This window comes from Ammospiza nelsoni, chromosome Z (assembly GCF_027579445.1).
Source record: "Ammospiza nelsoni isolate bAmmNel1 chromosome Z, bAmmNel1.pri, whole genome shotgun sequence".
Taxonomy (NCBI): Eukaryota; Metazoa; Chordata; class Aves; order Passeriformes; family Passerellidae; genus Ammospiza; species Ammospiza nelsoni.
This window is the reverse complement of record NC_080669.1, coordinates 5442124-5514212: the sequence shown is the minus strand read 5'-3', so window position 1 is coordinate 5514212 and position 72089 is coordinate 5442124. Positions and strand designations below refer to the sequence as shown.

Sequence of the window (72089 nt, the reverse complement as noted above, 5' to 3'; positions counted from 1 at the left end):
GACCTGGCAGCTAAAAATTTCCATGCTCTTAGTGGATGCAATTCATTCACCCATGTTAATACCTTGAGGTGCCTCCAAATTGTGCCCCAACACTTGCACAGCACACAGAAAACTGTCCATTTGGCTTGGCAGCACAATACACTCTAAATTCCTTTAAAAATTTGTTTTGTGTGGATTATATATGATTAATCAGCTGGCCAAAATGGGCCTACAGCTCCATCAGTCAAGCTCCACAAGCCATTCCTCATTTATTTACAGTGATTTTAATCAATAGTATATTAAATTGATTAAAAATAAATTTTAGCAACAACAGCATGCAGTAGAAATTCAATTGTTCATACTTTCAGTTCATACAAGTGCCTTAAGATAACAGAAAGCTGTTTCTCAAATGCTGTATCAGTACAGTCAGAGATCAATATAAGATTATCAGACTAGAGTGGAAAGAACATATTCAGGAAGCATAAAAATGGTATAAAATATGGAAAAATACTGTATAGGTCAAGAAAGCAGGAGGGGAAAATGAATGGAAGAGAACACAGTGGCATTTTCACACAATTTAAACATAGGTATAGCAGAGACTAACAGCAATATATTAAATGTTATCTATACTTAGTTTCTGCTACAGTCTTCTGCTTTTTCATTTTGGGAAGCAAAATCAGAGCTGTCTCAATGGAGTAAACAGGATCACATACAGGCACTTCTGCTTCCCAAACAAATACAAACAGCTTTGGAAAAATGCAAAGCCATCCAAGACAATAAATACCTAATCTCATAAGGCAACCACTAATACAACTCTTCCAAAAATGAGCATTTTTATCACCTGCTCAGGACAGTCTTGTGGTTTGAAATCCTTTGAGTAAAACAATTAAAACAACCAGCTCTATGAATATTACAGTGAGACAACCCTTTATTTATTAACCTTTCAATAATATAACATTAATTTTGAGTCTACCATTAAATACTGTTTCCATTTCTAGAAATCTTGATCATGAATGGAATCTTGTCCATAATTCTTGTTGTGTCATATATTTTACTAAGGAATACAAATAAAAAGGAAAACTCCTGCCACAGCAACAGCTAGCAAGCACTTTAGGTTAAGCAAGAATTTTAGTAGAATGTTTTCAGCTTGCAATTGTGTTTTGTAGTTATAAATAGCAAACATTAATGCCTGTAGTTAGGGCAGACATTTGCTTTTGTCTGTATGTATTCCTTTTGTGCCTGATGAAATTACTTTTTCAGGCTAACTAGGCCAGTAAATATCTTTTAATACATTAATGCTTGCATGGAAGAAGCTGTTATTCTCCCAGAAAGAAAAAAGAAGATCCTGATTTTATTTGTCTACAGCTTGTGAATCACAGATCTGCCTGGGCAGTGGACAGCACTGAGACAAAATGTGGAATCACTCCATCAACTGAACAAAAGACACCCACAAATCTGAAGACTCTCTGATGCAGGTCTCTGCTCCTGTCCACAGGGAACAGACCTCATGTACCTTCCATGCTCAGAGCTCTGAGAGAGAAAGAGGAGAAGTTTCCAAGCCACCAGAAAAAAAAAAAATTTATATTGCTAAGAGTAGAAAGAGAGCAAATGTTACCACATTATGAAAGGAGAGATTTTCTAAACATGCTGACAACTTTCCTTAGTCCCTGCTGCTATGCAAAGTGATGACAAAATTGTTATTCAAGGTGTATCTGGGTAAAGACAGTAGAAAAGCCCAAAGTGGTCACATAAGAGGAGAAAGTTTTCAGAAAATAATCCCGCGAAATACATCCAATGTGCCAAATCCACAGCAAAACAAGTAAAAAACAAAACAGCAACAAAAAATCCCCTCTGCTTTTCCACCTGAAAGCTTGAAACAATTTTCAGGAAATTTTTACAGTCAAATACTTGCACTAAAATTAAAAGGGTGTATGAAATAGAAATAAGCATTTCTACAATGGTAGCTAATGAAACTTGACAAAAAAGTTAGGTAGAAAGAACATTCTTCACATGATATGATAATCAATATCTACAAAATGCCTTAATTAGGAATGCCAGTACGTCCTACCCATACTTTAAAAATATTTTCAAATTAGCTTCTCCAAGTCATTGGCTACATTTATTCATGTAGTAAATTTTTTAAAAGGTAACATAATAACAAAAAGGGTGAGAGAATGGCAGAGTTCTTCCGCAGCTCAGCACAGCAAATGCAGCAAATCCTTACCACAGTAAATATTTTGACAGTATGTTTTAAAACACCTAAAGAATGTGTGTCACATATTTTTCCTTACTATTGAGCACTTCTTATTTGTATTTGCAATTTACTATTGAGGATTTTTTTCCTTACTATTGAGCCTTCATGCAGGCTGAAGTTGTCTGGAGGAACCACTAATGTGGCATTGGGATCTTGAGCTCTCCTCATTGCCTCAACCTTGTCTTTCCATTCCATACCGTAGGTTATATGCTGTCTTGGTGAACTGGAAAGTTTCCACAAAAAAGATACTTTAACCAAAATTACTTTTGTCGAATGCTCTATGTTCTTTTAAATGATAATCAATGGATATGGCAGATACCACTTTAGCACATCACATGGATCCTGAAGCTGCTTGCCTTTCTTAATTGAATGAAGACATTTCTATTCCTTCTAAGAAAGATTTTTCAAGAGGTTATATTTTCAGTTACCAAGCCTGGTGTCATGCAATTCATAAGATTATTTGGAATATGGCCTCAAAGTTACATATAACAAACAGAATTCTTCATATTTAAATTAGCACAACAGCTGTCTTCAGAGAGACCATGTCGCATCTTGCATCATCAGCCCTGATTTCAACTACAGTTCTTGCTCTTAAGATTTCCACATGCCTGACCCTACTCTGGTCTGACTTTGAAAGCAAGCTACCCAGAATTTTAATCTGTTCTTCTACTGTGTCAGTTAGGAAAACAGACATATCAAGAGTCTGGCATGACTAAACAGGCAGCTGATGAGGAAACTACAAGGTCAAACAACAGCATAAACAACACAGAAGCACAGAGAGGGAATGCAAGGAAGAATTTTAAAAGATTGCCTGAGTATTTAAGCATGGTATCAGGAAAGCCAAAAGCTTGCTTAAAAATGATGTTTGCAAAGGATGACAAAGGTTTCTCCAGCTCAAGTTTTAAGTATCTTACTAAAAACATGTCCATAATCATGAATCTTGAATGAGTTGCTCAGGCCACAAACTTCCTTTCTTCTGGGAAAACTGATTTTTTTCCTTCTCCACTACTCCTTGTGTGAGTAAGTCAAAAGAAACACCTGTGTATACAGACCCAAATAGTTCTAGGCTGAAAGAGAGGTCACCCAAGTTCTGCGACCACAGGCACAGCAGACTGTGCTGTGGAAACATCCCAAGAGATTTCCTGTGCTCTCACACTTTTCAATATTTTTTAACCATGTAAAGCTTTCTACAGTCATTCAAAAGTTGAAAACAAAGATTACCCACTATAAATGATACCCAACTTCTTGACAGGAGTCTTAGAGATCCAACTGACTCACTGAAATGGAACACAATGTTTTCATAATAATATAAGAATTGGACATCTTTTGGATATCTACTGGATATCTATTCCTACACTCACCCCAAACACTACTGGAGGCTGGACCTTACCATAAATATGATTTTCAAAATTTTTGGTTTGGCAAATAATCTGTAGCAGGCCAGTTATTATCTGTACCATTCACAATAGCTTTGGTTACTGATATGGGCCTGTTATTAATGGACTGCCAGGTTCTGAACCTTTAGCTTGGTTTGGCACATTGCCCTAGAATTTTCTGCTGACTGAAAATTGCAGGGAATTTTCTATGAGTTGTAGAAAACTACGAGTTGTACTCAAGCTGTCTACTGCCATTTTGGAATGGCTTTAAAAGGAAACTTACGCTTTTTTTCCTGTCTCAAGAGCATTCACTGGCTCTCTGAAATCTTCCCTTGCTACTCCTTCTGGCAAAGCTTGTCTCCTGCCGCGCTGATCTTCATTCAAAATGTCCTCGAGTTCTTGAATTCTCAACTACCAAGTGTTAAGAAAGCAGTTAAGGGAAGTTAGGAAAGGCTACCATGGTCTTTAATGCTGTTCACTGCTCTGTTCTTTTAATAGAATATATTCACCTGCTTTTTACAGGTGAATATATTCTATTAATTCTGTATGGAATAAGAAAGCATTGAACACACATAGAAATGTATTAATACATAGAGTTCAAAACAGAGAGAAATAGATATGCTGACCAAAAGCACATTTTGTTGTCCTTGTGTGGTGTTTGGATTTTCCTGATTTCAATTATTTATATTACTGAAGTTTTCCAGGGGAATTCTATTCATTAAGTAGGCTCATAAAAGTGTAGGATAAACAGTAAAAGCTACACTTGCACTCAGAGCAAAGCTCATGTGGAGCTTGTTCATGTACATAAACAAGGAAGAAAACCTGCTGTGTTCTTCACCCAAAGAAGATAAATCTCTAACTTCCAGGAATGTTACCTTTCCCTTTGTATGTTGTAAAAGTACAGAAGGAATAAAAAAAACCTGCATCATCATTACTTATTTAATCATCACTTCAGAAATCCAAGCACCTGTACTTAGAAAAAGTAATAAAAAAATAACCGACTGAAGAAGTGGAAATGCTTTTTTGTGTTCCTCAAAAAATAAGAAAAAATTAATGAAATTCCCTTTTGTTTTCTCATTTAGTTTTTCAAAATTCCACTGTTAGTCAGATCACTCAGCAGATCAAAAGATCACTCAGCAATCATCTTTCAGGTTTTTCACTTTTTTTTTTAATAAACCCTAATTGCTTTAATGGATCAAACCCTGTGTGACACAGTTTAGTGATACAAAAATTGAATATTCAAGTATACATATCGCATTTTTTCATATATTCAAACTTTTCTAGTAACAGCAGATGTAATAGCTGAAATTAACTCTGAATAATTACATTTGGAACTGCAGTCTCAGGATGCATTAATATCTCACACCTAGAGAAGTTGGGTGAGTGCACTCTATCTCTGAAATTACCTTAGTGCCCATTCCAGAGATATAGGACAGAATATTTTAGCAGTTTAACTATTGTGAAACATTTCCTTTCCCCTCACTGTTTCAATGCTACTTTGAATTCTAAAACATAAGAATGTGATATTTTATTTTAATATTGATTCTATTAACTTGACAGTTCCCTGGGAATAAAGGAGATGTTTTTCTATTACCTTTTACAGTCTTGACAATCATTGCAAAAATATCTACTCCAGTTTTCACTGGAGCAAGGAAATCTTAACATCTTTGGAAGATTGCACCTTTACAAGTCCATCTTCTATTTTACTGCAAACTTCCACCAAATATTTAATCAAAAGTTTACCTGCATGACATCTGTAGTGTATTTACATTCTACATGTGCTAGTCTTGCTGCTGCAGCATCATCCTCCAGTTCCTTTATTTTCACTGCAGCTGCCTAAAAGTACATTTTAAAAATATCTAAGTCCAGAAAGATGATAACATCATGCAAAGACAACTTTATTTGTTCAGTTTATTAGGTCTCCATGAACCAGCCTGTGGTATCTGAACTACTTGCACTTTGGAACTGTGAAAACTCATGTCAATAAACAAATGAAAGGAAATCATTACATATCCAGAATATAAAGTAATATTTTCTATTTAGTGAAAGAAATTGATGTAGGATTATGCTCCTGCTACAGTTTTTATAGTCACAGATACGTGTCTCTACATAAAGGCCTGGACATGATATTTCAATTGAAAAAATGTTTTTAGCAAAAGCAGTAACTACAGAGCTGCTATAATAGAAATTCACATGAAATTTTAATTACATTGTTTCCTATCAAAAACATCATCTCACTTTGACTGATGATTGATTTGAAAAGAACAACACACCCCAAAATGACTTCTGCCTTCAAGTGATGCCACAAAGATGAAGAAAAGGACATTAATATTAAAAGTAATTTAAGACACTCAAGGTTACACAGATACAAGTAAAGTCATTGATTTTGGACAGGTAAAGCAAAGTAGCAAGTATGTGAGACTGAATCCTAACTCTAAGCACTTCAGTTAGGGAAACGTTAAATTAAAAATAAATAAATAAATAAAATTTACATACTAGCTGTTGGCAATAAATTTAAACTCTGTATAAGCCCGCACATTCACAAACGGAAATAATTGAGAAACAGAGATCTGTGGAAGGCCTATTAAAGAAAAAGTCACAGCACAGAGATCACCAAACCCCCTCCACAAAAGCATCAGCCAAAAGGCTTAAGCTTTGCCTCCTCCCACAAGACCTATCTGCTTAACATGCTTAAATAAAAAATTTTTAAAAACTCACAAATCCTGCACAAATACTTCCTCTATACCTCTATGTTGCTAAGATTGCTTTCCCAGTGACATAAACCCCTTTCCATCTGCAGTTCAAACACCACTCTCAGGTCAGGCTCACAGCATTCACCTGTGAATCCACATTTCCTGCCAAGTGACACTCCACATTTTGTTAACCAAACACAGGGCACTCATAGCCTGACTCAGAGGTTTCACCCCTCAGAAATGAGACTGCTCAGTTGTGCCTGTGCTTGCTGAGGCTCCCAGCAGCAGGCAGAAAGCTTTACCTCCAGTTCTTTGAGGAGCCTCTCCTGCCGTTTGTTCTTGATTTCCAGAGAGTTGGCCTGGAGCCTCAGCACCTTGGCGCAGCCATTGTGCTCTGCCTCCATGTCCTTCAGCTTCTTGGCAATGCTTTGCAGGGCAGCATTAGTTTTCTAAAGGTAAACAGGTAAAGGAATAAATAAATATGCCAAGAGGCGCTTTTTCTATGATAAAGTATTGCAGTTGAGAGTTCAACAGAGAAATGGAGACTGCATCAGAAGATGATGTTAGAATTTTAAAATCTATGACGCCAGCACATGTCAACAGAAGTGTTTACCCAACAGCAGAGATGCTTTTGATTCACCATCAAGAAATCTATGTTGGCCTAAAAAATCACTGTGAACATGATCTTCTGTGGTAACACTAAAATCAATACCAGATCTCCACAGGACATCTTTCCCTAAAAGAGTACAGCCCTTCCAATCTCTTCTGTCTCCCAGCTCCGTGGCAATGATAGAAACAGAGTTCATTGGGTGAACTTTTGTGCCCCCACAGGGGATATTTTTGTTATGATTTTGATTGCTGAAACTTCAAATCAGAGGTTTTTTAGAAACAGTTAGTCCCACAGACTAAATAATTTTGATTTCTGGTATTCTGAAAAGGATTTGCTACTATCTAGAAACTGAATTACTTTAAAAACTTGTGAAATATGAAGTCCTCAGTAGAATAAAATAATCTGGTCCCCACTCAATTTCTGCATACAGAAATTGAACTAAGCTGCAGGCTGGAAGCATTACTTCAATTACTGGACACTGCAGCTCCATGAAATCACTGCTACAGAATCCCCATTGTCCATATGAATTTGGATTAAATTTAAGGTAATCCTCTAGCTTTGCATGTCCAGCAAGACAGTTTTCTTACCTTCATAATGCAAGATAAATAAATAAATAAATAAACAAAAATTAACTATTTTCTATATTTTCTAACATTTCTACTCTATAACTGAAAAGATACAGAAATATGCGTTTATTCAGGTTTATCCTCCTAATATTAACAAATTTGAACTGGGGAATGTGAAATAAGTAACAGGTAGTTTGCTGTAAAATACTACAAAAAATTTAAAAACATTTTCTACTGGAAATATAATTAGCATTAGCAAACTAAAATTGTCGCGAGTATATCAAGCTCATTAAACAAGTCAGCATGAGCTGCAGGATTTCAGATTTTTGAAGAATTTCTGAACTTTTCAGCGGCGATATGACTGTTGAATATTATCCCCGTAATATTTGCTCATGAAAAACACAGTGGGTTTTTTTGTTTTTGTTTTTTCTTTTTTTGGGGGGTTTTTGTTTGTTTGCTTTTTGGTTTTTTGGGGGTTTTTTTGGTTTGGTTTGGTTTGGTTTGGTTTGGTTTGGTTTGGTTTGGATTGTGGTTTTTTTTTTAACCGTGTGTGAATGCCACACTCTCCCAGGTATTCGAAGGAAAAACCCGTGAAGGGCCATGGACTCCTGCCTAACCACGAGGCGATGCTACTGCCCTTCCTATCGCATCCGAGCCCTCCTATCCTGGGCCAGGATCCGCCCAACAGATCCTGTCACAAAGCAGAGAAGGTGATTTTTCCTGCATGCTCATTCCAGAGGCACATTTCAATACTCCATGACTCCACTCCCATGCCTACCTCAGCATTTTCACAGCCAAGTTCAGAATTACGGTTTGTGACCTGCAGTTTTTCCAGCCAGGATTTGCCTACATGCTCAGAATCCCACTTCTCTTCACTTATTAAGACCACAATTAAATCTCCTTAGCTTTCATTTTGTAACTCAGAATAACTAAAGGAGATTTAAACCAGGCCTGTAAATACACAACACAAAAGACTGCAATGCATGCAAAGTCATAATTTATAAACCCAAACATTTCTGATGTTCATCTGACAAGTTTAAATGAATTCAGCTTTCAATGCAGTCAAGCCCAGATGTAAGAATTTTTATTTCCTGGAATTTTATAACTATCCATAACATAACTCTAGGGTGATGGGCAGGCAAACAGCTACAAAAGCAAAGTTGAAAAATTTAACATTTTTGTTACTGAAGCAGGTTAGGGTTTGGCACCTACCAGTGAATCACATTTTCATTTCAGTGAGTTTTGAAAGTCCTTAAAGACTTTTGAGTTCAGTGACATCAAGACTGAAACCCTACAGCTCACTCTGGCCTGTTTAACTAGATGTATTCATGGCAATCTTAGTCTATTCATGATAATTACATTTCCTACAATTTTGTAGCTTTAATACATTTACCAACAAAACCCCTTCCTCTACAACCACTGTCAGAGAACACTGCCAGGGGACTGACAGACAACACAATGTCCTGAGCCATACACTGCTCCTTTTGTCCTGTTTCAAGGACAAACATCACTCGACAGAGCACGGCATACTTTTTCAATGCTGATTTTTGATGCAGCATTAAACTCTCTGAATGTAGCTCCTATAAAACACTGTACACAACAGAAGGCAATACCCTTCCAGAGCCTCCTCAAACTAACTCAGCCACTTCTGTTGGCCAGAACTCAGAGCTTACCCTGCTGCCCCTGGCATCTTGAAAAGGAAAACTCTACTTAAAAATGGGCTTCTTCACAGCCAATATCCTGCCCAGCTTTACAAGGATCAGCTTTGAATAAAAATTGGTTTGTGTTTCTGGTGCAGTGTGTTATAATATCCTGTTTTAAACTTCCGGGTCCCTTCCCCAGGTGTGCCAATACCTCTCTCCCTTCCCCCTCGCCCCCTTGCTGAGTGAGTTCTGTCAATCAGGCTTAACATTCCAGCAAGGCCTCGTATGGTTGGTCACTTTCAAAGGATGCCCTTCAAGCCTGGGGATCATTGGCCTATCTGGGTGTCCCTCGTCCCTTGAGACCCTCCACCTCCCACCTGGTTGGTGGCACACCTGTCCCTTCCCTTCCCCTCCTCCGGAGCTTAAAAGGGCAATCAGACCATGTGCTCAGGATTCTGTTGGAGCTGTTGCCAAGATTCAGACCTCTGTGACCATGGAATGAAGCTCTGGATATCAACCCTCCGCCGGAATCCGTCTCCTTTCTCTTCACCATAGCCTGAAGCCTTCCTACCTGAGGTAAACGGAGTTCCTAACAAGCCTGGACTTGTTCAGCTGCCCAGCTGCAACCTCCAGCAAGCTAAAGGTGTAACTGTGATACACCACAGTTGCCGCCTTTGGCCCAGCAGCAAGGGTCAGACTGGCCCAGGCACAATCTACCTGGTAATATTGGGATTCATATTCAAATATTTTGGCGCCCAACGTGAGGCTGCACGTTTCTGCTTGTTTTGAGAAGGACATCAGGTCCTGTCCACAAGCTCCTCTGTTTTTCACTACCACTGTGTACTGATAATTTGGGTTAGGTGTTTACCATGACAAACAGGCACAACACCATCCATCAAAGCCCCAAACCAGCATTACACACTAAGTGTAATAACTTCATTATTTCTGTAATCTTCAGCATTATTCTGCAGTATTTAGCTATTTGGTTTTTTTTTCCCCCCTTAAAGCAGAAAAACTCCAACCCACCCCACACTTTGCACCAAAAAACTTTCAGCCAGCATCTCATGGAACTTTCCATCTATTAATACATCATACCTGAAAAGCCATTTCTGCTTCAGCTTTTTCTCTAATGAGGAATTCTAGCTCAGCAAGGTGTACTCTGTGGATGTTATCCCTCTCCACTGCACATCTTTGTTGCTCTGCTTGAAGCTGCCACTGATCACTTTGAACTAATTTCTCAATCTCTGATGCTTTTTGCTGATGTCTGTCATTGATTACTGTTGTTTACAAAAAAAAAAAAAAAAAAAAGAGAAAGAGAAAAAGAAAAATAGCACTGAAAATTAGCATGTTCAGAAAAAAAGTATAATGAACATAAGTTCCTCTGTGTATTGTGATATCCTGTGAAACACTGGAACAGTAACACTTCCAGTTTCACTACAGAGAAACAATCACATTTTGTGTTCCTGCAGCATCTTTCACACAAGGACATAGAAATGCTTTGGAGATTTCTACAAGTTTAAGCTCTTCTCCCTTTGGAAAGGAATAAAAATTCAACTCTTTCAAGTGAGGCCTCTATAGCATAGGGAACTTAATAACTTAATTACATTTTCCTGCAACACTTGGCTAGCTTATTTCCAAATATTTATGAGATACTTCAGTCTGTAGCAATTAATTTCAAGATCATTTTAAGTATCAATAAAGACAAACACCAGCCACATGAAAATGATTCTAGGAAAACCTTAGGCAGGTTGGGCTAATGAGCAAAGGCTTAGCTTTTCTGGGGAAATTTACTGCTGCTCAAGAGAGTTAAATCTTCAGCCCAATGGTTGCCCCAAGATAGGGAAATACTGGATCTACTTCTCTGTGAAAGCTTAAATGCCAAGGAAGAGCTCTTTTCCTAAAAGCAGTTTTACTAGGAACTTTGCTTCATTTCACAAACTCAGTCAAAATATGTTGTTTCTTTTTTTTATGTTGCTGAGTACAACTAGTTATGTTGGCATTTATGTGATCACCACTTTCTAATAGATTTTTACTTCAAATTCATCCCATTCTTCTGAAATTTCTTCCTAGATGGAGAAGAGGGAGAAAACCAGAAGAGACATGTTGGGAAAACACAGAGAATTAGTGGACACAGTGATGGAAAAGATCTGTCAGATGTCAGGAATCGAACCTCAAGAAGAACAGCAGACAAACAGTTTGGAGAAGATATAAAGACAGGCCACAAGTGAGGTGCTCTGTCCAAGAAGTTAAGTTGAGATTGTGTCAAAAACACCATACGAGGTGAGCAAGGCTCCAAGAGACAAGGAAGAAGAAGCAGTAAGTTAAAAACTGAAAAAGAAATGAGAAGCAACACTGCAACTATTTGGCTTTGACATTTGTCACAATGAAAACAAAACTGGGGGAAAAAAACCAACAAAGAACAAAACAAAACAAAACTAAACTAACAAAAAAAAAACCCTACCAAACAAAAAACAGCTTGAGAAATTTAAACCAACCAAGATTTTTGTAATTTGTGTGTTCTCCAAATGAATGAAAGTGCAGAATTCTTATTATCTTTTAAAAATATGGCAGTATAAATGCACTTTTAAGTTTCAGAGTCTCCTTCCATCTTTGTAAAGTTACAAAGTTCAGGAGTGCTCCAGTCTTTTCAGTGAACACCAAAGATTCACAAATACATCTCCTGTACTGAATTTAAACAGCATTTTATCTACTTAGGTAACAACAACAACAAAAAAATCTCCCCAGCTTTTAAGAGTGAGAAATCTCTTTCTGTTTGAGAAGAATTAATAATTTGAGTTTCTGAATGCCAAACTAGTAGGGGAAAAATGTGCTGGTAAAACCATTCCTTTCCACATACTAAACAAAACCAAAGATGACATGAAGAGGCCAGATATGAGCAACAAAAAGCTAGAAATATCTGAAAAGGTGAAAGAAAAAAGCAGCACGATGAGAACTCCAGGGTAGAAAGAAAAAGCTTTTTGGAAATAGTGTAAACAAATAAACAGGATTTGATTTTATTTTTTTCCCCCTGAAAATAAAAAGGAAGAACTGCTGGACATAGTGATAAGCAGGATGGGGAGAGGGACTCCTTAATTACAATTCTGTACACACTGAAGGAAGAAATAACAGAAGGTAAGGAGCAAGAGAAAAAAAAAGGTATTGATAGGCATAGCAGGTTATATTTAATTCATACGAGACAGCAAGTGTTCTGCAAAATCTTATGAGCTTATAGAAGCAGATGAGTAAGACATGGGAAAATAAGAAAATAAGAGACTTTCAAAGAATGCTGTAACTGTAAAACCTTGTGCAATCTCTGCTTTTTTAATGACTTGGGACTGGTGTATCCTCTGGCCATGATTTTTTTTTTTTTTTGAAAATTACCTTGAAGTTCCATAACTTTGGTTTTTGCATCACGCAGTTCATCCTCTGCAGAACACAGCTGTAAATTAGCTTCTTTTCTAGCAAATTTCATTTCACTCTCCAGATTTTGACGAAGAAGTTCTCCTTTCTCAAGTTCCAACCTTAATTGCAGTATTTCTTTTTCATAGCGAGACATCTAGAAAATAAATATTTCAGAGATTGCATTCACAGCTGCCATCTTATCCCATCTGATTTTTAAATACAGTCTTGAAACCACACATTTTAGATACTTTTATTTTTTTATGCAAACTGATCCTGTTCCTAGATCATTTTCATGTACCTTAAATGTACCTCTCTGTTTTTCCAAATGTGCTCTGCCTTAAGAAAATAAAAGATACAATTATATTCCACAGGCAATTTTATGGTAACTGTACTTAGCAACTAGAAAAGCAGTTGTGTTGGGATATTACATTATCAGACACCTAAGAACTCACTATGTAAACACAAACTTTAGTCCAATGATGTTCGGCAGTCAAGCAGAATGCCATTAAACAAAACAAACAAAACAAAGAAAAGGCTTCAAAAAGGACTCCTATCTGGTGTAAGAAAGATAGTCTAGTCAGTGCTGCCAAAAACTAGACCCAGGAAACCACATTCAAGCCATTAGAACTCAAGAAGGTGGAAAGTAAAACATGAATTTCTTCAGAACATCTACAAAGCAGCAGCATCCTTAATGCATGCTCCATTCATAGGAAATAATTTAGCCCCCTTACAAAGATTTTCCCTGATGCTCTTGTGGCAAACTGGTACCTAAATGAAGTAGCAGTGAGAAAATGCTTCATTAAAATTTTCTTTAGTTTGAATTTTATTACTGATATAAGTAACAATTCTGCTCTTATCAGTTTTTTAGGGGCATCTGGTGTGGATGCTCATTCATCTGTTTCCTATTAAATACAGCCAATAAACCAAGTTTGTTGCTCCCTATCCATTTGTTTAAGGATTGCTGCTTCTTACACAGTGACTTGCCCTTGTCCTGATCCCATTGCTCCATCAATGGTGGGGTGATTCTGTAAAATGGACCCCTGGAATTACTGGGATTAAAACACTCAGACAAACAAACAAACCACATCTTATGCTGAGAATTCCAAAGCTGGGGGTGCAAAATATTCCTCTGCATGTTTGTACTGTTGTGTAGTGCTCAGGTTTCTTACACACACCTTCAGCTCTTAGCAATGACACTAAAAATTATATCAGTTCCTAGGGACAGGCATGAGATATCTGTACAGTGCTACTTTGTTATTTTCCAACTTCTGAATGTGATTTTTACTCACCTGATGAGAGGATCATTTCAAGGAAACAAATTGCATTTAAGGAAATTAATTTTATTCTTACCCTTAGAATAAATTACATTTATTCTAAGGGTAAAATAAAGGAAACAAACAAAAAAAACCCTTACCTCTTTAAAGCGTTGATTGTTTAATTCCAAATTTACTTTCTCCAGACTTTCGAGTTTTCTTCTCAGATCTTCAACAGTGTTCATTTCCATTTTATTTAAATCCTGATGCAATGGTACCTCTTGTAACTGATTATCTGAGCTGAAAAATGTGTTTTGAAAAAACATGAGCATTCCTTTGAAGTTTTAATGCTTCTTTATTTCCATTCCCCAATCATGGGTCCAGAGTTTTAAACCTTCACATAAGTAAAATTATTTTGTGCAGTTTTCATCTTGCTATTGCTCTTTGAAGAAAGGATTATATAGAATTGCTTATTGTGCAAGATATGAGAGATGTGGCAGCAGGAACTTAAAAGAGAGATTCACTTTGGATTAATAAAGTTGATTTAAGCATAACATATTCATTATTATTTTTCAGTATCTTTGTTTCCAATAATGAACTTCCATAATTTTTGATAATAAACTTCCAGGAGGCTTAGAAATGTAATTCCAATTATGTGAGTTAAAACAACTGCAAGCTTTTTGTCTCCACAAAAAGTCTCATTTTTTAACATTAGTTACCATCTCAAAACCATCTCTGTCACGAAACAAATGCACAGATGTGGGAAAACCCTCTCTTTTTAGACTTTGTCTTCTGAGATACATACATTCAAACCACAGACATGCAACTGATCACAGACACGACACAAATTGAAGGCTTAGTCCCCCAAACTACCCTGTTTCATCATAATTTCCACTACTATTTTAGTTAAAACAAAATCTACTTGGCAATTAGCAGAATCAGCCCTCAAGCACCACAAACAATAACAAAAGAGTCAACACCAAGTTTCTATATATAAAGTGAAAAATTTATACATATGATATATAAATTTATATATATACATACACACATAAATATATATACATACATATATATATGTATGCATATACATATAAATAGTTACATAAAAAAACTATTTATTAACCAGTTAAATAATTTAAAGTGAAATTATTATAACTTCAAACTGGAAAACTTTTCAGTTATTTCAGTTCTTGAATATCAGTGTTCATATTATTTTAAATACGTAAGACTGCAACAATTATTTTATCCAGGCAAAAGTGCACGAGTTTATGGGCAATAAATGTGAAATACATTGATAAAAGAAACATGATTAAATTAAGCACTAAACTAGTATCATATAATGCAGAAATGTAAATACTAAAATACCTTTGTCTACATTAAGTATTTTTTACAGAAGTAACACTGTACTGGCATTTAAATTTATTAGATCTTTCTAAATAAAGAGTCACCACTTTACCCCTAGATGTGTGTACAGTTAACATTTTTCATGACCAAAAATTTACCTGATGACATATTTTTCTCTATTTTTTTTTGTCTGCCCAAAGAGACACAAATACTATCAATAAGGGGATCTTAACTTAGATTAAATCTTGCCTTTAAAGACATTACTATTCTTAAAGAAGGAAATTTAAATTTTAACTGCAGACCATAAATATTTTATAATTGAATAAATAGTAAGTATTTTCCCATTTAAAAAGAAGACAGACATCATCTGTCAGATCAGAACAGCTATATGTCATCAGAAATTTTTCCATAAGGTGCCATGTTCTTAATACATTTTATATATTTAATAAATGTAGAGACAATAATCATCAAAACCTGCATGCACTGCATTATTAGTGTTCAGTACTTACTACCAAAGCCATACCCAAAGCAAGCAACATGAATCAAAGAGCAAGAGATCAACAACAATTAAAATCACTATTTTTAGTGCAACTCAGCTCCTGCAGTAAGAAGATTTGGAAATAAGTAGAACCCGAGGAGCTAGAGCATCTGTAAGCTGAATAAAATCTTGTTTGTGGACATCATGTAATAGGTTTGAGTGGCCCTTTTTTCTCTCTTTCTGGGGAAAACACAGAAGAAATAAAGGCAAGTAATATCATTCAGAGATGATGAATAAAGTACCAGTCTCAGTTGAAAATAGCTAAAAGCCAGACAGCACCAAGGGGGAAAAATGAAACCCAAACTGAAAACTGGGGAAGACTTGGTCCAAGAAAAAGGGTTATGGAAAGGGTAACCATTTATTTGGTGTGTAGGCAGCAGGGGAGTAATTTACCTTATTTAAACCTGGTGAGATGTAATATTATTTTCATGGAGGCGACACGGAATGGAAGCAAGAGAAAAATGACTTTTTGTAAAAACCTTTAAGGCTTTCATTAAATTACATTGGTTTGTGTGGCAGAGCTAAAGATATATGTTTCTTTCAGCTCTCCTATGAAATATCCACCAAGAAAAAATCATAATGGAGAGACAAATTAAAACGTAGAGGAGAGACTAACTATCCAATAAACTATTCTGCTTAACTGAATTTGGGGAGGGGGGGGGGGGGGGGCTGTAGGGGAGAAAAAAAAAAAACCCAAAGCCATACCATGCACAAATTATGTGATACCACAAGGATTAACAAATTAAGGATGCCATGGAAATCAAAAATATGTATTGGAGCATTAAAACAGAGAACATAATATTAAGTACTGGCAAAAAAAGCATTAGACACCTTTTGAAATAGCATTTTATGCACAGCTTCTGAAGTCGCAATGCAATTGGTGGAAACTTAAAGATATATATCAGAAAACCCTAATTTTTTTTCTTAGTATAGAACAACAACAACAACAAAAAACCAAAAAACACTCCCAAAAAAACCAAAACCAGCAACCAAAAAACCCCCAAGCCAACAAAAACAAACAAATGAACAAAAAATCCCCCAGCCAACCAGTGTCAGAACTGTTGAACTATTGCTTATGTTGCCCCCTTCATTTTGGTTGTCTGCTTATACATTTTCAAATAAAATGGAAACTAGCCTTAAGAATTTTTGTTTCTGTGATACTTTCTTTACTTGTCATAGCATGGCCAGCAAGTGCAGTACTTTATGAAAACTTTTTACCACCACTTCTAGGAGATTTTTCCTCCCATCTTCATTTAACAGCTAGAAGTGTGACAACCACAAAGCTGTCAGAAGATTCAGCCAAAGGCAAAACTGCACAAAGTCCCTAGAAGGTTTCAAAATATGCACAATTTGCAGCCTAACAAAATTCAGAGAATGTTTTCTACTTCCATTTTCATATCTTAGTTGTTCATCAACTCTTGATTTTGAGCTGAAATACATTTTTTACCAACTACAGCTTTTAATAAGATACCATTTTTATCAAGACATAATTTTTAACAGGAATTTAAGAGCTTTCAAAAAAGCATATGAGCAGGTGAAATAGCTCCTGAGTTCTACATCACAGAAGGTATTTTGTAGCTCAAAACCTAAATTCTCAGTTTTCACTTCACAAGCCTGCTGCTTACAGGGAGCATTGACCATTGCAGAAAAGCAACTTTTCAATAGGTTCAATTCCACAGCTGGCAGAAAATGCAGAGTAGTTTTGCAATTGAGAGGAATGTTCTTTCATTTACTACCTAGGAGTGTAAGTTTGCTAAACTTCTGCAGCTAAGGGAGCAGACTGCAGTCTGATTTTCTAACCAACTCCATATTTGCAAAATTTTGCAGTTCCCATATAACTGGCAGTTTTGTACAGACTAAAGAGAGACAAATTGCTTGTGCCAAAGATCAAACTTTTATCAGGTTATAAAACACAGGGGTCATGAAATGATTTAAAGCCAACCTCTACCACCCCGATTAATTTGGAAAACCCTCCTGTGCCTCCTGGGCAGTGTTCCTGCTTGCTGGCAGAAACTGTCTCTACCTCCTGATGACTCTATGACAGTTTGCATCTCTCACAGAATATCTGGTTCTTACTCAACCTGAATTGTATCATTTCAGGCATTCAGAAAATAAATAAGCCAAAAAAGCAGGAATTAATCTATTAGGCTTAAAAAATCCAGAACTGGACCTTACCTAATAGGTTGACTGGAAGCGACGTTGTCTGAAGGGGCTGAACTCATGGTTTCCAAACTGTGGTTTTTTGAAGTCTATAAACTGTGGAGGATTAAGAACACAGTTCACCATATATACTTTTACTCAATGAGCTTCAAAGATCAGCTTCTTCTATATCATTAAACTATCAAGGCATCTAGCAGAGACATGCTTTGCTTTATTTGTCAGCCTACTAAAATATTGATTTTTTAAACCACTCATACTACCATGTCACATGAACAATTACCACAACTGCAATTTGACATCAGCTTTAGGAAATAGAATTGTACTGCTATTCTTCTAAGCCTGACTATTGTAGAGAAATAAATATGTATATTTATGTATCTGACAGGATATCCACTGTCAGAGTTTTCAGAACACCAATAAAAATATTATGTTTGTATAGATTGAGCTACATTCCTCCTAAGCAGATTACAAACTCTCCTTCTCTTCAAAACAATTCTACACAATTCTAAGGGAGATAAATGAAGGTACTGTGATTTTTTAAAGTAGATCAGATATCCAAGGTTGCCTGCCTAATAGAACACTTGCTTTGTTAAAGGCTGCTAAGTCTTTCACAATTTGTGCAGAATTTTTGCTTTAAGATGTAGCCCTGAAAACTAACAAATTAGTTTTTCATAACATTATTCTTTTTATTATTGCAACTTACACCAAAATCTCATAATGAACGGGAAAAAAATTTGTAGTCTCATAACAGAATCAAAATGTTTTCTGTCACATCCACATCATTCATTAAAACTTCTTTAAATTACTCTGAAGTCACATAGCGGAAAAGAAAAAACTGAATCTGAAGAGTGTCACCTGAGAATGCTAAAGATTTTGAATATGCAACATTCCTCTGTTAAAATATGTATCGATAGCTTACTAGCATACAAAGGATAAATTCAGAAAATGTGCTATTTCACTTAGGAAAAAAAAATTCCAGTGCCATGGAGCAGCTTGTGGGAGCTCCAAAATTAACCAAAACAGCAGAGGAAGTTTTTGCTTGGGGAATTACGTTTGATGTGTCACTAAAACCTTGTGTCAGTTTATTCTTGCAAACTTCCGAATAGATGCTGAATACTTCCCAATAGGCCCCTGATTTAGATGTGAGGAATAAATTCTCCTCAGTGAGGGTGTTGAGACCCTGGCACGGCGTGCCCAGAGCAGCCGTGGCTGCCCCATCCCTGGGGGTGTCCCAGATCAGGCTGGACAGGGCTTGGAGCAGCAGCCTGGGACAGCAGAATGGATCCCTGCCCACGGCAGAGGGTGGAACAGGACGGCATTTGAAGGTCCCGCGCCGTTTGAAGGTGATGGAGAACACTCGAGGATAAACCCAACCGTGATTTTAAGGGGCGCCAACTTAAACCAGGCAAAAGCCCCGACCTATAACAAACCCGCAGTGAGCCCACAGAAACTCACCGGAGTTCTGGAGCTGTCCCGATGGCGCTCGCCCTCCAGCATGCCAAGCTGGGACTGCCGCAGGAATTCCAGGGGCCAGGCGGAGCCCCGGACGGGAATTCCGCGGCTGCCTGGATACGCGGGGTGATGTCACAGCGCCCCGAACGCAGCGCGGGGCTCCCGCCGCTCTCTGCCGCCTCCAGAAATGTCTAAAGGCTTCAAAAGGACTCCCGACGGTAAAACGTAACTGCGGGGAGCCAAAAGGACCCACTGACACCACAGCCGGGCTGATGTGCGTGTCCCCAGGGCAGCGCCCAGGTTATGGGGAGGAACAAACAGGCAGAAAGTTCTGAATGTCTGTGGACAGAATTCAGAGCAGGGGCTCTCTGGATCACGGAAGCACATCTCCCTCCATGAGGAGGGACTTAGGGTTAGGGAAAGGTTCTTGTGAAACCTCTCAAGCTGAGAGATTTCAAGCCCCAGGTGTGTCAAACACCAACTGAATAAAACCCACTCTACAGTATCCTGGGAAAGCACTTCCTCCTTCTCTGAGCACTGATGTGTTTTCTGCAGCTCCGTTTTTGAAGTTCCTGTTAAATTGTCTCTGTCTGCACACTCTGAGTGCAGATGATTTAACTATTTGCTGGCACCAGCTATGGTATCCTGAGCTTTTTTAAGGTTTTGTCTTATGGCACACATCCATCAGGATACCCAGACTGAAGGTTTTAATTGCAAGAGATAAAAACTCCACAACATTCCACACTCTCTGGGATAACTCTCAAAACTTCATTATTTGTTTGTGACCTGATCTCTGCAAATGGCTTTCAGCCATAATTTTGTTAATTCTATGTCATGTCGTTTTAAAGATACCGTACCAAATGAAGTAAGGGGGGGATGGAGGGTGTCCTGTGTGTTGCTTCATTTTTTCATAATTATTTCCAAGAGATTTTAGTGCACAAGGTTGTGATTTCAAAACTAGTTAATTAGTTTGAAATCACAAAACTAATTTGTGATTTCAAACTAATAATAAAAGTAGAGAGTAAGACAACAAACTAACTCCATGGACAAATCACACACAAGTAAGATTTAAGCTTGGATATGTGAAATAAAGATTTAGTTATAAAATGCAGACTTTCTCACAGTTGTCTTCTATTTCCTTTTGTGAAGAGAAGTTGTCAGGTCCAGTCCATGGCCATGCTCTCTGTGTCATCTTTTAGAGTTTCATACAAGGCTTGGCTTTTATCTGCTTCTTCACTGGAGTGCAATTCTAGTTTTTTGTTTGACTCCTGTAGATGTTACTCCTGTTCATTCAAAAGTGATTGTACCTGATGCTTCCAATGTAATGCATTATTTAATTCTCCTACACTGTCAAACCTCTCATGTGTGATGAATCTGCTGAACAACATTTAATTGCTCTCACAGTCTCTGGGCTTTGTCAACTTCTTTTTTTCATCTTACTGAAATTCCGTTTGAATTCTGCATGTTGTAGGTGTAGTGAGTGGTGTTCCATCTGTGCAGCATGAAGCCTTCTTGCAAATTCAAATATTGCCTTCTGCAAGTATGATTTTCATACTGGACAGTCTGTCACACAATCCACACTCCAGACAAGGACTTTTTCTCCAGATCAGTGGTGCACTTGTTGTGGGCTTGTGGAACTGACTAATGGAACATTTTTACATTCAGCTTGTCCATAATTTCTGAAAAGGATTTTCTGGCTGCACCTATTTTTAAATATCCACAAAGCCAGGACTTTGGTTTGTTAACAGCATTCTGCTGTTCAGTCATGGAACTGATTATTGCAGCAGGAAAATTAACTGAAGTTAATTTAATTAACTGAGTGCTTCAAAGCTGTCAATTTATTCATTTTCACAAACTGGCAGATTATGCCTGTGTTTGGATTCTCCTACACACACTTGAAGTCCAGTGCCTCCTCTTAAGCCCTTTTGTCCAGGTGAAAAGGGAACAAGAAAACTGGGCTAAAACTTTAACCCTTTTAGCTGCCAAAACTGCAATCACAACTCCTAGGAACACATAAACCAGGCCTTTGGGTCTTCTTTTCCTCAGCCTTGTTTCATCTCGTTTGTTTTCCTCATCAGCATTAATAGGGAGAGCATTAATTAGGCTTGGTTACAGAATTGCTCCAACTTCTTCTGCAAAGTCCTGGAAATTCTTGACCATGGTTCTGCCTGGGTTGATCCCCATTCAATGTCACTACCAACCATCTGACTCCACCAATATTCCCTGTCTCCCACTGCTTTCAGCAGGAAAATTGAGTGAAGCTGGCCTGATCTTCTGTGCTCACAACTGATTTTCTATTTCTCTGATTTGTGGATGTTGATCTGGTCCTGGAGAGAGTCTCTTTGGGAAGACATAAGCACAGAGTAGAGAGGACACAGCCATACCATGCTCCTTTTTGCCCACTCCTACTTGCTGCAGTCTCTAAATCCTTTTTTTAATTGCCTGCTAATGTTTTGGAGATTGCCTGAAGTTCATAAGTAAGAAGAATTAGAAGCTTATGGAAGTTTTCTATGCATGGAGAGAAACAAAAAATGCCACCATTAAGCAAAGCTGCAAATAAGGAAGAATAAAATAAAGAGCAACTTCTCAGCCACTCTTGCATACAAAATATATGAGATTTTGTTTCCACAGCAAGACCCAGCTACTGAGGATTTGGAAGGCAGCAGATCTGTTTGTGGCAGCTTACCATTACTCTGGAGCCCAGCAATCACATGCCTTGATTATCATGGATATCCTTTAAAAAGAAAACATGCCAGAGAAAATAATTTTCTTCCAGAGGCCACTCTGAATTCTGCAGGAATAATGATGGTTTGTTTTGTTCTGAGCCAGTTAGCCAGTGGGAAGAGAAATCCTCATGAAAGCATGGTAGTTATAAATTGGACAAATTGGGACTGATTCTAGGAAGCTGAGTTTTGAAGCATTCATCAGTTTACTCTCCATCCATCAGCTCCTGAGGCATGGACGTTGCACAATGAACCACAGGGGGAGAATTGGAACAGAGAGTTTGGAGATTTCAGGGTTGTTACACCAAGCAGAAAACGCTGGAGAGGTTTTAGCCTTAAATCCTGCGGCTGAGAGCAAAACCTCTTACTTAATGACCCTGTTATTCTCTGTTGCTTTTAGGAATTAAACTTCTCTTGCAGTCAAGGATTTTAGAGACATTTAACCCTGACTTGAATTTCCCTGGTGTGTGTGGGGTAAGGAGCTGTTCTCGTTGCTATAAATCATGCCCTGTGTGCTGTCATCACTGTCACAGGTGCTGGTATGGGAGAAGATGCCTTTGGGTTTCATCTCATCAGTCAGATTTTCAGCTGCAGAAAAACAGCTTAAACATCACTGAATACTGCTGAAATTCAGGATGCAGTTTTTTAAGGTGTGCTGTGCTGAGACAAAGCAGCCCTGAGCCATGGCAGAGCAGGAGGAGCTCACAGACAGCCCTGCCAGACGTGCATCAGTGACTCCAACAGGGATATAAGAGAGATTCAATACTGAGAAATGCAAAGTGGATGCCACTAAAAAGTACTAACTCAAAGGCCACCAGAAAGCATGTCCATAGCTCTGAGAGCCCAGATGCCCAAGAGATTTGGTGGCCTCCAGGCCCCCTGGCCAGTGGCCAGTGCTGCTGGTGGCCAGCACCCACGAGATGGAGCTCCGAGCCTGAGGATGAGCTGAGTGAGCACAATCCCTCCTGCTCTTTGCGCTCCTTTTTCCCTTCTTCTCTCCTGCAGAAGTGTGGAGCTGTGGGCGTGTAATCCATTTTCTTATTGAGTGAGTGCTTATTTCAAATGTCAGTTTGAGGTTTTTCTTCCCCATCTGCATCTCTGACTTTTCTGGTTTGCTCTCTTGTCCAGCACAGGCTCTGCTGGGTGTGGACTCAAGCCAGGAGTGTGACCAGAGAGTGAGGCCCAGTTGTGAGCACAGAAGATCAGGCCAGCTTCACTCAATTTTCCTGCTGAAAGCAGTGGGAGGCAGGGAATATTGGTGGAGTCAGATGGTTGGTAGTGACATTGAATGGGGATTGACCCAGACAGAGCTGTGGTCAAGAATTTCCAGGAGTTTGCAGAAGATTTTGGGGCAATTCTGTAACCATTCAGCAGTTTCTGTAATTGTGGCAGGAGGTCAATGTCCCTCCTGCAGCCCTGTCACAGCTCCCAGTACATTTCGAGGCCTGGAGACCAAATGAATCATCAGAATGATCTTGCCCACTTTTACAAGGGATGGTTTGTTGAGGAAATTTTTTCATTGTGTTTCTGCTCAGGTAGAGGGCGGCAGAGCTGGTGTCAGAGGGATGGCAGCTGAGGAGAGGCAGAGGTTGTCCTTCTTCCTGCAGAGGGAGATTGCAGTTGCAGCATTTCCCTGGGCTGTGCTCCAGGTGCTCTGAGTCCCTGTGTCAGCTGCAAGGCTCAGTCCTGGCAGCTCCAAGCAGATTTGCTCTGAGGGATTCTGTGGTGTCCCCAGGCCCTGTGCTTGGGCTTTGAGCCCCTCATCCCAGCCCTTTGGAATCAGTTTGGAGAGGTGATGTGCCTCTGGCTGGCACCGTGAATCTGGGCCCTGCTGGGTTTGGAATCAGAAAGCCCCAGCTCCAGCAGTCTCTACTCTAAATGCCAGCATTTCAGTAGCATCTGCCCACTGTCACTGATTTCGCATTCCCTAATAATGAGGAAGATTCTTATCTGTTTTGTTTGTGTTTGAGTGATGCAGAGCAAGTACTTGATCTCAAACAAACTTAAACTGGGGGAAGTAAAACACATGTCAATAAAAATGGTTAATAAAAATGGTCTCTGATCACAAGGCTTACTCTGTGCTCTACTATAAATATTTTTTTCATTCACTACCTGCCTTTCACCTTGTGACAGGCTGCCATGTGGCAGGGTCACCTTTCCTGCAGGGATTTAAGAACTGTAAACATGGTGATCCAGGACATGGTTTAGTGGTGGGCTTGGCAGTGTTGGTTTAACAGCTTGAACTGAGGATCTTAGGGGGCCTTTCCAACCTCAGTGATCCCATGAGTCTCTGGTTATACATTGCCCAGTAAAACACCATGGATTATATCCATTTTACTGTGGAGGGAGTTACATTTAGGAATGGGGAAGTAGAGGCCAAGAAAAAAATGTTTTCAGCTGGAGGGAAACTTGTTTGCCATAGAGAAATATGAAAGGATGGAATAAATCATGGCACTGATGAACCTGGGGAAGTCAGGGGGAACACTTCATGCAGCTAATGATGAGGTGGCAGCCATCCTCATTTCAAGGTCATGCTTTAATTAGAAATTAAACATATGGCTTAGACCAGCTGACGAAAAAGGTGCTGTGCTTTCCCTGCAAGAGAACAGTTCCTTCCATAGGTCCCAAGGCAATATGAAAATTACAAAAACAGCTTTTCAGCTCTTCACAGTAATATTGTTTTTTTCCCTCCATTTAACTGATGGTGAAATCAAGACTACTATTTTAACTTGTATGCTGCAATTGTTGCACAAATAGATAAGATGATTTGTTAAGTAGAGAGAGCAAGAGGTTTTCATGCTGATAATACATTATTATTGACAATTTGATGCTTTTATCAAGTAATGGTAATCAACCTTTGCTTGCTTGATAAATTCATAGCCCAGAGTGTTGATTTTATCAAAATTACCTTTGCAGTTAAGGGTGTAATTTTCTGCTGATAAAATTAAGAATGTTCTCAGTAATTCGTAATTGTCCAATTATTTGGTATAATTTTTTTTAATGTTTTAACATGTTCCATGAGTTTCAAGGCAGCTTGAGTGCTCTGCATGGTGTGTCAGCATGCTGAATATGAAGGCACCATTCAGTGTTTTTATTATACACAGTCTTCTTGCTAACTAGGAAAATAAGGCCTGAGGGTGTTTTTTATTGCTGACTGTGAAAAACACATCACATTTTCTCACACCAGAACACAAAACAAACATTACCCAATTCCCCTTCCACTTCAAAAACGGTGTTATTTATTAGTCCCTACCAGGGGACAAAGTGATGCCCAGTTAAAAGAGTTCTGTGTCACTCAGGGGGGACAGCTGCCACCAAAAATGTGATGATTCTGGGTGCAGTGTTAACTCTGGTACCACTGATGCACTGCATGTCTATCCAGAAATAAAGACTCTCCTGATAAAGATTGCAGCCCCGGGGGAGGCTGGCGCTTCCCCAGGGCAGGAGGAAGAATTTGCTGACAGCATGGGCACTCCCATCAGATCAGCTGCTGTCAAGTTCAGCAGCAGCAGAATGAGAAGGGACTGGCTTGCTACAGCCAGCTGCAATGCACAAAGTGACACCAGCAGCACCAGGAAACCCTTCAACCAAAACCGAGCTGTGAGCTGCAAAGAGGAAACTTTTCTTAATTTACATCTACTCACCAGCTTTATATACTTAGAAGCTGCTTTACAGCCTGCCTTTCTCCATTTCCACCCCAGCTTTTCCTACATTGTTACCTGAAACATCAGGAACGCACCTAAGGGTTTGCAGCTGAACAAGATGAAAACCAAACAGCCATCTGAAGTCTGTATTTTCGTCTGCTCCCATGTTCCTTGAAAATATTACTCCTGTGGTAGGTAATGCTCAAGAAACCATACCCTGTACCTGATAATTGTAGTAGATGAACTTTGTCTATGAAAAGACTCTCTGGGTTTTAGCAGAGAAGTGAAAGACAGATTACACACAGTGTTTTGTACCACCAGGAATTCAGAAGGCCAAAACCTCCTGAGCAGTGAGCAACAAGTGTTGCCTGGCAGTATCACAGATGTTTTTATTCTGAAAGGATCCAAGCCAAAGAAAGCACTAGAGGGCACAGTTGCAGGAGAGCAAAACCAACCAGATTTGGATTGCAATGAAACACTTGACACACTGACGAAATTCCTCCATGATTAATGTAAATCAGGCTTGGAAGGAACATTCTCATTTCAAAGTTGGCTGGAGGACCAGAACAAAATGATAGGTGACAATATAGCAAACTGGAGAGTGATTGTATAATAAAATGGCACAGGGATAGATGTCTGGAGTTGCTCTATTTTAACACCCTCATCAATGATTCAGAAGAAGAAACAAGCAGAGAGTAATGAGATTTGATACTTGGGAGGATTAGTTAAAATTGGTGAGAGCAAATTAATGCAAAGCAACAGACACCAGAATCACAAGCACAGAAAAGCAAAAGGCACAAAGCACATGGGTGGAAAGCAAAATTTAATAAAGAGAAACCTGGGGGAATTGCAGGCAAAGTAAATATCAATCCAGCAAGAGGAAACTTAGGAAAGGGTAACATGGGAAGTTATGTCAGCAGGAGAGCTGACAAGTTATCACAGACCAAGCTTTGCTGTAAAGATGCTTCAGTGACATCTGCAGTGCCCAGCAAGGAGCTCCAACACCTCCGGCTCCTGGCACCATACTGGCAATTAATTCCCACCATCGTGCTCAACCTGCACATCCCTGCTGCAGCTGGAACTCAGATGGGAGTAGTGGGAAAGGAGCTGGGTAGCTCAATCTCCAGGAGAAGCCTGGAAGTGCTGCAGCCTCACTGCAGTAGAACAGATTGGGAAAGGCACAGCTTTGAAAAGACGGTGGGGAAGCATAGGAAGGAGGCAAAGGAAAGCAAAAGGCAGCTGAGAACATTAAAACCACAGCTTTGTCTGCTGAGCAAGGAAGATGGGACCTTTCCAAAGTATTTGGGCCATGGTGTACATGGAAATTCCAACCTTTCAGAACATAAGGGCAATCTGAGTAAATTGTAATGACAGAGAAAATCTATGAAATCCCCTCAGTGGAGGGACCTCTCTGTTCAAAACTGAAGATTGTTGTTGCAGAGGAGCAGCAAAGGCAGTGAGGATTATTCTGTGTCTGGGCAGCAATGGGATGTAAGTTTCTCTGCCTGTCCTGAGCAGAAAGCAGACATGTCAAGGAAGCTGCTGAGCAGCGTCCAGGGAGAAAGAGCTCTGGAAGCTGGCAGCTCCCAGCTTGGAGCCTTCCTGTTAAGAGCAGAAGAAAGCAAGTAATTCACAGAATCCCAGAATCCCGGGATGGGTCAGATTGGAAGGGACCATGGTGGGTGATCTTATCCAAGTCCCTGCCCCAGCAGGGTGACCCCAGAGCATGTGGCACAGGATTGTGTCCAGGTCCTGGAATATTTCCAGTGAAGAGAAACTCTACAGCCTCTCTTGCAGTCTGTTCAGGGCTTGGTCACTGCACAGGAAGGAGCTCTGCCTCATGTCCAGCTGAAAGTTCCTGGGATCAGTCCCTGCCCATTCCTCTTGTCCCATTGTCCCTACAGAGCAGAGCCTGGACCCTGCTCTGCCCCACCCTGCAGACAGGGACACCCAGGGCTGAGGCCCCTCTCAGTTGGGGCTCCTCTCCAGGCTGAGCAGCCCCAGCTCCCCCAGCCTTTCCTGGTGAGGGAGATGCCCCAGGCCCCTCCTCACCCCCACAGCCTTGGCTGGCCCTCTCCAGGAGCTCTGTGTCCCTCCTGCCCTGAGGATCCAGAGCTGGACACGGCCCTCCAGAGGTGCCTCCAGGGCTGGGCAGAGGGGCAGGATCCCTCCCTGACCTGCTGGCAATGCCCTCCCAAGGGCACTCCAGGATCCCCTTGGCCTCCTTGTCCCCAGGGCGCTCTGCTGGCTCAGGGACAGCTCTTTGTCCCCCAGGAGCTGCAGGTCCTTCTCTGCAGAGCTGTTTGTGCTGGTGCTTGGGGTTATTCCTGCCCAGCTGCAGGACCCTGCATTTCCTTTGTTGAATTTTGGCATGTTCCTGACATCCTTGGCTAGATTTAATTCCACATGGGCCTTGGCTTTCCTTGTCTCATTTCCACTTACTCTGACAACCTCTTTGTGTTCATTCCAAGTGGCCTGACCCTGCTTCCATCTCCTGTGTATTTCCTGCTTACTGTTGCATAATGGCAGGAGTTCCTTGTTCATCCATGCAGGTCTCTTGCACCGTTTTCACTCTTCTTCTTGCTTCATCCAGCTCTGGTCTGCTCAGTGCAGGCACTGTCATACAAATCCTGTCTGCCAGCTGTTTCCTGCAGCCAGCTTCATCTTGTTCCACGAGTGTTTATCAGGATAAAGCCAAAGTTTTTTCTAGCAGAGGAAAGCAGTGCTGGGAATTCATGTATTACCCTAAGCCAAAAAAAAATCATAAATAACATTTTAATCTGCCTGAGGGACTTCTGGGCAACCCTATTTGTCAGCAGCACTACTGAGGATATGCCAAACATTACCCCAGATCAGAAGGTTTTTGAACAGCAGTCACACAGATGGCACAATGAGCTATTAAACATGATATATATAGGAAGATGACTCAGCCTTCCCCTCTTCAGGGCAAACAATAGGTGATCCTGCCCCCACCTGTGTTATTTTTCTGGTTAGCTGAAGTGCTACTGCTCATCTAACAAGAGTTTTTCCCAATATATTCATGACAAAAGCCAATGTAGAAAATAACATTACCCCATTCCAGGATGAGGATGTCACCTCACAAACAGAGACAGAGACAAGACGGAGATTTTTAACACATTCTTTACCTCTGTCTTCAGCATGGATGATGGAACACAGGAGTTTCAGTGCCCTGAGCTGGAAGACCACATTTGCAAAAGCAATTACCTCCCAGCTGACCCTTATGTGGGATTTGCTGCTCCAACAGGATCCCTACAGGTCTGTGGAGCCTGATGGGATTTGTGTGAGAATCTTCAGTTGCCAATGTCATCCCAAAGCCTCCCTCAAGGATTTTTGAGCAGTCAGGAGCTGGAGAGGTCCCAGCTGCCTGGAAGTGGGTGAACATTGTGGTGATTTTCAAGAAGGGCAAGAAGGAAAACCCCAGAAACAACAGGTCTGTCAGTCTGATTTCACTGACTGGTAAGATCATGGAGAAGATTATCTGGGAGGTATTGAAAAACACCTGAAGAACAATTCCAGCATAGCTTTATGAGGGGAAAGTCCTGCTTGCCAAACCTGATTTTCTTTTACAACAGGATAACAACCCCTTTTGGATCAAGGGAAACCAGCTAATGTGATCTTTTTGGATTTCAGCAAAGCTTTCCATACTGTCTTTCCCAGGATCCTTCTGGACAAAATGTCCATCCCACAGCTGAATAAATACATCGTGTAATGAGCGAGCAGCTGGCTCATGAGTTGGGAGGAAAGAGTTCTAGAGAATCAGGTAACACCAGAGTGGTCACCTGTCATTAGTGGGGCTTTTCAAGGCTCCATCTTAGGACAGGTTCTCTTCAGCATCTTCACAAATGGCCTGAATGCAGACCTGGAAGGAACACAAAGTCTGACAACAGCATTAAGCTGAGAGGAGCTGTTGTCTGCCTCAAAAGACGAGAGGCCCTGCAGAGGCCACCTTGACAAATTAAAGGGCTGGACAATCTCCACCTGTGTGAAATTCCATGAGGGAAAGTGCTGGATTCTGCACCTGGGATGGTCCTGGAAATCCTGTTTGGTGGCCGGCAGGACACGAGCCAGCAGTGCCCTGGAGCCAGCAGGGACATCCCTGTCCTGGGGACACCAGGCCGGCTGGGCCAGGCAGGGATTGTCCTGCTCTGCGCTGGGCCGGGCCGGCCTCACCTGGAATATTGGGTGCAGTTCTGGCATCAGAACATAAAAAAGGCATTAAACTGTCAGAGACCAAAGGATGCCATGAGGATGTTGAAGGGCGTGAAGATGAGGAGTTTTTGAGGACCTTGGTGTGTTCAGCTGGAGGAGACTGAGAGGAGACCTCACTAGGGCTCCAACATCCTTGCAAGGGGCAGGTTCCAATCTGCTCACTCTCTGACACCAGTGACAGGACTCCAAGAAATGGCCTGAAGTTGAATTGGGGGAGGTTTGGGTTGTGTAAGAGCTGAAATGAGATATGTGGGACTCTTCAAAATGCAGTTTATTCCATGCATGACGTTACAGCAGTGCAGGGTGGTGGGTGACAGAGCCTGTGCCTACAGCTGTCAGCTCCAGCTGCGGGCAGGCCTGGAGACCCTTTGGTTTTGGTTACAATGCATTATATGCTTGTCTTTGCTGAGCATCTTAATGCAGTAGAACCAATCTATGCCTTAACTATTATCTATAGCCTATCATAACTAATCATAACTACTATAATTACCGTATTCATGTTACTGTTCTCCAGCCACTAAAAGTTAGTACGTTACAGTTTAAGCTACAAGTTGTTTTTAACTTTTCTTGCCGTGGAAAATTCTGAAACCTTTTTTCTACTTGTAACATTTGTTGACTCGTTTGCCTGTGCTATCTTTCTGCTTAGTAAAAGCATCTTCTTGTTCCAGGTGGGTTTATTCTTTGCTCTAAGTCATAAAAACCCCTTCTAACTAACATAACATACCCTTTGCCTCCTTGGTTATCCAGTAAGACTGGCTCAGCAATTCTTTTCTTCTGTATCAAAACTTGCTTCCATCTCTATTCCTTCTTCAAATTCTACATTCAAAAATCTTTCTGCTAAACATATTTATCTCTGAGACTTTGTGGTGGGCCCTGGAACAGGTGCCCAGGGCAGTGGTCATGGCACCAAGACTGACAGAATTCAGGAAGCATTTGGACAATGCTCTCAGGAACATGATGTGACTCTTGGGATGTCCTGCACGGGACCAGAGCTTGAAATCAATGATCCTTATGGGCCCCTTCCAAATTAGCATGATTCTATGATTCTGTAGTCTTTCTCCTGGCCACCTGTAGGCTGGGAAAAGTTAAAAACCATGGCAGCTGCTGAAAAAGGAGGGCTCTGCCACTCTGGTCTCCATTTGCTGTCTACAAAAAAGTGTGAAGCATTGTCACCAAAGGAAAATTAATGCTACTCAAGAGAGCAGTTAGTGATGCTTACCTTTAGACGATTTCCCCTGATTTATGAAGAGATATATCCATGCTTGTTAGTGTATATTATTGGCAATTCTAAGGACAATGCCCACTACCTTTAAGCTGGGTAGTCCTGTTTCAAATCCAACAGCTTTGGCTGTTTTACAGCTTTCAGGTCCTGAGGATTTTTTTTTTTTTCAAGTTAGTTACTGTCTGAAATCTGCTTTGGAACCAACAAGAGAACCATCATATGCCCACACATTATAGGATCTGCAAATCTTGCAAACAATGTGTAGATTCAAGTGATAGAGATAAGAATTAAATGCATGAGATACTGAATTAATTGTTATTAATTCCACTCCATCAAATTTGTTGTTAATTTCACTCCACCTTTCACTGAGGGTGAAGGCTAAGAGGGTTGAGGGCAGCCTCCATGAAGCAAAATCCTTGCTGTTTTTCAATGTCTAAATCCCAGGAGGCTGTTAATTTTTTTCATAATTTGGTTATTACCAAGGGACAGGAGTACTACTGATGAAAACAAAGTGCCTGAGCTGATGAGCTCCACTTGTGACTCAGGAAAAGAGGAGATGATGGGGCAGGGTGATCTAGACATCAGGTGCAATGCTATGTGCAATGCAGTAAATCAAATCTCTTCCTCTTCCACTCTTACTCCCACACACAGGGAAACTAATTGTATGATTCCACACAGTGCAGATGCAAACACAAGACATTTGGAAGCTGAGCTTTGACTTTGAGCTAACAGAACATTCAACTAGTTCAGTGCATAATCACAGTTGGAAATCCATGCATGGATATTTTGTTCCAGGGAGGTACAACATAGGCTGGGTTTTAAAATATACCCAAAGGGGTTTAGCTCCTCAGCTTCCACTGAAAGGTGAGGAAAGTTGGCCCTCCTTCCTTCCCTCTGCTTCTTTTAAAAGTTTCTGTAAGGACAGACCCTTCCATCAGCAAGCATGGTGTGTGGTGGCCATGCTTCTGAACGGTGCTTCTGTAGGGTTTTTGAGCAGTGCAACCGGCTCAGCTGAGGAAATTGCCATTAGCTTTTCTGAGAAAGGTAAACTCTCATCATATCTAAAGGTAAGTACATGTTGATGACTGCTCCCAGAAATGGATAATGGCTTAGGCTCTCAGCTAGTATAAAATTACAGGGGTGAATTCAAAGAACCAAGCTCATTAACACAAACTGCAGAGCTGGTGAACCTTGAATAGCTGGAAATGCTGGGCTTTGGATTTTATGATTAGGCTTCTGATGGGAAAGAGAGACATGAGAGATCAAGAAAGCAATTAATTCTGTCAAAAAACAAACAATATCTGACTCATCAGCATGAGCAGCAGGAAGATCTCTAAAATTTGTCCTTTGAAGCCAGGGTACTGTAACAGAGCTGTTTGAATAAAGAGGATGGAAAAGTACAAAATGCACAAAATGTACTCCTTCTTGCCTGTCTTTGTGTCCAAACTGCCATCTCTTTCTTTTCAGCTGCTGTGGAATAACACTCAAGTCGAATAATTTTCATCTGTTTTCATTTCTCGGGTATGTGAGTGCCTTCAGAGTGAGCCTTGCAGATTTAAGCCTTGCAGATTTGCTCAAAATTAATAACAAAGCATCTGTCTTCTGACTGTTCTGGATGCATCTGTACAGCCCTATAATATGAAAATAAATTAACTTTATAATACACTGCACATGGTCTACCTTCTTATAAATGGAGAGCATCCCCTGAGCTTCCAAAGAAGAGTAAGGTCACACAGGTGTGAAATGACTGAACATCTGACATGTTTGCTAAGGATGTGAAGTTATTATCTGACGTGTTTATTAAGGACTGTGTGGAAGTAAGGTCTCCAAATGCATGATGCTTGTCAGGGGCTCTGCAAGTGTTGTTTCCCTAATAAAGAGGGTTGTGCACACATTTCCCAGAGGGAAGGTGATTCACCATGCCAGGTTAAAACCCAGCACTCTGCAATGTAAGCAGCTCATGGGACTTGGTGGCACAGTGTATGGAAATCCAGGCATGACTCACTCACTCAATATGGGATTGCAAGGAGGTATTTGCAGTAATTGAGCAGAACTTTAGCATCATATCCCCCCTGTTCCCTGCAGAAGTACCATGCAAGAGTAATCCTTTCTGATTCAGCCAAGTGTTCAGGGAGGTACTTGATCCCATACACGCACTTAAACAGGACAGGAGACTGATTTAAGCAAGAAAATAGGATTAAGTGCAGGCTTAATGGTTTTGCATCACACGCAGCCTGTGCTTTAATGACTTTCCAAAGCCAAGAATGCCTTTTGTTTTCTGAATTGATTTTCCTCAAGCCTGGTGGGGTTGAGGAAGGAGAACAATCCAATTGCAGAGACAATATTGGACAGCAGTGGGAGATCCCTGCAAATTTTCTATAACCATCAGTGGACTGTAGTGCTCCGTTGTCTGAACACTCAGGGCAAGAGCTTCAGCCCAGCTTTACAAAAGGTGGACTCAGCATGGCTCAGCACCATCCTGGGAGCCAGAAGGGGGAAGAGATGATGGCAATGTTAACACAGCCTAACTGTAGACACATAAATTCAGTGCCTGAATGAAGAGTGTGATTCACAATTGCTGTATAGATCTGGAGACAGTCTCCTCCACAGAGTGACTCAGAATGACCTGTTGAACCTATAGATGCTCTAGAGGAGGCTATGTCTATTAATTTTAAAGTAAATACAAATAAATATTCAAGGTATTATGAATACTTCTTCCTGAAAAGCTTCAAATTCAATGCTCAAAGTCTTGAAACAATTTTGACTAGATGTTTTTGCTAGAGACTCAAGATCCTGTGTTTGCAGTACCCAATACACACTTGTTGGCTGTCTTACAAAGCCAGCAAAGTTTAGCTGTTCAAACTGTTCAAAGCCCTCTGCAGAGTTGTGCCTATCATTTGCATTATGAGAGTACAGTTATTTTTCTGTTAGATCAATTGCAAAAATACAGAATACTTTGGGAAATTCTTCATCCCCAATTGCTAAAGGGACAACCAAACAAGCAAGTCTCCCTTCTTCTGTCCCATTCCAAAACAACCTGCACTATTAATACCACTATGAGGGAAAATCCAAGCTGAAATTTAGCTTTAAACTCTATTTTACCAAATTAGTGCTGCAGTTTCTTCCTTTCTGCTAAGAGCTGCTACATTCTAGTATCAAGGAGACTTTACATGGAGTTGTATGTGGATGGGGTTGCTACATATGCACGTGTGTATTTTTCTATGTAAAAAATGTAAGCAATGAACTGCATTCAGACAGCTTGATGCCTGAAACTCTTGGGTGAAGTGGTGTTTTTAATAACTACTGGTATTTTTCAAAAGGTTTCACTGAAGGGCAGTGCACCTCTCTGAAGTGAGGTAAGAAAAATACAATGTAAAAGAGGAGAAGCTCATAGCTGAGAGTTCATACTAAATCCTCAGTTTTTAATATGTCTCATGAGCAGTGAATGAGGGCGGAAGTAGCTGAGCTCCCTGTTGAACTGTGGGGCCAAGCTTAGTCCTGACATCCTGGATGTTTGTGGTGCTCTGCACCCCACCAACGTTATTCTGAAGAGAGGAATTAATTCAGTGGATCTAATGGGGCTGGCGTTTGGCTGTCCTCTTTTTCCAGCCTTTATGGATCTGTTTCACATGAGCCCTTTGTGCAGCAGCACAGGCAGGGCTGCACACCCCTGGTCCTAAGTGCACTTCCTTATCAGAATATATGGCACTGCATTAAGCTGCATGTTTATGGTTTGAAACACTGCCTGGTAATGTGGCCATAGTCAAACAAAATGCTGCATGCAACAGCAACCAATTCATTTGTTTTAGGGAAAGAATATGACATCAGAAAGAAAGAGATACATGTTTAGCTACATTTGATTGGAGGCAGTCAAATAGCTGAAATGGCATATACATTAAGATATATTTTCCTGATAAACACTCACTTTCATATATTATCTATTTATTTTTCTCTGGTATCTTAATGGGACTTGGAACATATTAGATTTTTTTTTTCCCAGTAGGCATTTAGTGCATTTCTGGAAACAAAATTTCTCATTCTTTCTGGTTACATTATTCTCACAAATGCAATAGGAGAAGTGATATTTTTAATTGGTACTTGTGTAATTAAATAGAAGAATGTTCACAGAAATTAGCTTTATTAGTGCCTAGAGTGGTTGGAGTTTTAACCTTTTCAGTCTGCAGTTAGAAATATTAGATATCCAATTGATTCCGAGCAAAATACACATTTCTAGAAATTTTCCTTTTCTAAAATGGAATGCTGTGAATGGAATGGTCCCTCAGAGCTTTGAAAATGGACTTCCTGAAAGGAAATACTTGATCAAACAGAAAGAGTTTAGGCTGTGCAGGTACTCTGTGTTGTATAATAATTCTTTGCTTTTCTCCCTATAATTTTTCTTCTATAATTACTTTCAGAACTGTACTAACTCAGATGCCAACTTTTCTTCTGGAGAATTACAAATCCTCCAGATTTATAATGTTTGGAAAACTGCAGTGGCAGAGGCTGGCTTAATGTTGCAGAAGGAGACTCTCAGGGACAGTGCAGTCCCTCCTGAGGCTCTGATGCACAAGGGGTTAATTGTGACTGTCACCTCCATAGTGTGATCTATGCACAAAAAAAAAACAAAAAAAAAACAAAAAAAAAAAAAAAAAAAAAAACCCAAAAAAAAAAAATCAACATTTAGGTGTTCGCCCCTCCTGTGCATGTGCTTTTTTAAAAAACAGACCACATCCTCATTTAATCTATGACACTAAGGTAATTCAATAAGAAAAACTAGAGCTAGCATTTTATTTGTAAGGCTCCCCATTCTCTTTCTTAAATTAGCCTTCTATTTACTGAAAATGTTTATGCTTGTTTTCAGAGTGGAGAGGAAAGGGAGAAGTAAGAAAGAGGACACTTCATTAGAAATCTAAATTAACAAGTTTGGGGTTACAAGATGTGACTTAACAGAAACTCTGCTTGGAAAACTCAAAGCTGGGGAAGGTAGAAAGTTCGAATGCAGCATTTCAAAAGCCAGTCAACTTGAAGGAAAAAATACTGTTTAGTGTGGAAGCTAGGTACTTTGCTCTAATTTAAGCTTAGATTTCTCTCTTTTCTTAAAGCTGCTTCAGAAGTCAATTTTCTGTGTACATTTACTGTCAGTATTTCTCACAAGGGAATGTGTCCGTTGAAATCATATTAAGAGTGTTTTAATTATCCTTAGGGCATTTGACAAAGAAGATTTTGTAAATGAGAGGTAGTTGGTTACACTGTTCAGTGTACAAGGGTTTAAGGGCTCTTTTTGCTGCCAATGTGAGTGGAGGGAACAACAATTATTTCAACAGTTTTCATGCAAGGAAGAGAATACCCATGTGTTTAACCTGACCCCCTGACTCTTTTTGCTGCATTATTTCATTTTAGTGCTTCTGACACACACATCTGTGTATTAAATAGGCAGAATTATTTTAATTGTCGGAATTAGAGACAGTGCTGCTGTCAGTGATGTCCACAGCAAACCTTACTTGGCTGCTGTTGTGAGAAGGAAACAAGTGAGTGTTCCTGCTGAAGAGATCCCTTGGAAGCCCTCATTCTCAGTACATTCCACATTTCTTTCCACCCAATCCTGATTATTTCCCCAAACCATTATTTTTCATTCTAAACTCAATTTCCCATTCCTTTTAAGTCAATAGCTTGACTTTATCTTGCTGTTTTCTTTACAAATGTTAAGACCACACACTGAGCACTGCTAACACATTGTATTATGCTACTAGTAGACAAATTTTAACATCACATCGCATACATGTTGCAGTTGCTGTTGTAACATGCCTTTTAAAAAATATGTTTATTGGATGAAATTGTCTCTTTCTCAAGAAAAAATCTGGTTTTTCAATATAATTTATTATGCCTTTTAAAATTCTCTCTGTTCAATAAAATCTTTGCTATATTATAAATACCTGTAACGAAAATATAATTTAAAATTCTGAGAGAAAACTTTTTTTTTACTTTTACATTTTTCACAAAACTCACACAGGCACCAAGGAAAGACTAACAGTAAAAATAATTTACTCCTGTACAAGCTGATCTGGGTTGGAAACATTCAAAAGAGAGATTTTAAACTTGTCATCTATTGAAACTTTGGCTACAGCATAGGAACTGATCTTAAAACAAAGGAGGGTCTTTAGTTTCCCACCCTTTTAACCTGAACATTTCTTTCAAGGCCTGATGGAGTGTTGTTAGTACTTTCCTCCCTGTAATATACCTGAATGAGGACTAGCTAAATTTGTTGTTATCTGAGGGAACCAGCCTCTAAGCTTCATTGCACAGGACTAAAAGTGGCCCTTACCTTGCCATATGAGCCTATTCTGAAAATTAAACATTAGTGAAAATAAGTGCTCTCATTCTGTAATAGCAGCAATTAGAAATTTTCATGGTTTGCTTGTTCATTAGTTATGCACTGCCAGAAAGCTTTTGCATGGAAAGGACAGCAAAGGGAAAAGCTTTCTGATCTGGACCACTTGCAGGAATTTTTTATTTTTTTTTTTAATGACTTCTCTTCCTAAGCAAATTTCTTAGTAGAGAGGGAGTGATTCAGTACCAGCAGCATTCAGTAGCAGAGATATTATCCTTCAACTGCTGACTAGAAGAATATCAGAGAATCCTGAAAACTGACAAAAAGGCAGGCTAAGCCCAAGACAGGCATGAAGCCACAACAAAGAATGTTTTTTATATCTTACATTTGGTAAGAAAATTTTCAAAGCTGTCTTTAGAGAAGTCCTTTTTTTCCACAGAATTCTTAATTAGTTACAGTAAATAGGTTTACCTTTAAATTACAGGATTTAGTGTGAAGTTTGAAAAACTTTTATTTGAACTGATGGATTATGAGCAGAATGTAAAATTCCTGTCTTAGAGACACTTGCCTAATTTTAAGGAATAGACAGTGAGAAAGAATCCAATCAAATATTTCTAGAGAGTCTACAAAACACATTTCAATAGCAGGCAAGAGGAAGAAAAGTAAAAAGCAGTCAGCACTTTTTTGGGTATTCTTTAGTACTTCAATGAGATAACTATCCCCTAGGAATCTTCATTTCCTTGTTCTAGATCCCCTAGCTTTTCTGAGCCTCCAACATGGCTTTTTATTATTTTTTTTCAATTATTAAAAGCAAAATAATATATAAATTTGACTCTAATTAAAGAGGTATGTATGGAAAACTGCTAATGTTAGGGGGTTGCTTACCCTAGTTGTTTTCTGACAGCCACCTCTGCCTCACAAACTCTTCTTACCACTCCACATTCCATGCTCACCCTTCTCAGGGTACTGTTTTTTTTTTTTTTTAAATCTCAGACAATTTTGCCTCGTCTTCCTAGATATTTTGGGAATTTTAGAGTCTTTGGGTGGACTTTTCTGCAACAGTCTCTGGCTGCTTGCAGATGTAGGCATCTCAGAAGGCAGCCTTGTACTGCTTTGGAGACCTGACTGAGGCTCCACGGGTCAGAGGTTGGAGCCCAAAGCTCAAATAATTGGCACAAACAGGTCAGTGCTCCATCAGGGGATGCATAACTCGTGAAAAGAAAGCCAAGTACTCTGAAGTGAGACTCTGCCCTCATTGAACACATGGGGTCTAGAAAGCCCATAATTCAGGCACTTCACTTGGGTAAGTTCCAAGCCTGCTGGAGAGAATGCCATCCCATGGTCTGGGATGCCTCCACGGCGGCTCTTTTTTAATTTGGGTGTTTCTGTCTGTATCTAAATTGTGAATAACTTCATCAGTGTTCACCGATGCCCCAGTCCAACCCCAGCCTCCCAGATGTTCCTCTACAGGAGAACAGAAGGGCAAGGGAGCGTTTGTTTGGAGGAGGAACAAAACACCTATGACGGAAGCAGTACTGGCTGCAAGTATTAAATTGGAATAAATGACAAATATAACAAAGACTGCAATATTCATGACAAATCCATGGATGAGAATATATCCCCATAGCTTTGGCAGTTTGGTTCAAAACTGCTTGCTAATTCAGGTTTTGAATCCTACTGCATGCTTAAGTGAAGAGGGTGGAAGAATAAGCAATGTGAAAATTGTTTAAAATAGAGTATTAGGGCTTTCAGGGGAGTACTATTGCATTTCATGCCTGAGGGGGCAAATCTACTCTGAAGAAAGGTTTTGAAAAAAGATAATACTAAAAAGTGTAATTTTCCTGTCTTATCCCCTCACACCTGTTTTTTCCCTTCCTTGATATTTGTATTAAATATGAAGCAATCAAAGCAGCAATCACACAACTAGAGCGTACACAGACTTTGGAAAAAAAACTACAGGTGGGGAGAACGAATATTTCCAACTCAGTGCCATACCCTACAGTTAATTTCCCTCATTTATGATATCAACCAACGCTTGCAGCAGTCTATCATCTCTATGCTTGTAAGGTTTGGCATTGTAAAAAAGATCAACGTAGTCACTGTACAGACTTTCTTCTGAGCCTCTTAACTGGGAGGGCTTGTTCAATTTTCTGAGGGCTTGATAGAAGTGTTCGTATGGAATGTTTAACTTCTCGCTTGCAGTCTTCTTTGGCAGCTGCTTCTGATCCATCTGCCTGCTAAAAGCACTTTGCAGTAAATGCAGCATGGCTTCTGAAGGGGTTTTATCTTCTGCTTTGTCACTGCTGGTGTCTTCTGTGGCCTTGGGTTTTTCACTCAGGCTCTCCAGTGTGGTATGGTCCTAGAATACAGATTAGCATGAAAAAAGGTCAGGTGTCAATGAAAGACTGACTGGATTAAGGCTTGCTCTGGATGGTGATCTCCACCTGTGTGTGGGAAAATGTCATTTTTTCATTCAGGAGCCTCTTGGGCATCTAGAAAACAAGCAGACCATTATCAACCGAAACAAACTTTTGAAAGTACTACACTGTAAAAAATATCAAATCCTCCCGCAATACAGGCATTTATAAATTCAGATTCCACAATACAGGCATTTATAAATTCAGATGGCAAAATACAACATTTCATTTTATACATATTATAGTATTTGGATTTGTCCCAGTCTTAGGAAATAATTCTTGTGTCATGAGACACAGCACTCTAAATGAAGGAAACATAAAATGCAGTGGTGATTGCAGTTCTGATTGTGCCTTGTACTCTCAGGAAAAGGATGGACGCAGTGTTTCCCTGAAACCTTCTCTGTAGATGATCTCACCTGAGAAAAAGGCAGTGAAGTATGGCAAATGGGTGAGCATAACACAAACCTAGGAGACCTTGGAAGGCCAATCCCAAGTACAGGTTCACAGAGCAGCTGGTGAGAGGCATGATCTTATTTCAACACTAGTATATGCCTGCGGAACTTCCTCATTCAAACCAGAACGGCATTTCTAACTGAACACTCATTTTATCTTCATGTAATTTTTACCATGTCCACCCATTTTCTACTACAGCAAATGCTGAATTCACTTTTACTTTCTTCCAATTTTTTTTTTTGCCCGCAGCTGGGGACATTTATGTAATGGATTTAGAGACCATTATCACACTCACCTTTCATAACCTGTCTGAGGAAGGTTAAACTATCTGTGCTTTATGGATGTCCTAATTACTTAATGGGGAGACAATTTGATGTGATGGGATTATTTTCTGATGCTGTTGACATAATCAAGCACTATGAAAATGTGCATTACTACCATCCTGTGCATCCTGCAACCCAGGGTCACCCTGCCTTGTTGTATTTTTAGAGCACTGCTATCTGTAGGGTAAACAGGGGGGGCTAAAGGATCTGGCAGCAACAGATCCTGGGCCAAACCTTTGAATCAAAGAGTCCCTGATTTTTCTCAAGCCTTTTGTTTCTGAAATTCCTTGCAAACTCACTGGAAGCTCTCCAGCAGGAAAAGTTCCTTTAGAATGTGACACTCATTTTCAGTAGAATTAAATCAATTTAGTGTGTCTGTCAGAGGTGTCTTCCTCCCTCCTTCCACCTCTCAGCTGCATTAGCCACAGAGTTCCTTGCTTTGGGAGCAATTTCCTGTTATGATCCCAAATTCCTTACATTTTGCAATTTGAAGGAGAGACACATAAAAATATTAGTTGTTGACATAGGCAAAATTACGATATACGCTCAAAACCAATCAGGAGTTAGATGAAATGAATACAAAATAAATATGTCTTCTTACTAGGGAAAAAAAAACCCCAAATACCTCACCAACAAACCAACATTTTCTTATAAACTGAAAAACATATAAGGAATAAATGTAATATAACTCTACCTCCACAAGATCCGTCATCTTCTCCACTCCTCTTCTGTCATTCTGCACAGCATTGTAGGATGTATACACACGTGGCTGCTTCATGTGCTCGGGCTGGGTAGCAGTGCCATGCAAAATCAATTTCCAGTTTACAATCCTCCCCTCATTTTGTATTCGCCTGGACTGAAAAACAAGCATGGCATCAGAATGGGCTCTCAGGACATAAAAGAGCAAAATACACACTTGAATGCAAAGTACACAGAAGCGACCAAAGCAAATTATCAGGCTTTCAATACCTACCTATGGAGTATGATTCATAAGCACAAAAACCCCAGATGTAGTAGAGACAGAGTATATTAGAATGTGGGATTTAATACAATAGCCTAACCACATAAAATATTCACATTTTGATGTGATATAATTATTAATTCATCATGTAAGCATCAATGGAATTTTGTCATAACACAGAATACTAGAAGTTACTGAAGCAGTATTTTGCATTATTACAACTTGTTCACTAGGCTGTTCCTTGGTAATTTCCTTATAAAACTTAACATTGGAAATTATAATGTGGAATACTATTCTTTTTTTATTATGTGGTGTACAACAGCAATCTGAAATACAGTGTGTGGAAGAAAGCAGCAAATATTTATTTATAAATTTTAGTGGCAGTAGAAATAGAAGTGGAAGTAGAAATAGAAGTAGAAAGTGGAAGAGACAAGTAGAGAAAAAACTAGAGAAAAAACCTACAAGGTGAGGATTGAGTGTATTATGCCTTGAGGACAAAAATCTTGCTTTATTGTAAGTTTCAGGAAGCTCTCACTTGAAATGAGGGCTAATTGACAAACAAAATGCTCTTCTCAACTTTGTTCCACAAAATGCATTCAAAGAGCAGGATATCTGTAACCATGGGGCTATCTATGAGCCTGCAGCATTAACACTACACTGCTGATGGTAATATTTACTCCCGGTGCCTTGTCCATCTGCTCAGCTCTTGGCAACACCCTCCTGTTTACAATTTGAGGCCAATAGGGGCTGAAGGCTCGGTGTCCAACAGGAAGCTTTCAGTTTTTGGCAAGATCTGAGCCTTAAGGACAAGCTTATTAACAGACAACTTCAATGAGGTGAGTGAGCTTGATCACTCTCTCTTTGAAGGGAATTCTTTTTCAGTTGCCTACCAAGCAGCTTAATTCTGGTGTCTTGCTGTTCTAATCCATATTCCCCAGGTAGCTTTAGTGAACTGATTTATTTCATATCTGTAGACTACTCAGCTTTAATCCTTAAGCGTTGTTCAGCACTAGATACTCTCAGAAAGAAATTAGGGGAATGTATACATCAGAATAGATCACTGAGATCCCCCAAAAAATCATTAATTCAAAAGGTTCCCAGGTAATGAAAGCTATGTATATGGACCAAAAGAAGACTAGATCCATGCTGTGCTCTTCTCTGCAGAAAAGAATTTCCAGTTAACCATGTGTTAATTTTATTTAATATTTCTATCCAAGAATCAAAGAAAACTTTATCAAGTGATTAATTTTGGTGATATGTGTCTGAAAAAAACAAGCTTGAATTTTTTTACAGGTATGGGCCAGTGAAATGAGAATGGGGCTTTGCATATATGTAAAGAACAAGAAAATTTGACCCTACCTTTTTTCTTTAATCCTTAACCCAGCTGGATATCGTCAATAACCTCTCATAATCTTGCTTAATGAGCAGGCTCATTACTCAATGTGCTTTGTAGTGATGAGTGATCATTTAATCTGTTTTAGCTCCCAAACACAGCTAGTTAGCATACAGGCATACTCACCATATCAGTAATTCTTAAAATCCAGGTGCCTGCTGGATTTTCCCCCCACGTGTGGACAGACATGAAGTCCCAGTTCTTGAATCCATTGGGAGATTTGTCCCTCTCTCTCTCAGCCAGTAAGACAGTGCTGGTCCCTGTGTGGGTGCAAGATCAACACTCTGATTGTCCATGTGCTGCCTGCTCCTACTTTTCATATTCGTCAGCTTTGCACACTGCCTCGAGCAGAGGTGACCTGGAAAATACACTGCTCAGCAGTGCCTCCTTTAGCAGTGGCTCCTGACATTATTTTTACAGCAGTGCTTAGGAGTGCACAAGCTGTTGGGTCACACCAAGAAGGTACATCTTGTTCAGTGTTCTATCTCTGGCACGAAAAGGTAGTGAACACAAGTAAAAGAAGCATAAGGAGAAGATGTCAGGCACAACCAGTCTTTCCCACCGATGAGCTGTTCAAGAAACTTCTGAAATGGAAGTTTTGAAGGTAAAACTCATACAGTATTATGAAACCATCACAGACTTGTCATGATTTCTTCACTGGTTAAGGGATTTTTTATATTCGTGACTGGATGTATATTGTTACAGCCTGGTCCTCCAACAGGGTGAAAAAATGCATTTGCATTGTTATTATTGCAAAAATGCTGCAGCTCATAAAGCATTTCTGCAGCAAAATAAGTTCTACTGCACAGGAGAAATTTTGTTTGGCTTGTTTATGTATAAGAAAAAAAGCAAGGGAGCAATATTTACATAATAAGGAGCAGTGAAGCCCCAAGGAGCCTTGTCACAATTTATAAATATATTTAAAGGCAACACCATAAATACAGAAAAAAGAATGACATACATTTGCTACTAATGCTTTGCAGGAAAGTAGAAAAGCAGCAAGAAACAAGGGAAAAACAATTTAACCATGAAAGCAAAATGATAGTGCAGTGGAGGCAGCAGTACTTGATGATTGCTACCTAGAAACAGAAAAATTATATCAGCCTGATATTTAAATTCATATGTGAAAGCTTGTCTTTTTTTTTTTTTTAATACCAGTTGATCTAACAGACTTTATTCTTAGTTGTTTATAATATCTTTTTTTTTCCTTTTGTTTGGTCTTAATATGCTGTTTCAGGACATTGTCAGGAAAGCTTGCCATATTCTAGCTCATTTAGTACAGTTGTACTAAGGTACCTAACAGAAACACTTTGGTTTTTTTAAATACGCCAATGGGGAGATGCATGAAATAAAACCTAAGGAATCAGATATCCTCAGTTTTCCATTAGTCTGCTAAATCACAGGAAGTCTGATAAGAATTATTGATCTATAATCTGTTGTCTGCCAGGAGCCCTGAGGTTTCATAGGTCAAGATGCCTCTGTGAAAACGTTCTGTGACTTCATTTTCTCAAGTATGATTTTCAAATGTCTTTCCACAAAAAGAACCCAGAACAGGTGAAGTTTGAAGAGGGCTCTCTATCGCTCCCTGGATGCTTTATCCTCGCTGGATTAGCCCAATGATATATTTAGCTCTCTTTAACCACTGAAAAACACATTTTTTTCATGAAGTAAACATTACACACTACAGCAACACAGGTAAAAGATGTCTTTTCCTCCTGTACCTGATGGAGAAATCAGAGACACATGCAGATCACCTCTACGGGAATACTCAATTGTTGCCTCGAGCTGCACGTGCTCCAGAGATGCAATGGAGTTCTCTTGGCCCTCGCAGGCTTTTGTGGGAATTTCAATAATGACTTCTTCATTTGCTCTTAATAATCTGTCAAAATTAAAGTAGTTTTTTGATTACCCACAGGGACTCTTGATTCTGGGTCATGAATGGTAGGTTTAACAGCCATTTTAGAATGATGAGGAAAGAAGAGTCAATGCCAGCTCAATAAAAATAAAGGTAATGTCTGCTCTCAAAAAAAAAAAAAAAGGTAACGTTCATGCTCTGCACAGAGAGAGACTCTGCATAGCTTTGTCTGCACAGTTCCTGTTACTTCCAAACACAATGGATATCTAAATCTCCACATAAATAATTCTAAGCTCAGTATCATGGGATCTTTGTTTTTGTAATGTAACATACAGGACTGCAGTAAAAATACATAAAGAGCAAGTGTGGCACACATCAGTAGTGGGTCAACATTCTGTGAAACAGACAGAGTCCATAAAAACAATTTGATAGTGAAATAGCATAAATAAAAAGATTACCAAGCAGTGACTGTCCAAAACACTGCAATATGTTTCTGCAGACAGACCTTTGTTGCAGTCACGTGGTATAATTTCAGCCTTTGAAACTGATATTTTTTTTCTGGATAAAAATCCGTATGCCAAAATGCAGAGACAAAAAGAGTCTAGATATCCTTATTGATTAACCAGCCCAAGGACTAATGATAATTAATCTATCTGTTCAGGCTCACTGTGATGTCAGCATGTGGCTCATAAGACTTTTCAGTGAGCCTTTGACACATTTGTGTTTCATAAGAGAAATGCTGCAGCCATTACTAAAGTTAAATATATCACCTTGATTACAACATATACAAGCCTGTCACAGGAGAAAAATTGCTAAGACCCATTACAGACACTTTTATTTTTAAAAAATCTTTGTGAGACATCAGTATCTTTTCATCTCTCTTCTGATTGTTGTCTAAAATTCACAGCCTTGCTGATTGGGCTCAACCTCACAGTATCATTCTTTTATACACTGTCTGCACAAGCAGACATAATAATCTTAGTCTTTGTTAAGGCTTCATGCTAGTAATTTCCATTACTCTTACACTAAAAAAACAAACCAAGAAGCAATGTTGCTTGCCTGCCTCTGGGGAGTGCAGTCTGGCAAAACTAAATGAATCAAAAGAAGTCCCTTATTCCTGTTCAGAGCAATCTGTGAAGAATATGATCCTTCAGGCTTTATTACAATAGGTAACTGCAAATCCTTACCTGGGTTCAAAGCTCTTGTCTTTGACAATGCACTCTCTCTTTTCTGGTACACTTTTCCATCTCTTGGGATCAGCTAAATCCACCAAGGCATTGGCGTTGAGTAGCCCAAACCCGAATCGGCTGTTGACCATCAGTCCTGCTCCATTCTTTTTCCATCCTGGATTTCCAGCCAGTGGGTCATATTCTGAGGTCCACACTACCAAGTGCTGCATATCCCTCCACGTTAGATCTGGGCTGTTTGGAAAATGCTCCTGGTTAGTTGTTTCAGGGCTATCTATCATTTTTCTATCAATTATTAGACTGAAACAGAATGTGCTTCGAATGCATATGGCGTCCCACTGCTTTATAACACACAGCATTTTGCACTTATCCTCACAATACCTCTCTGGGAGCACAAGATTTCTGTGTCCATGAAGAACGGGTATCTAGCAAGAGTCCAATCCTCCAAAACAATTCGGGTATTTAAAGTTAGCTAGTAACACTAGAATTTTCTACCTATCTTTTTAAAGCCAGGACTTTGAAAACTGGGTATTTGATTCCATCTGTGACTCACTCTACCCTTTAAAATATCTAATTTTTAATATCTAATAGTTAATTTAGGTTCATGTCACCAAAGGGGTGTGCAGGAGAAAATGGAGCTGAATCTACATGATACAAGCATTAAACCTGTGCACTACTGTCTAAAGTGTTTTCTGTGAAAAAAAGTCATTGTCCCATCCTTTCTTAGCTTCCCCAAGGCCTAAATTCTGACTACCTGACCTACAGCATCCAAACCTGCCTGCTCCATTCCTGCTCTGACAGACAAGCTTGGTCACCTTCTCTTTTATGCCTTGTCACTGGCAGAAATTCTTCTGCACATTTGCTGAGGCTTAGCTTAAACTCCTGCAGCCCATTGTCTTCAAATCACATTCTCCTGATTCCATGTGCACACTCACTTTTAGATGCATCTGACCAGAAATCAGTAAATGCTGTTGCCAACACACAAATACACAAAATATTCCTCAATCATCATGATTTATTTGCATTGGTTCTGCTTTTCTAGGAAGGTGTTGGAGCAAGTAGCTGCTTATTTTTTAGTCATCAGTCTGAGCAAACAAAAAGTGGACTGACTTTTGCCTGACTGACAAAAAGTGGAGTTGCAGTATGAGGTAGTGCCTCTTACAGCAGGCATTTTGGGAAAGTCAGTGGGGTGGCTGAGAGAAAGAAGTTTCAAAGGTGATGGTGTGACATCTTACTTTGCTTCTAGCGCCAGAGCAAAAATTCCTGCTGCCAGAGGTGCAGATGCAGAGGTCCCTGTGTGAGTTTCTGTACATTCATTGTGAAGATCAACACTTGTCTGACAGAAAATAATAAAAATTACCAAAAAAAAAAAAAAAAAAAGAAAAAAAAAGAAAAAGAAAAAAAAAGCATAAATAAACAGTTGTAAATACTGTAGTATCCATACTTGCAAACGTAACTATGTGTCCCTTACTTGGTGGGTATTAATACACTCCTCACAAGCAAGAAAAAGTGATGAGTGTTTAAATCTGTTCATATTTCAATCCACTCCTTTTATTTCAACTATAATTTTAGTATCAAAACGTTTTTTGTTGGAACAAAATACTCCCACTCTGAATATCTTATTTTAGTCTAAAGGTTTCACAATAAGTGTTTCAGCCTCACTGGTGATTCATGAAAACAGATCATTGTGTTGGGCCTAGAACATTCAAAATTACTGCTTACTAGGAAATTACTCATAGGATTAGCATTGGTGTTCTGCTCCCTCTTCAGCAGAAGAACTATAATTTGTAATGAATAAACACCAAACTCATCAGCCCATTTATCTAAATCTCGACTATAAAGAGAAGCCACATAGTAAGGACTGATCTCCAGCTAACTTGGAATGACGCTGTTTTAATCACCATCAGTGCAGTGCATTGTAAAATTAACATGAACCAGGGCTGGACAGAAATTACAGGTATTTCAGCACTATTGTGCCACACCAATTTTCTTCAGCACAATTAAGGAAGGCACACAGACTGGCATGCCTGCTTGCCGAGTTTGGAAGGCTTGGAACCACTCACTGTGGTTGCTGTCCCTTGCATTAAAAAATGTAATGACAAGGTAGAGCAGCGGCCCTGACATCACAGATTTTATTTTTGCTCTGAATCTCTCTTCATTTGCCCTTTGTGAAGAACAGTGCCATATCAAAGCATACAGAGACCACATTCATACACAAACCGCAGACAAATTCAGCACATTGATTTGACTGCATTGACACAATGATTTCATTTAACCATTGCTTTAAGGTAGAAGAATAGAGGAATACAATCACCTTTTGGATCACAAATCCCTTAAATTTTCCAAAAAGCACTAACCACATAACATAAAGCAGGCACTGGAAGCCAAGTGTTTAGGATGTTTTGTTTATTATTTGCATATATCATACCTTTCTGTTTGTTCTGAAACTGGTAAAAGCAACTTACAATTCTTTGGTCAGTGTAATCCCCGCTGCTGTATGCTGTGGCCAGAGTTGAGGAGCACTTCTCCGCATACCAGGGAGAGAGCCCTTGCTGAGAAGCACTGCTAATGGAGATGGTGTAGATGCTGTCAGTGTAACCATCACAGTCGCAGTTGTCACCCTGGCGACCTCCGTTCCCTGAAGCCCACACGAAAATGGAGCCTTTCCCATTTCGACCCTAGGGAAAAAAAAAGGAAATGAACGGTTATCAAAGATATTTCAGATCTCAGAATGTATCCTTAACAACTCCTTTCCCCAAAAAGCCTAATATAGCAAACATAGAAGAGAAGCAATTCCCATAAGCGCTGTGGAAGACAGAGACAGAATAAACCAGCTGTTTGCAATATCCCACTGCTCACCCTACAGCCCAACTCTTGATCTCATTGGCCTAGGTTTAGTGCTCCTGATACAGCAGCTTTCCTCAGGTTCTCAAGTTAAAAACAGAGTCTGTGTTCAAAGAGTAACTTTTTCTACATGCTGCTGTTTGATCCTCATCATTTCTAGAAAAAAATGCCTTAAAAAAAAAAAGGCAAGTTTATCAGGGCCTATTTAATTTTCCTTTCCTATACTCACAGAGGTATGGGTTATGAGTATGAGTAATAGACACACTGGAAACCCTCCCTTCTCTCAGAGATCTGTGGGTCAGCATCACCAACCTCCAGGCACAACCATGTAGAACATCACAGCTATCACAGAGGAAACATGCATCACTCTGAAGTCTTAACAAGCTCTACTCGTTCTTCAGAGGAAAAAAATGTGTTTCATGTGACAAGCAAAATTTCATGTGTTGTTCATTATTAATATAAGCACATTTAATATTCCACAGCAGTTGGAATACAATTTATTTTTTTATCATTCTACTCAGGTGAGATTTGAAGTTATATATGCAAGTGATAAGATATTTGCATCACTTAAATCATTAAAAGCAAAGACAAGTAAGGGGCACTCTGTGATACAAGTTTTAAATTTGGAAAGATAAGCCACATCAACTACAGAAAATCCTATAGTGCCTTTGAGAGCAAAGGCTGCAGCCCAGAAAACACTGGTGTTTCCCAGCACCTGCTCTGATTTCACTTAGAGTGATGGCAACACTTCCTTGGCTCTTCAGGTTAAGCCTGTGCTCAGGTGCTTCACCAGAGCAGCAGTCAAGGATCCAGGGATTAGAGCTGTTGTCAATCCCAGCACTGGCTGACTTTAAGCAGAATGGAAACCAGTCAGACCTTTGCAAAAGGAATCCTTGAATCCTGAGAGACAAACAGGTAAATTTGTTCCCCATTAGAAATAAAAAAGAGCGGCAAAAAAAAAAGATACATTCTCCACCAAAGACCCTGCCTTTTCAGAGTAAGACCAATTAATATTTGTTGCCTAATTTTCACCTTTAATTCTCCCTCTGGTCTTGCTACCTACCTATGGGTATATAACCTGTTACAAGCTCTCTCCTCTGTCTCCATTATTCCCTCATATTGTCTTTGTCAACAGCATTTAAATTGTTCTCTCTTTTTCTTCTTCTGCCTAATGATGTTAATTGCCCTTTATACAAAATTTTCTGTTTGTTTTTCCTTCAAGCTATTTCTCCCTTCTCCCCTCTATGATTCAGTCTTCCTCTCTTTATTAGTACCTCTCCATCTTTAGATATCTTTTCACCTCACTGGCAAGAGCTAGAATAGTTGACTAATAAATTCATGGCAGCTCTCAGTTTGTACCCTATTTATCACTCAACAGATCCAAAGAGTGTAACATGAAAAAAAGAAACCTGTAAGAATATTGCTCCCAGTACTCCTCATCATGCATTTGTACTATTTTCATTTTAATTGGATCATGACATGCACCAATTTATAAATTAATGCAATTAGCACAATACAAGCTCATCCACAGGGTGCTAAAATGCATCACTATTTCACATAGCAAAATATTCATGAAGCAGGAATTTTGTATTAAATTTTATGGGCTTTCAATGCAGAAATCCAATTACTGTTCAGTGTAAAACAAGCAGCAGAGAATGGTGGATGTAGGGTGAGACCAAGGCAGCAAAATTAAGGATGTAAAAAAAGCTTATCCATGGAGACTAGCAGCTAAAAACCAGTTTAGAAAGCCCTAATGGTGTTTTCTCAAAAGTCCTTTCTGGCTGGAAATTTTTCTCACCTGCACTATTAAAATACATTATGCCAATTCAAATATATTTGAGCAAAGACAGCACAAACCGTTTTCATTTCTTCTCTGGTGTCAACCATTTTAAAACCCTCTTCTCTGCTAAATTTTTTTGCTTTATTTTCCCCTGAAGTATCGTACCTGGTTTATCCCATACTCAAAAGCCTTCTGTGCCAGTCTCCCAGGCCCCTCCACAGTTTTGCCATCATCATTAGGGCCCCAGCTTGCACTGTAAATATCCACATGTTCTGGGTTGAAACCGATTGAACTGGCCTCAATAGCATCCGTGACTATTCCGTCCAGCATCCGTATACCTTCATAGGGAAAAAAAAAACAGAAGCAGACTGAATTTACTTTCTGTTCTCTCCTCCTTGTCTTAGTTAACCGGTTTTAATGTTTCCAGTAAAATTAAGCCATAAGTGCTGCAACCACAGCCAACTGCTGTTCATATAAAAAGTACTGAAGAGAGCTCCTGTCAATGTAAAACAGTGCAGTTAGATTTTATTGGCAAACCTCAGTGTTTTTGTACAAAAATCCCACCACAAACCCCTTAAAATCTTCTTAGCCCCCTATTTATTTTTTTTTCTCCTTCTACAGAGACCAAAGAAGATGCCTTGCCTACTGATCCTGGCTTTTTCTTATTGCATTCTCTTTCTTCCTCCTCCTTCTCTCTTAAATCTACAACAAAGACTTCTCAAACTGCTGAAATGAGACAGAAATTAAATAGGTTTTATCAACATTATATTTGTCTGTAAGAGTTCTAGGAGTTTTAGTTCAGAGATGTAGTTCTGAACGTTCTGACCAAAGCACTTGTCCCTAGCAGTCCTTAAAGGTTTTGCTGTCTCTGTGACATTGCAATTTCACCAGCTCTTCAATCTCCACCACAGGAAAAAAAAACCTCACTGTTTTTCCTCTGCCACGTTTTTTTTCTGCTGTGAGCAATCCAGAGATATCTAGTCATTAACAATTTATTAGGAGCTGCATGATCTAATCTCCTTCAGAGCAAGCCTGAAACTCAGTGGTACTTAAAATTCAGGTGCAGGCAGTTGTTCATCTGCACTGGATCCTTTGCTGTGCAAAGCCACAGCTCTGCAGTGGGGCTGCTACTACTGCCCAATGCTGGAAGACAGCAGAAAAAGCAGAAATCTGGCAAAATTCCCACTGTGGCATGGCTCTTACAGCAACAGCAGCAATATAAGAGTCACCTCAGTCAGGATTCAGCCTGTGTTTACAAGCAATAAAAATGTCTGGATTCCCTTGGATTTGGCAGGTTAGTACTACAGCAGCTGCACCATTGCTGGCAGTTGGTGAATTATGACTACTCATTTTCTGGTATTTCCACAAAACAGGGATTTTGCCAAAGCTCAGCAGGCAAAATGTAGTCATTCCATTAAAAAAAACCCCAAAAATACCCCACAACAAAAAACCTCCAACCTTAACCTTGCAGCTAAGTGTCTTGTTCTTTCTTTATGCTATAAAGCAGAGGAAAAAAAGACTGCAAGCATAATTCTTTTCCTGAATGGCTGACCTCTTAATACTCCTAATACCTCCGAGATAAAGCTGAGCTTTATTATTTCATATTCATTAGTGCTAAAGTCAGACAAAGGAGTTAATCCTCTCTACCACAGCTGCTCCACTATCACTCACAAAGCTGGGAAACCCACTGAGGTATATCCTGTGCCTCAGGTACTAAAAACACCACTTACCCAGGATTGTCTTAAACTCAGAATGGTTTGATTACTCTTTTTTTTCCTGTCGGCTCAGAATTTCTAGATTCTCTCATGACAAGCAAAGATCTGCCTGTGTGAAAGCGGCTGCAAGCCCCAGGTGAGAGCTTGCAATACAAAATGAGATGGTGGGAACGTGAGGAGGAGTAGTGTGCACATACTTCCCACAGAAAAAGACAGACAGGTCTGCAGATAAATAATGTAATAAGGGGAAAACAGAACAAAACAAAACAAAAACCAGAAAACGCCCAAGAACAACGACTCCACACTGATGAAAACAGCTCAAGGAAAAAAGTCGCTGCCTTGCCTTCCTGATCATCAGAAATCCTGATTGCTCAAGTCAACTCAGGGATTGGATGACTGCAGTGATATTCCCGTAAGGAGATTCCAATTACGTCCTCTTGCATAAACTCTTTTTTATTCTTGCTCCCATGATCAGTCCCACAAAATCAAAAGCAGGCAAAGCCCCAGGCAATTTCAGACACACACATATATGTATCTGCCTGGCAGAAGGGCTATTTTTAGCAACACGCCACCGTGCACGAACTCTCAGCCCAGTCCTTTGTAAAATGGAGCTTCTTAATTTAATTTCCATGGCAGCACCATGGAAATATCATAACACAGTGGTACGGTCAGGTATGCACGAAAATACTCTGATTTATACTGGAGGTGATCGACACACATTTCTCAGCTGTACAAAGACCAAGAGGCAAATGTTAAAGGGCACTGAAAGGCGTCATTTTGAAGACTGGCATGAAGAGTATTTTTTCTTCACACAGTGCACAGAGAAGCCCATGGTACTCACAGCCACAAAGTACATGAGAGGCTAGTCCGTGCTGCAAAATAGTGCCAGGCATTGATGTGACCAGAGAGAACATTCAGGATTGTTAAACTCAGTACTTTCACAGAAAAAAACAACAACAAAAAAAAAATATCAATGGAATGTTTTGTTTTACCCCTCAAGGTGAAGTTAAACCAACCAGTGATGCTGAAGGCTGGAGAGCAAGGTGTTCCACATTGTCAGGGTTTCTTTCCCTGAAGCAGATATTGCTGACAATCAGAGAGAAGTGGTTGTGGACCACTGGATTTGTCCAAAATGGCAACTGCTACAAGCACACAGCCACTTAAGGGAGTCATCCTGAACTAATGTCAAGTATAAGTCTGCAATGTGTCATTTCATGGATTAAAAACAAAAAAAAACCCAAAAAACAGGGGGAAAACCAGCCTCTGCAGAAATGAATCCTGTAGAGCTTGGATCATCAAAAAAGCTTCCAGTGTTTAGCCACTCCAAATTTATGTGAATCTTTTGAAGACTTCTCTTATCTTCCACTGCTCTTTGAACATATTTTTCTTACACCCCTGTCTGGGTGTTAATCAGCCTGGTCACATCTAACAGCTCACAATTTCTTTCAACTTTCCCATTCCTCCTCCTCCCCCACACAAATGTATGTTGCTTGCTGGGTAATATGGATTGCTGGACTGCTTTTCCTCCTGTTATTTCCCTTTCCTAGATAAATCATCCTGCACAGATCTGTAGTTTGCATTTGCAAATGAGCACAGATCGTATGGAAATAGCTGTGGAAGAATCTCCTCAGTAGATGCAAGAGCCTTAAAATATGGGCACAGTGGGAGTTAGACATCTTTGCAGCTTCATCCATTTTGCCTTCCTTTGAAAATCTGACGTCTTCATATTATGAGTGAGATATTTTATTTAAACAGATCATGACAGCATAATGCATTATGGCAATGGCAAACTGCAAAGCTGACATCCATGACAGCTCAGTGGAGTGACTGGGAGCCAAGGAAACACCACGCTGAAATGGTGGGAACGACAGTTATGCGTGTCAATTGCCACTCATCATCCCATCGTTTAAAAGGAAAAAGAGGGAATAATGGAAAAAGGAGGACTGCACAAATAACTTTCTCTGAGCTAAATAACCATTTGCAACTGATACTTGCATCATGATAATTTCATAAACAACTATCAGATTGAGTCACTGATTAAAAAGCAAAAAAGTCTATATTGATTGGTGGGCAAGAAAGACTTTACTTGTTTTCAAATTTAACTTGTGGTGAAGTAGAGAAGGAAGGTGTTGAAACAAAAAGGACAGCAGTTTGCATGACTTGGCTGACATGACCTTTTGAATGTGATTGTGTAAATGGAAACAATATGCTGCAAATATTGGTGGGTATAATTTTGTGTACTCCTACTTTCACTCCACTGAATCCCTCTCCTTCCCTGGATAAACAATAAAAAGTAATTAGTCCTTCATTCCTTAAAAGACACTGTCTTAACTCTAGGTAAATTATAATTTGTTGCTATTATTGTTGTTCTTGTTGTTAATATTAGTAATTGCTGTTAATACTCTTAACATTATGATTATTAATTTTATTACTATCATGATAATCATCATCATCCCACCTATATTATTGCTGCTCTTGTTACGTATTCTACCTATCTATCTATCTATTAATAATCCAATTCCAGACTTCATTAAAGAAATCCTGTCATGTACAGGTGTCACTCAGCACTATTGCCAGACAGGATTTTGAAGCTTATAATACTGCAAGATAAATGTTTTCCAAGAATGACCAATCATTCATATTTCAGATTAATGGTATCTGGCAGCACTCAGCATCTGTCTTGTTTCCATTCACATTAGACATCTAATTATTTTTGTTCCTTACCTCCAACCCTGGAGTTGTAGGCTACTCCAACTCCGCATTTTCTGTTGTTGGCTTGCATGGCAATTTCCCCTGCACACCGTGTCCCATGCCTGAATAAATACAGCAAGAATAAAGAACACATCATAACAGCTTTGTTGAATTGTACAGAAAGACTCGTCAAGGACCTTGATTTGTTCAAACTCCTCCTTTCAATTAATGCAATATGCAGTTATTGAAGAGCTTTTGAGTTGTATCTACATGATACAAAAATACTTACTTCTCCTAAGCTTCATTAAATATAATTTTACCTACTTAATGCTCAAAGGAACATTTTCATGAGACGATACATGCTTTCTTTAATCTCACTGAAGATATCAGTATTTTAGTAGAGTGAAAAAGTGGCATAAAATTATGGAGCTAAAAATTTGTCTTCAGACAGAAATATGATACCAATATTTTTTTAATCACACATTTAGATATGTCTTTTCTAAATCACAGCATTTATGTAAGATTTCAGAAAGTAAGCCTTTAAAGTGTCCCTGTTTTTTCTGGTAGCAAACTCTTTTCTATGCAATTATTTTTTTCCATGGGTGATTCTAATTCCTCAATACAGCAATCCTTCCCATAAGTCTCAAGGTAAGAACATTGTATTATGTAATGCTACAGATTGTTATTCAGTGACATGCTTCAATGCTTCTGGGCTGAATTCCATTTACTTATTAATAAAGATTAGAGACAATACAGGTAGATTTAAGAGATAATGACATCATAACAAGAGGATAATGGCTTCTTTCTCTAAAATAACACTGCAACAAAGTAGAAAAGCCATTTTTCAAATGTCTTATTCATGAATATATTATCCTCAGACTGATCTTTCTTTTTTTCCCTCATGCAATGATTTATGTTGTGAATGCTACAGTATTGTGTGATGGGAAACAGGGAGCCAATGCATCAGTTTCTTGCTATCTGCAGAGAGTAGTGGCATCCTAATTTGTTTAAGAAATTGACTGTTTTGTGTACCAGCTTCTAGGGAGGTCCCTCCTGTTCTCTTTCTTATGTACAAAATCCATAACCGGACTATGATGGATGTGCCCAGGTCTGACAGACCCATTGAGACTTTTTAATTTGAAATTTCCAGTGGAAAGCAGAGTATTGAAGTAAAAATATACTTTGGGAGGTATCATTCCAGAAACAAACAGAGGCACAAGAATAGGTTATTCCCTTCACCTTGCGGAAATACCTCAGCATCTTACATGGGGCATAAAAAAATTCAGGACATCATAGGGATGATGTCATAGGGAGATTACAATTATGAAGTTCTTCATCTAGGAATTTTATCCTAGTGTTTATATCAATGTTATGTGAGAATGGTCCTGCAAACTGGAACACAGGAGGCTCCTTCTGAGCATCCAATAGTGATTCTTTACATTGAGGGCAACCAAGCACTGCCACAGGTTGCCCGGGGAGGTTGTGGCCTCTCCCTCCTTGGAATATTCAAAAGCCATCCTGATCGTGCTGGGCAGAAGCCTCTAGAGCTCCCTGCTTGAGCAGATGACCTTCAGAAGTCCCTTCCAAGCTCAAGCATGCAGTGATTCTGTTACACAAATTCTTCCTCTTATAAAATAATTGCCACAGGACACCTACACAGAAATTTCTCCGCTTGTACCTTCTAACACACAAACTAACACTGCAATGTTTTGTTCTCTTCAGACAGCTGTGAGGCTACTCACTTGTTTTCATTTGTTGGGTCATATCTAGGAAAGGGATCATGATCATTGTCGTTGAAATCGTAACTTGCCTTTGGGTCCTACATGTGAAAAAAAAAAAAAAACAAAAAAGGAGAAGCAGAATTAATTCAGACAACTAGAAAAGGCATTTCTAAATTGCTAACAAAATGGGTTCTAGAGTCTGTATTTATTTACTTGATGTGCCTCATTGGCAGGAATCAAGCTGGTAGAATTTGATGGCCATTAACAATTCCATAACTTTTTCATGGAGCTGTAATAATTTATCATTAAACCACTACATACAAATGCATCTGGGAACTAAATCTACTGCAGGAAAAAACAAAACAACAAAATATCTGCCCTGCTACCATTGCTAAGTGACATTCAGCTTCCTGTGACACAGACCAGGCTCCAAATCATGCCTAAGGCAAGTGTTTCAGTCTCTGTACTGCAGGAGCTGACTTACAGAACAGACAATGAGATGGGGAAGAGTGTCTGTTTATCACATTTACAACTGGTTAATCTATTCCACAGCATTCTAATGCTCAAACTTACATAGTTAGCATAGATGTCAGTGTGATTCCACTCCAGTCCATCGTCCAGGACTGTGATGACAACTCCCTTGCCTGTGAATCCTTTCTGCCACACAGGAATAACATGGAGATCCAGTTTGGGCAGGGATGGAGTAATTCTTGTATCTTGCTGTGGGACAGAACGGATTCAAATATATCAGTATTTTATCCATTTATACCAAACAGATCCAAAGTCATATTCTAAAGATGCTGTAAATAATCTCAGCCAGAACTTGTGTATTTCGCTCAAATTTTGCAAATACAAACCAAAAATTAATTTCATCAAATACTTGTGGCATTAAAAGATTTACTGCACTGCACAAATATCCCTGAAGACCACTCCAGAACAAAAAAACACCTTGTATTTTTGGTAAGTAGGCAGCAGAAACTGAAAGGAGTGGTGAGGATGCACTGATGGACCTTGGAACACTGGGTTAATAATCAGACCTGCTAATGTTTGTTCTTTCCATTTGATGAGGAGCCAAGACAGTGCCCGCAGTGCAGTGAGCTGGAGTTCCTCCAAGTGTATTTTCTCCTTGGATGTTAAAGTTAGCCAGAGCAAAATAATTAATGGGTAAAACAATTAAGGTAGTCGTTTGGTTGGGAACAACTGTGTTGAATCACAATTTTCTCTTTACTACCCTCATTGGTGTTCCTGTGGTAAATCAGCTGGAAGTATGAATCATGTGTAGCCTTCTCTTCTGCAGCAAGTTTTTTGAAGAGTATCTCCTAAATGGGTCATTTTCCCCCTCTAATGCTAAAGGAGCAGTGCATACATCTAATTTAGAAAACATGCTTACAGCCCCCATAAAAGCAGAGATGTAAAAAGCAGCATTTTCTTTCTGTTTCTCTGTGCACAATTACATTAGCTGATGGCAGGTTTTCTGTATGTCTTTGTTTCCAAAGAAATACTGCATAAAATATAAGGTTTAGGAAAAGAAATTTGTTATGGGGATGAAATTTCTTTCATATTTTGCTATCTGTACCTGACTGCTTCCATTCAGGAAATTATTTGAGATTTTAAGCTTTATTCTCTTGAATCCATCAAATAATATTTTTTTTCCTGATGACGTGAGAAGGTACACAGGATAGAGCTAAAACTGTTGCCATCAAATCATAAAAATAAGGTAATAGTCAGTTATTCACTACAAGGTAAAGACCATATTTTGGAAGAAAATGTCTAACTCTTTTATGCATTTAATCAGAAAAATTCAACGTTCATTGCAAACAAGGCTAAGCAGTAGGTTTTTGTTTCTCATCTGTGAAAACTAGAGGGAAAAGTAGTGAAAACCATAAATAGGTGGGAAAAGAAACTAAATCTCCTGGAGAGCAGAACATTGCCAGGTTTTTTTCCCCTGTTTTTATGAATCATGTGTGCGTTTGTGTATTTGTCTAATACAGACATCTTGGAAATGTCCTGCTTTTTTGGATACAGGCAAGGAAGCAAACAGACATTCTGGATCTAAGAAAAGCTAAATTCTTACAGATAACAACATTTTTTCCATTCAAAAGAAATCTGCAGGAATCTTCGTGGAAATATTTTATGCTATGTGGTTTATAATTCATCTTACCTAGCTCAAAAGAAGGAAAGTAGCCTAGATTTTGGTATTATTTCTCTCAGATGAACTGAGGAAAAGTATTTCCAGACACTCAGGCCCCATTTGTGCTTGACCTTTCTTTCTGATTTGTTATACCCACCTTTAATCCCATCCCTATTCTGTAAAAGCAATGAATCCTAGACTGAAGGTACAGCTAGATGCACAATGGAAACACAGGCTCTTGGAAGAAACCATGTAAAATCTAAATGATCAAGTGGATTTCTGAATTGACACATGCAGACAGAAACTGTGGAGCTCAGGAAATTTTTTTTTCCCTGAGGTTTTGAGCATGTGAGCAAGCTTTAGAGACCCTCTAACACAGAAATCCTAGTTCATATAGCTGAAGGTGCTTGTCACATGCATGCAGATGCTTTTGTTTTAATCTGGTATATGTATTCTGCACTACCAGTTTTAATAAAAAAATAGATGGCCAGCTTCAGATATGGTAATGGATCTAGAATCTTTGTAGAAGTGACATTCCACAGAAGAGAGAAGGTTGCCTGAAAATGTTATTTATAGAGATCACTCATTTTTACAGCATACGCTAACAAAAGATACTTTTAATTTATTCCCCTCTGTGCAACCACTCTGATACTGGTAAAATAATGCAGCTGGTGGCACAACCACCTTCCCCAGTTCCACAGGGCAACAAATTCTTACCAGATACCACTGCTGATTCCACATAGGGTCGTTGAAAAGGCTTTCAGCTGAGTCTCTCACGGCGGCTCGCTTGGTTCGCTTTTTTTCATACTGCTGCTCTGCCCATGACACCTGCAATTATTTGTAAAATTATGATAAGTGAACCTCTTCAATTTGGGACTTTCTTAACCTGGAGTATAAGGGCTTTTGTCACACAGAGAGATTTTGGTGCCTAAAGCGAAATGAGCAGCATTCAGTACAGGGAAGAGGATTATTTAAACTGTACTGCAGTGAGATTTAGGGGAGAGAACTTGGTGAAATCACAATACTGTAGAATCAATTCACAGAAAATCATTAAATACAAGTTAACAAGAAACTCCTGTGAGTGACACAAGGCAGGTTTTTGCATCAAATAAAACCATGCAGTTGGGCTAGAAGGTCATCTAAGCAATGGTGCTTACTGAAACAAGGAAAACCACAGCCTGCTTCTTTCCCCTACTTATCATTTATTCATTCTCTACTGGGAGTGAAAAGGCAAGAAGAAAGATTGTCTCTGGCTTTAGTCTAGCAATAATAATGAAGCTGTTACTCACAGACCAGCTGGACCTCCAAGTCTCCTTCCTAGTGGTGTTTTGAAAAGTGGTCAATTAGCAAGCTATGACTATTAGACTAACTTCATCACCAGCATAATTCCACTTAAGGCAACTGAAAGCCAAAATGCTTCAGCGTGCTTTGATAAAGCTTCAAACGAGTTGCACAGCCTTTGTGCACAGGCACAGCAGTCTCTAAGGGCCTAGGTTGTATTTTAAATGTGTACTGCCCTTGAATGCGTTACTGAACCCAGTTCAGATGAAATCCTGATGATGATGCCTCTCCCTGTGCTGTGTGCTCTTTTTGGAAAGGGAATAAAACATTATTAGTTGGTCCTTGTGTGATCACTCTGACGCAGATATGGTTGGTCCTTTTCATCCCAAATTCCAAGCAGGCAAGGAAAACAGGTTCAGTAAGATTGCCAAGATCCTGTGACAAGCCTCTCATGGAGGATGCCTTATATCCAATCTTTTACTTTCAAGCTCTGAATAGATTCTGTTCCTTTTATCTACTGTGATTGAGCAGCTTTATGATCCTGACATCTATCACCATATATGAGATAATAGTGACTCAGAAGTTATGATTAAGAAGTAGGATTTGATTAAAATGCAATTTTGTAATGAAAGCCTAATGAAAATTCACTACAAGAACATAAATCCCCTAAAACGGTATCTGCATTAGGCATGTTTACAATTCTCTTTGCCATATATTTAGTCCTAAACCCCCACAAACCTTGGTCATAGAAGATGAATATACCCATGCAAGTGTGGGTATTTTAAACTGCTCTACTGATATCTCAGGCCATACATACTTGTGCACACATTGGAGTAATTACCTCTATCTCCCTTCCCTGCCCACAGCAAAGCTTGACCTCTTCACCACCCAACAGTAATTAGCAGTTGACAACTTCCATGCTTGTTATTTCTTTTCACGGGGAGCAAGTGCACTGAAGGGAAATGAGCTGAAACTCCCAAGCACATATGTCAGGCAAACAAGCAAAACGTTTGTCACTCAGCAGCTGGGTGAGGTTTCAACCATCCACCCCCAGCAAAAGCTGAAGTCCCCATGCCAAATCTCCAATCACTGATACATAAAGCAGTGAAAAAATTCTCAATTCAAATCTACTTGCAAGAAAGTAAATTTGGAAACTAGTGCAAATACTAGAAGAAGGTAGGTAACCAGATAATTATATCCCTTCAATGTATTCACAGCCTTTATCTGTTTTACAACAAACACTATAGAAAGCAGATAAATACTCAGATTAGAGCCAAGTCTTACCACAACTTTCACACTTAACATACCGTAAAATTCATGAAGGCGTTTTACAAACAAAAAGAGGATTCCCTTTTTCTCTCTCTTTTTAAAGGTTGAATCTAAATCTTTTTAACTAGGCTGCTACTGAACAAGGGCAGCTCCTCAGTGCAAAGGTCCCTGTGTAACTACACAGCATTACATGATTGCTTTGTGTTTATACACTTACATAATGCATAATTACATCTCATTTATCCACGGAATTAATTTGCATACTGGATGGTAAATAAAATGGAAATTGGAGTAAATTTACCAAATCACCTGCAGCACTTTGAATCTAAGAACGTAAGGATGCAATAATGTCTGGTAGCAATAGATACAATCGCTTTCATTCTGCTACAATTTTAGGAGGTGATGCATTGCAACACTCTCATTCTTCCCTGTGTAACAGATTCATTGGATGCAGCGAGCCCAAAAAAGGGAGAGACTGCACCCAAAACTCTGGTCCTGAACACTGTATTACAATAGAAATACCTATGTGACTACATGGAACATGTGGTCATACAGGCATAATTGCTGGTTTAGATTGAATCTGCAGGTTTGAACATCCCCAATTTAGGATTATTTCAACTTTAACTGTTAGACCAGTTCCTGCTTGCAAGGAAATAGATGAGATTGTACTCTTTTGAAACAAAACAGGCAAAACAAACACCCTGTCTTGCCACACAGAATATTTCCTCCTAGTTGACATTTGCATCTAAAACCTCCAGATAGAAGATTACTCATTCTGCAGTGATTTGTCCTTATATGAGAATTTGCTGGTTTTGACAACTAGGTTACTTCATGGTTTGGACAGCTCATATTGTCACAATGATTGTTGCAACAATGCTGATCTTAAAATCAAATGTTGTTGTTGTGACATTTCCCAGAAAATAATTTGTAAGAGAGGCTGACAGCTTTCTGGTCTGCTCTTTAAATTTGTCATGCACCTCAGTATTTCATTATGGTTGCAAACAGAAATGCTCCTCTCTGAAATAAAGCTGGACAAAGGAGGGGTCTGCTTCACCAGTGGGTTGTACCTTAGACCCCTCTCCAATTTGCCTGCTCTGATTGCAGTGGCAGATCATTGTAATGAAAAGCTGCAAGTCTGGAATGTGTGATGGATCTTTTGAAAAGGGATTTTAGCTTGTTGTAGAAGCCAATCCAGCAGAACATCAGCCCTTTATCCCTGCTTCTTTTTTTTTTAACTTAATATTCAGTCACTTTAAATCAAACCTAATTCACATGGTAATTGCACAGACGTGGCCTAATTAAACTTAGTGCATCTATGGATTTTTACTTTGAATCCACCCCCTTGGTTCCCTGTTCACATTTTCTTCAGTGGCACATCAACATCTGAAATTCCGGTGCTGCACATCTTAAATCTTAATTTGGAAACCTCTTGTAAAATATGTGGTAAGGGAGGGTCAGACTCTGCCTGTGAATGACAGAATAGTTAAGTATCATTCAGCACGAGGATGGATGGCTGAATATATTAGACTTGCAAAATGAGAAAGGCCTGCCTGTAACCTCTTTACAAAGCTAGCGGTAAGGAGACAGAATTTAAAATAAAATTTAAAAAAAGAATAAATTTAGCACTTACCCGCTCATCATCAGAAAGTCTCTTAGTGATATGAATAGCACTTCTTCGGGACCGTCTTGGGTGACTCTTATGCCTGAATAAATAGTGGTTTTTCAGTGATCCAATCTGTAAGACACAGGTGTGCTTTAATTATCAGGAAGCATTTCCCCACTGTGAGCAAGTACCAACAATCAAAACCTGAACGAGTTCACACTGCCTTAAAGACAAAAGAGCAAGAAACCAGCCTGTAGATATTTTAATCCAAACAAGGAAGCACTCTTCCAGTAACAAGTGCTTCTCTCAGCCTGCGTGCTGCTAGAAGAAGCCGGGGCAGTAATTTCATTTGGGCTACTCAAGCGCAGTCATTACAACTGCAGGACTCAAGTTACACAGCACTTGTGCTAATGACCACAGTACTCATGGACTCACCTCGGCAAGGACAAGGTGGGCGGGTTGCTCACCGGTTTTATCTGCTTTTCCTGTGTTTGAGCTGGACAGGTGTGAAAAGCCTTGCCTGGCTTCAGACACCCCACTGCGGGGCTGGGTTGAATACCCCACTCTGATAAGGACGGGCTCTTTGACAGCTGCGCGGGCAAATGCAGAGGCTACAAGGGCAGCAGGACCAAACCCGCGCAGGTGGCATCACACGTAGGTGGGATCCAATTTCACATAGCTGGGATCACACCTACGGATTTGGGAGCGCGTTGAACACGGCCGTGCCCCAAAGCGGGGCTGGGCAGGCGGCCAGAGGGGGCTGGCAGCCCGCGGGCAGCACCGGGAACACGGAGGGGGGCTGGCCGCGACCCCAACCACGGCGCCGGGCCGGGGACAGCAGGGTCCCAGCGCTGGGGGCGCCGTGCCCGGCACAGGACCCTCGCCGGGAGGTTGAGGCGAAGCTGCTCCCTCACGGCGGTTACTCATCCCTGACAACGCTGACGTCACGGCATCCCAAAAAAGCGCCCGAGGGATGGCTGGAGAGAAGCCCTGCGATGGCGATGGAGCCGGCGGGGCGGAGGCGGAGTGGGGTCGTAGCCGACACCGCCCGCGCCCTCCTCCTCCTTCCCGAGCTGCCGGGGGAGAGCGGGAGCAGAGCCCTGCCCGGGGCACTGCGGGTGCACGGCCGGTCTCCTCAGGAGGAGCGGGGTGCCCTGCCTGACTCTGCCCGTTCTCCTCAAGGAGAGCCAGCTGCCCTGCCCGGACCCCTCCAGGGAGAGCCGGACCTCCCGCCCGACCCTGCCCAGTCCAGCCAAAGAGAACGGGAGCGCCCTGCCCGCTCCCGTCAGGGAGAGCCGGAGGTCCCCGCCCGCTCCCCTGGGGAAGAGCCGAGTCTCTCTTCTCCATCCCCTCGGAGAGAGACGTCCGTGGCCAGCCCCCGGACCCTGGGAGGCTGCGGTGGGAGACCGGGAGCTTTAAACTCCCCGGAGCCCCGCGGGCGGCAGCCGGGCACAAGTTGGAGGGAGCGGGGAGGGAATGATGCTCGCGGGATGGGAGGGGAGCCCCGTCGCGGGGCATCCGGCGGTGTCCCCCGCCTGTCCGTACCTGCCCCACCAGGTCGTAGTCCAGCTCGTCCGCGATGGCTCTGGCAGCGTCGGGGCCGGCCGGGATCTCCGCTGCCCACTCGTTGAGGAAGAGTCGCCCGGCGCTGCCTCCTCGGGGCAGGGAGCAGGCTGCCAGGAGCACGGCCAGAGCCGCGCACGGGCCGGCCCAGCGCCGCCCGGCCATGGCCGCAGGACGCGGGACGCGGGATGCGGGATGCGCCGCCGCGTTGCTACGCGATAGCGCGGAGCGGAGCCCTGCCTGCCTTGCCTTGCCTGCCGGCGCGGCTGCCCGAGGCACACAGACCCTCCGGAGCCGGAATGGAAATGAGTGTTTACACGTCAAAACGACGACAGCCATCCTGACGTCAAGTGTACCTGGCCCCCGAGCCGGGGGGGTGATTCCCGGGGGGGTGCAGAAGGGAGCGGGATGGAGGCGGGGGCACGGGGGCGAAGCCCGGCGGGCCCCGGGGCACCGGGAGGGGGATGGAGGGGGCGGCAGCGCTCGGCGGGACGGGGATGCGGGCTCTGGTCCCCGAGGGTTGGTCCGTGCCGGTGTGCGATCGTTTCCATTATTGAAGGGCATCGGTGCGGCAGGAGCGCGGACCCCGCCCGCCCCTCGCACCCATCCCGTCGCGGGTGGGTTTTCTCCCCCCTCTCGCCTCGGTGCGAGGGCAGAGCGAGGTGAATTTAGGATTTTTTGTTCAATTGGGCTTCTCACCCGAGACCCACCGGGCGGCACAGCGCGATTACGGCGCGTTGTCCCCCGACACCTCCGGCACACCACAGACGTGCTGCACTAATGGGCACCCTGCCCACCCTGGAGATGGTGGGCAAATGTTTATCCTCAAATACAGCTATTCATTTTGTACAATTTCTCATTTAAAAATAATTTCAATTCTTATTCTAATAATCACATGCAGGGGTCTGCACATTGTACTTTTTCAGCAATTCCTTCAATTTGTTAAACAGTTATTTACACATTTTCATTTTGCATCTGCATTTCCCCAGCCCCTTCAGCTTTATTTAACATTTCAGCTTTATTTAACATTCCCTCTACCTTTTCATTGTCTTTTCACCCGCTAGAAAATGCTTCTAAAACTTTCCCGATGTTCTCTAAATGCCCTTTGCCTCTGAAACTGAACCATTTAGCATCTTCACTTTATGGTGCACTGTATTTCATGTTTTGATTCTTCCAACTTTTTAACTGTAAATTTTAGCAAGCTGGTTTTAGATCTGTGCTCCAAGACTGTGCTTCCTGCCATTTATTATGGAGTGACAGATATGCCTGCCTTGCTCTTCACTGGCTTCTAAAATGGGAAAATAAACAAAACATAAATATGAAACAATGAGGGGAGGAAAATATTTTAAAAGATCATTGCTTCAGTGTCTGACATCTCACTCCCAGGCATCACCATGGGAGTGGATATGGTTCTGGACATCTCCCATGGACGCACAGGGACCAGGGGCTGCAATCACTGCCACTGCTCTGCCAGCTGTCAGAGTAGGAGCCTCAAAAAACAGGAATATGAATGGATCCATGAGAGGGGGAAAGGGTGAGTGTGTAGTAAGCGTACTAGAAATGCCAAGAGAATATCAATAAATATTGATATAGACTAGAACACTGATAAAATGGCACTGGAACACCATCCTCTTGCTCACCCACGTTTGCTTTCTGCAACATGGTGCAACAGCAGGTCAAGGTTCACCAAAGCCAAGGCAGCAACCAGGGCATGTGGTTCCTCTTCATTTTAATTTATTTTGTTCTCTGCATGGTTTTCTCCGTGCTCACTGCCAAAAATACAATTTATTCACTTTCCTGGACAGATGCCTTAAAGATCCCTCTGTTCCATTTTTAGAGCTGTTTCTGAGGTTTTATTTAAATGTGGCCACCTCACCAAGCAATTTCTGATTCCATGTGGGTTTTTCCTCTGTGAGTGTTACCTCCAGTGATAACACAAACTGCTTTTTTACCTCTCATTTCTTATCACTGACAGTGCAAACTGGCATGGCTTTTTTGCTGCACTTTGTGTTAAGGAACTCTGCAGGAATATTGTCTCCATACAGAAATTAAATCAGAGTTGTATGCACATATAATGACATTTTATATCCTCAAGTCTTTAAGTAGTAGTCAGAACATCTAGATCCACAGGAGTGTTTTGAAAGTCTAGGCACCCTTTTCTAAATGATAAATACATTCACATGTGTTTGGGTTTTTAAGAAATCCTTCCATGCAGGATGATGGGCTGTGTACAGAGTTCGGAATTGTGCTGGAGAATGAGTCTGTGCCACATGGACTTGGTTATGTCATCCATTCAGGAAAGATGCTGTCCAATGCACTAAATTCCCATCTAATAATAGCACAATAAATAGGAACAGCTTGCTCAGCAGCATCAGGTGGAGTCAAAGATAATTGTTTTATGCTTCATAAACAATTTAGGCTTGTTGTTTACCAGTGAAATATTTATTTAGTCCCTACTGCACTCGGTGGTATTCTATCTGAGTGTAAGATCTGAAGCAAGGCTGGTTATGAAAATATTATTTCTTCTTTATAACTTCAGTTTAACATGGAATTCAAGGTAGACCTGCTTCCAGAGGGTCCACATCCCAATACAAATCTGCTGCAGAGGTTTTTTTCAGTGAGAATAGTTACATTCCCCAAGCAGAAATATACCCTTGTAGACCTAGTGGAAAATATTCCTTTGCACATAGGTAAGATATCCATGAATACCGCATGTAACACTGAGGATGAAATCCTAAGTTACAAGGGCCAGGAGTTTACCTGAGTGGGTTTTTCTCCCTTATTGTCAAAAGGCATGCAAATATTTGAGGCTGTAGCTGTGCTTTTGTACCCACATTTCTGATCCTCCAAAGACCTGTCCATGAAAAAGGGAGACAGGCTGGTTTTGAGAAACCAGGTATTCACACACAGCACCCGTTTCCCTGCTTGTTAGCAGACACAACTTATTTAAACCTGGTAATCCTTATTCAAAGTTCAAGGCCATAATCTGGAGCCCAGCTCTCTGCTGGCTGCTGTGGCACCTCTCCAGACATCTGTTCCTGGTGTGGGGAGCATCACCCTCTGCAGCTGGTGCCCCGTGGCTTCACCATGTCCGCACTGATGTCCAACAAACCCATCCCTTCAGTCAGAACTGTGCAGTGGAGAAGGCCGGAGGAGTTCAGGAGCTTCAGCACCTCTGAACAGTGGCCAGAGCTCTGTGACATTTATCCCTTACAGAGGTGGGAAGCACAGGCATGAAACCCTGCAAATGTGAATTGAGAAAGCTGTCACAGAAATGAAAGTACCCCAGGAAGGGATAAAGTGAGAAAGAGGCATTTCTTCTTTGTGCATGTTGTAGAAGGGGAGCAACTGTCTTCTTGCTGAGGCAATTAAAGAAAGAGCAGAGATAAACAGGAGCAGGACATAAGGAAAACCAAAGGTAGGTAAAAGCACTGTGACGGTGTTCACAGGAGTCTCAGGTTGAGGGAAGAGACGAGGATCTGACTCCATGTTTCAGAAGGCTTGATTTATTATTTTGTGATATATATTACATTAAAACTATACTAAAAGAATAGAAGAAAGGATTTCATCAGAAGGCTAGCTAAGAATAGAATAAGAAGGAATGATAACAAAAGTTTGTGGCTCGGACTCTCTGTCCGAGCCAGCTGACTGTGATTGGCCATTAATTACAAACAACCACATGAGACCAATCACAGATGCACCTGTTGCATTCCACTGCAGCAGATAACCACTGTTTACATTTTGTTCCTGAGGCCTCCCAGCTTCTCAGGAGGAAAAATCCTAAGGAAACGATTTTTCATAAAAGATGTGTGTGACAAAGCACCATGTTTATCTGCAGAAAACTCAAAGGAGTTCAGGAGGATGCCGCTGTTTTATCATCTTGTTTTGTTGCAAGCATATTTTGGATGAAGAAAGGTATTATGTAATGACATTTTCCTTTAGATCAGTGACAATGTAAAAGCCAGACAGGGGATTCATCTCTGATGTCATATCTTGATCAGCCCATTTGATTTTGTGAGATCAAGCCAAGCATATTTTTTCTACCCACAGAGCTTGCTTTCAATATGTATGCTGAATTTGGGTTAAAATACTGGTAGTTCTTGATGGGTAAGCATAAACCCACTCTATGAAAAACCAAAGAGGTGTGTTTAGGCAGCAGGAGGAGCATATCCTGAACGTTACTGAGTCCCTGCACACACTGCTGGGTTGACAGAGAGAGATAAAACCAAGCCTTGGCTCTGGGAATCTTCTACCACACAGAGAAGTGAAGCAGATACTTTTTCTGTCCACTGCAAGCCTTGCTGTGACAGGAAGAGTGATGCAGAAACAGAGATACATGCTGGGAGGGACAGATCACAGCACAGGATTTACATTCAGCCCAGTCCTGGATTAAGGATTTTGGCTGCTGGGCATCACCAGCCTTCACCTCTTAAGGGTGGCCCTCCAGCTGTTCAGCCACCCTTCTTCTTTTATTTCTCCTGCAAGTGCATTCACCCAGGAGAAAAAAAATCTTGTCAAAAATCTGTTATATAAAGGCACCATTGACATTTTTGCCTGTGTCTCGTTCCAAAATCTTCCTGTCTTTAACACCGCAAGGCCAGTACGTCTTACACAGCTGTTGGGAGCTAAATGTTGTTTGTTTTTTTTTTAACACAAAACTTCAGCCTGTGAGGTATCAAACCAACCAGGAGTTGATATTATTTTACTGTTTCTATTTGGAGGATGTTAACACCACTCAAATGTCCAATTTGAGGATGTTAACACCACTCAAATGGGAATTTGTATTATATGTGGCTTTAATTTGCAAAGTCAGAGCACCACTTTTTAAAACAAGAGTAGCTGGAAATGCAGTTTGATGCCTGAAGTGCTTGTGGTGGCTGCTGCAGTTTAATTAGTTAAATACTAAAAAGGGCTGTGCTGCTTGTATTTAATTTGGCTGTGGACCGAAGAACACTCTTGAAACCCACTCTTTTACAGTAACACTATTTCTTTTTCTGCAGGAGCCAGCACTACAAAGCAATTGGAGGACGGCATAAAAGAGGCCATATGTGTAGGCAATCACAGAGGATAAGGGGGAACACCTGTTTTTCCATCAATTACAGCCTGTGAGCTCGCGGGGCATATTTATTCTGGGGGCATTACATTTGCTTGGGTAATAGCCCATGACACATTTCCTGTTTTACAGCAGACAAGCCCCGGGAAGGAGCTAATCATGTCTGTACAAATGAAACACAAACATGCCCTCCTGGCCATACATGTGGTTGAACAGGGGCTCTAATGACACCAGGAGCCACCCGGGGCCAGCAGGAAGCAGTTGGGGAACAACCACACGTTTGTGGCCACCTGGATGGGTCTGTTTGCTCTGCAAAGCCAACCTGAGTAAAAAAGCCCTGGGAAAAGGCATGGGGGGGGGGGGCTGTAGGAGAGGTCGGTGCCCTCAGGGAAATGGTAATAATCTATTTGGTAAGGACAAAGTCCAACTCAAGTGTTTTACTGATGGCAATAGAAAGAGGTATTATTGGGGATTTTTTTTGAAAATCCTGATAGAAGAAGTGAACAAAGAAATGAAATATTTTAAGAAAAAAAATATTTTTATTTTTATTTTTATTTTTATTTTATTTTATTTTTTAATTTTAATTTTTATTTTATTTTAATTTATTTTCTTTTATTTATTTTATTTTTATTTTTATTTTTAAGGAAATATTTTATCACCTGTATCTGCAAACCTGATGTTTTAAATTTCTTCATACCTGTGTTATATTTGTAATAATATTTTATTTACGGTAATGATTTTATTCTACTAGCCTTCAAGCTCTTAAATAAATCCCTATAGAAGGATGAATATATTCACAAATCTGTTGTTGATTTAATAACAGTGTAATTAATATTTAGCCTTGCTGAAAACATTTCTGAGAATTCAAAATTACTGTTTTAGTTACATGTTTATTTTTTAAGGGGGTGATTTTGTATGAGTATTTTTAGAAGACTAAGTACATTGATTAATTATTTTAAATGGCTCTTATGCTGTGTTCTTCCTCCTCGTGTTCCATTTCAAGTAGGATGAAACAGAAAGGACCGGAAAGAACAAAGAGCATGAATACATGAGAGAAGAGCAAAAATACATGGAAAAACAGATTAAACCCCATTCAGAGCTATATAAAAACCTACATTTAAAAAATATCTTGTCCTTTTCTCTATTTTTTTAAAGTAATGAGTGGGTAAAAACAAAATATTATTTTAGGTTAAAATTTCATGAAAGCTTTCTTGTTGAGGAAAGCTTTCTTGTTTTCTTTCAGAAAAGCTAGTCTTGCTGAAGAAAAATGGGAGAAATTAAATTGCCAGTGCTTCTTACCAAAGCCAGTACTGTGTCTATAATTTACAAAGACAAAAGAATCACAGAACAGGATGACCAACGTTGGAAAAGACCCTTAAGTCCAGCCCAGCACTGCCAGGCCCACCACTCAGCTACATCCCTAAACTTGCTTAAAATTGGTCTAGTTTCATCATAGAGCATAAAATTCCTCTCCTCATCATTCCACTGCTTAAAGGACTTAACTTTGGCTTGTGTTATGCCAATGAGGAGTAAATCTATGCATCCTTATACTGAAATTAAAACATGTTGGTTGGCCAATACAGCATCAAGCTGATAAGCCAGGCCTGGCAGATAAGCCATGCCTGTGCCTGGGTTTTGCTGCTCCTTGGGCAGTATCTCAAAAGTCTGTGCTACACAACCTGCCCTGCTGGGTGGCACTTGGCCACACATCATGATTTTGAGTGTTTTTTTATGATTTTGGATGCTTTTTGATGCTTTTGGATGCTTCCAAGGGCTGCCTGTTTACCTTTATCTAATAACTCAAGTGCTACTTTCCCTCAAATTATTACAATCTGGATTCAAAGGTGCAAGAGTTTGGGCTACTGAGGTACCAGCAGCAGCTGGAAAAGATTTCTTTAAATATTCTTTGAGTCTAGGTTTAGCTGTGATAAAGCAATACTATTTCCAAGTAAATCACTAGGCCCCATCCAAAACTGATAAACACACAAAAACAGTTCTTCTGTTTGTGTGTCATGCATGTGGTTGGAAGCATTTTTACCAGTGCTGTGGCAGCCAAAGCAAACACCATTTTTAAGGGTAGAGTGTGCATTTTAGAAAATGCTTCAAAGATGCAGCAGCAAACTCAGAGGTTTTCCACAGTGCAGGGTCATGCATCTCTCCATCCAACTCTGACCCATGGAAGGTTCATCCAGGACCTCCAGGTTCCACTGTCTCCTCAACAGAGACTTTTTCTGGACCCAGAAAGGAATACCAAGTTTGTTTCTCTTATATCATGGACACACTCATCCCATTAAAGGCGCCTGGCTCTTGCTGTGCTAGGCCCTGCGTCTGTTCTACTACTGAATTCCCCAGGGGATCTCCTAGAGGAGTTTTCAAAAACCTTCTGCATCATGGGAAATATGAGCCCAAAATAACAAAAAAACCCAAGGTGT

General features: G+C 40.3%; 1 protein-coding gene and 1 long non-coding RNA gene across 2 annotated transcripts; one reads left to right on the top strand and one right to left on the bottom strand.

Annotated features, from left to right (window-relative positions):
* Positions 1 to 36809: 36809 nt before the first annotated feature.
* On the bottom strand, positions 36810 to 64769 carry LOC132086765 (neuroendocrine convertase 1-like). The gene is made up of 14 exons (XM_059492659.1): positions 64587 to 64769; positions 63069 to 63173; positions 59606 to 59716; positions 57331 to 57477; positions 56779 to 56855; positions 55070 to 55158; positions 50796 to 50968; positions 48472 to 48684; positions 47242 to 47342; positions 46007 to 46240; positions 44686 to 44843; positions 43091 to 43224; positions 41305 to 41466; positions 36810 to 39776 (listed from the first exon to the last, which is right to left on the bottom strand). The coding sequence occupies exons 1-14, from the start codon at positions 64767 to 64769 to the stop codon at positions 39420 to 39422; spliced, it is 2244 nt and encodes a 747-aa protein (XP_059348642.1). The 3' UTR covers positions 36810 to 39419.
* A 5007-nt stretch (positions 64770 to 69776) lies between these two features.
* Positions 69777 to 71068, top strand: LOC132086296 (uncharacterized). Its single transcript, XR_009420402.1, has 2 exons — positions 69777 to 69955; positions 70901 to 71068. It is a non-coding gene; the product is annotated as an uncharacterized LOC132086296 (long non-coding RNA).
* Positions 71069 to 72089: the final 1021 nt, after the last annotated feature.

What these genes read in the sequence shown, in the direction of transcription:
- LOC132086765 (XM_059492659.1), bottom strand. Translation starts at nt 64,769, where the DNA reads ATGGCCGGGCGGCGCTGGGCCGGCCCGTGCGCGGCTCTGGCCGTGCTC. An exon ending in CTGACATCTATGCTAACTAT is followed by an intron (nt 56,856 to 57,330) that starts GTAAGTTTGAGC and finishes TTTCACATGTAG; the next exon opens with GACCCAAAGGCAAGTTACGA. An exon ending in AGATGACGGATCTTGTGGAG is followed by an intron (nt 39,777 to 41,304) that starts GTAGAGTTATAT and finishes TCTGTATTCTAG; the next exon opens with GACCATACCACACTGGAGAG.